The sequence below is a fragment of the Microchirus variegatus genome (genome assembly GCF_963457635.1).
Source record: "Microchirus variegatus genome assembly, chromosome: 1".
In the NCBI taxonomy this organism is placed as follows: domain Eukaryota; kingdom Metazoa; phylum Chordata; class Actinopteri; order Pleuronectiformes; family Soleidae; genus Microchirus; species Microchirus variegatus.
Genome location: NC_139802.1, coordinates 45,269,250 through 45,340,871, shown reverse-complemented (window position 1 = coordinate 45,340,871; position 71,622 = coordinate 45,269,250). Strand labels below are relative to the sequence as shown.

At 40.8% G+C, this 71,622-nt stretch overlaps 7 protein-coding genes across 7 annotated transcripts in view; 5 read left to right on the top strand and 2 right to left on the bottom strand.

The window, feature by feature from the left end:
- Positions 1–11,841, bottom strand: part of mbd2 (methyl-CpG binding domain protein 2) — a gene marked incomplete at its 5' end in the record, with an annotated part of 26,125 nt that extends 14,284 nt beyond the window's left edge. Inside the window, 5 exons of the mRNA XM_083888148.1 lie at positions 700–877; positions 2,024–2,114; positions 2,307–2,447; positions 5,867–6,026; positions 11,732–11,841. Coding sequence (XP_083744274.1) covers positions 700–877; positions 2,024–2,114; positions 2,307–2,447; positions 5,867–6,026; positions 11,732–11,841 — 680 coding nt within the window. The remainder of the gene's footprint in view (positions 1–699; positions 878–2,023; positions 2,115–2,306; positions 2,448–5,866; positions 6,027–11,731) is intronic.
- Positions 11,842–15,037: 3,196 nt separating this feature from the next.
- cenpa (histone H3-like centromeric protein A) lies at positions 15,038–17,995 on the top strand (the record flags this gene model as incomplete). Its single annotated transcript, XM_083886171.1, has 5 exons — positions 15,038–15,045; positions 16,264–16,486; positions 16,687–16,808; positions 17,688–17,762; positions 17,867–17,995. Exons 2-5 carry the CDS (start codon positions 16,327–16,329, stop codon positions 17,993–17,995), a joined length of 486 nt encoding a protein of 161 aa, XP_083742297.1. The 5' UTR covers positions 15,038–15,045; positions 16,264–16,326.
- A 9,427-nt stretch (positions 17,996–27,422) lies between these two features.
- On the top strand, positions 27,423–34,954 carry dcp2 (decapping mRNA 2). The gene is made up of 11 exons (XM_083895908.1): positions 27,423–27,612; positions 29,030–29,181; positions 29,294–29,421; positions 30,570–30,668; positions 30,750–30,902; positions 31,001–31,113; positions 32,152–32,256; positions 32,342–32,450; positions 32,550–32,663; positions 32,756–32,807; positions 33,636–34,954. The coding sequence occupies exons 1-11, from the start codon at positions 27,560–27,562 to the stop codon at positions 33,731–33,733; spliced, it is 1,176 nt and encodes a 391-aa protein (XP_083752034.1). The 5' UTR covers positions 27,423–27,559; the 3' UTR covers positions 33,734–34,954.
- A 985-nt stretch (positions 34,955–35,939) lies between these two features.
- Positions 35,940–53,872, top strand: ghrb (growth hormone receptor b). Its single transcript, XM_083890745.1, has 9 exons — positions 35,940–36,018; positions 38,904–39,024; positions 46,583–46,727; positions 48,174–48,352; positions 49,077–49,255; positions 49,496–49,640; positions 49,805–49,895; positions 50,674–50,743; positions 50,875–53,872. Exons 2-9 carry the CDS (start codon positions 38,913–38,915, stop codon positions 51,652–51,654), a joined length of 1,701 nt encoding a protein of 566 aa, XP_083746871.1. The 5' UTR covers positions 35,940–36,018; positions 38,904–38,912; the 3' UTR covers positions 51,655–53,872.
- Positions 53,873–54,786: 914 nt separating this feature from the next.
- ccdc152 (coiled-coil domain containing 152) lies at positions 54,787–59,522 on the top strand (the record flags this gene model as incomplete). Its single annotated transcript, XM_083910146.1, has 9 exons — positions 54,787–54,846; positions 55,455–55,560; positions 55,933–56,001; positions 56,571–56,635; positions 56,925–57,060; positions 57,306–57,433; positions 57,813–57,926; positions 59,233–59,402; positions 59,492–59,522. 8 exons carry the CDS (start codon positions 54,787–54,789, stop codon positions 59,377–59,379), a joined length of 825 nt encoding a protein of 274 aa, XP_083766272.1. The 3' UTR covers positions 59,380–59,402; positions 59,492–59,522.
- A 4,005-nt stretch (positions 59,523–63,527) lies between these two features.
- nim1kb (NIM1 serine/threonine protein kinase) lies at positions 63,528–66,216 on the top strand (the record flags this gene model as incomplete). Its single annotated transcript, XM_083901526.1, has 3 exons — positions 63,528–63,825; positions 65,111–65,379; positions 65,455–66,216. 3 exons carry the CDS (start codon positions 63,528–63,530, stop codon positions 66,214–66,216), a joined length of 1,329 nt encoding a protein of 442 aa, XP_083757652.1.
- A 2,650-nt stretch (positions 66,217–68,866) lies between these two features.
- On the bottom strand, positions 68,867–70,538 carry LOC310930631 (growth arrest and DNA damage-inducible protein GADD45 gamma-like; the record flags this gene model as incomplete). The annotated part of the gene is made up of 3 exons (XM_083893666.1): positions 68,867–68,980; positions 70,080–70,278; positions 70,396–70,538. The coding sequence occupies 3 exons, from the start codon at positions 70,536–70,538 to the stop codon at positions 68,867–68,869; spliced, it is 456 nt and encodes a 151-aa protein (XP_083749792.1).
- Positions 70,539–71,622: the final 1,084 nt, after the last annotated feature.

Sequence of the window (71,622 nt, the reverse complement as noted above, 5' to 3'; positions counted from 1 at the left end):
CGTTAACGTTGACGCCGTTAAACGCCGTTGACGCGTTAACGTTTAACAGCACTCATTTATTTATATATATATAAAAAAAATAATAATAATACTTAAAAACGGTAAAATAAAAGCACCGTGTGGACGTCGACGTTCGCAAAAACTCGCCAAACTCGGCGTACGTGTCGGGGACCGCGGAAACGACGACGCGACCGAGTTTTAGCGCGATCCGATTAATTTTGCAGGAATTATCGCCATAATAATAATATTGTTTTTTTTTTTTTTTTACCGGGGTCTTTGAATGCATCTCGTTAGCTGTGCACTGTTAAAATCAACAATAATCAGGATTACAGAGACGGATCGAGCAGCTGCTGCTGGACGCTGTTCGGTCATGGAGGAGCTCACGTCCTCAGCATTTCTCTGGTGGCGTCTGCCTCCTCCTCCTCCTCCTCCTCCTCCTCGCTCCATCGCTCCTCTCCTCTGATGGCCTGTCTCCTCTCTCATCACCCTCCTCCTCCTCCTCCTGATGACTCCCAGCAGCGAGCGAACATCCGTCATTCGCTCTCAGCCGGCGACGGGAAAATAAATAATCGTCATTCCTGCTCGGACTCCGTGACTCACAGAGTCGACTCGAGGTTTTTTAATCCAGATTAAAAGACGGAGACGGAGGTGTGGGCGGAGCTAGAGCCTGGGATTAGCGAGCGTCTCTCTCGTTTGTACCTGATGTGTTCGTCGGTGACGGTGAAGGCCTTGCACGGCGGCTGCGTCGCGTTCAGCCAGATCGCCGGGTTCTTCTCGGCCGCCGCCGACGTCTGCCCCGTGATCGGAGACGAGCTCATGTGGAGAGCGCTGGCGATGGCCGACAGGAGGGTGTGGTCTCCGGGGTCTGGACCCACACCTGTGCACGCACACACACACACGTTACACTTTATTTGTAGACAGACTATATATATATGTATATATATATACATATATATATATAAAACATACATACAGCATATATGTATGTGTATATATGTATACATTTACATGTATGTATGTGTATAAATGTGTATGTTTGTATGTATGCATGTATGTATGTATATATACACATACATACATATATACACATTTATGTACGTGTATATATATGTACATATGTATATACATATATACATACATACACATACATATGTATGTATGTGTATAAATGTGTATGTTTGTATATATGTGTATGTACATGTATGTATGCATGCATGTATGTATATATACACATACATACATATATACACATTTATGTACGTGTATATATATGTACATATGTATATACATACATACATACATACACATACATATGTATGTATGTGTATACAATACATATATGCACACACATACATACACATATATGTATGTGTATATATACATATATACACATACATACATACATACACATATGTATGTGTATATATACATATATGTATGTGTATATATACATATATACACATACATACATACACATATGTATGTGTATATATACATATATACACATACATACATACACATATATTTATGTGTATACATATACATACATATATGTATACATATATACACACATACATCCAGTATATAAATACACATTTATATACATATATATGCATACATATACATACATATATGTGTACATATATATACACATACATACAGTATATATATATATATATAAACATACATACATATATTTATATACATATATACATACACACACACACACATATATATATAATACAAATAATACAAAAAATGTCTTAAACAACACGAATGTTCCGTCTTTACGATTTACATTTTATATTTAAATATCTTATTTTTTTCAATAAAAATGATGCTAATTTAAATATCAGATACGTGAAACGGGTAAATAAAAAAACAACGTTTAACTGAAAAAATAAAATAAAGTTTCAGTCTGCGATAAATCTGCAGAATTAAAAGACGAGATGAGATCGAGAGAGGACGAATAAATGATTAGAGGTCAGAGGTCAGAGGTCAGAGGTCAGAGGCGCAGACTCACTCTGAATGCCTTTGGGCAGACTCATGGTCCTCAGAACTTCCTCTTGGACGTCAAACGACCGGAGATCTTTGAGCCTCCTCTCCCAGAACAGCTGCACACACACACGCACACACACACACACACACACACACACACGCTTTACATTATAAATGTCTTGTAAATATTGTACAGTTCCAGTAAAGTACCACAGGGGGGAGCCTGACATGAAACTTTCATAACGATGCAAATGATCCGTCCCATCCCCAGGACCTGGTCCTCATGGAGACCAGAACCTGCGTCTCACCTGTCTGGGCTGCTCCGTCGCTCTCTGTGGGTCGGCCTTCACCTTGTTGCCGGGGTGATTGGTCACCTTGGTAACGGGCTGTTTGAAAATGGACGCCGTCTGTCTGATGGGCAGAGCTGTGTTCAGATCTGGTTTACCTCCCTGAACCAGGACACAGAGAACACACAGGGTTAGTCCTTCACTCACTCCTTCCTTATGTCCTTGATTCCTTCTCTCCTTCGTGGTCTCTTTGATCTGTGTGTGTGTGTGTGTGTGTGTGTGTGTGTGTGTGTGTGTGTGTGTGTGTGTGTGTGGGGGGACTGTAAAGAGTTAACTCTGTGGGTTTCACACACAACAACAACAGGAAGTCAGAGTGTGTGTGTGCGCTCTGTAATGATGTGTGACAAACACACACAGAGACGCACACACACACACGCACACACGCATGTACACACACACACAGACGCACACACAGACGCACGCACGCACACACACGTATGCACCCGCACACACACACACACACACAAACACCCACGCACGCTAACACACACCCACGCACACAGACACACACATAGACACGCACACACAAACCCACACACGCACACACAGACACGCACGCACACACACACCCACGCACACACACACACACACACCCACGCACACACCCACGCACGCACACACGCAGACACGCACACACACACCCACGCACACACACACACACACACCCACGCACACACACACACACACACCCACGCACGCACACACGCAGACACGCACACACAAGCACACACAGACACACACACCCACGCTCACACGCAGACATGCACGCACACACACACGCACACACCCACGCTCACACACAGACACACGCACACACACACACCTGCAGTTATCACACATATGTCCTCGCTCAGCGTTAAAGGAACAATTCAACACTTCACATAAACACAATGAGAGGATGAGTCACTTTAAAGGATGAATGAGTGATTCTAGAATTATTCATTATCATCCGTTTGTCTGAAAACCACTGATCTGAGACCACGTCCTAGAGTTAGATCAAGGTCAAAGGTCAGGGTCAGGGTCTAGAGAAGGCATTCATCTGTTTTGTGTCTCGCTGTAAGACAACATACATGTGTAAGGCTGTTTCTGTCGTAAACACTGACCTTGTCAGGACCTGTGGTCCACATGGAGCCCAGAACCTGGTCCTAATAAGGCAGAACCTCATTTCTGACGTGTGGTTTAAGCTCGATGTAAGATTTTTGTGAGGACCAACAACGTCAAGTGAGGACATTTTGGGAAAAACATGGACATTTTAAACTGGTCCTTACAACTGAGGTCAGGGTTAGATTTAGGTCAAAGATCAGGATTAGGCTTGGTTAAGGTTAGGGTTAGGGTTATGTTTACAAGAGTCTCACCAAGACTTCTGTACAAAAAAAGGCTGTTTAACACTGATCTGATCAGGACCAGACGTCCTCACAGAGACCAAAACCTGGTCCTAATGAGGCAGAACCTCATTTCTGACGTGGGGACATTTTAAAACTGGTCCTCACAACTTTAAAGGGCTTTTTTTTAAGGGTCAGAATTAGGTCAAAGGTCAGGATTAGGCGAGATTAAGACTATGTTTGTGTCTCACCAAGACTGCTGCACAAAATAAAGGTTGAAGGCTGTTTAACACTGATCTTATCAGGACCAGACGTCCTCACAGAGACCTAAACCTGGTCCTAATGAGGCGGAACCTCATGGTTCAGGTTCTGGACCATATCCTGTGTGTGTGTGTGTGTGTGCTGAGCTGAAGACAAATGAAGTTCCATTCCAGGAGACGAGGACCAGAAAATGTCAATAATCCACAGGAAGTGAGGACATTTTCTTTGATCCTCGCCTTTTTAAAGGGTTTCAAAGACCTGGTTCTAGTGGTTTTTTTATCCGTGATGGTTCAGTTTAGGAAAAAAGGCCTTGAGACTGTAGTATGTCTCTGAGTGTCCTCGCGAGGACACCTGGACAAGGATACGTGTGTGTGTGTGTGTTCATGCGTGTATTCTCACTTCTTTTTTTCTGTGTGTGTGTGTGTGTGTGGGAGGAGCTTTGTGCTGCTGTTATCTCTGGTCCAAAGACTGCAGTTCACACACACACGCGCACACACACACACACACACACACACACACACACACACGCACATTAAAGCTGTGTTTAATGCTCTAAACAAACGTCTAACTGCCCACAACAACACTCTGATACGAGCCATAAACCTGAAACATCGCCGCGTCGACGCTTCAGCGAGCGCTAACACAAAGACAGAAGTGTGTGTGTGTGTGTGTGTGTGTGGCGGCGCCGCGTCACGTGACCAGAGCTGCACTCAGCCGTCTGCATTTATTTTGAGATAAAAGACGACAAACAGATGATCGTTTAAATAAAAAGCAGCAGCAGCAGCAGCACAAGTAAGGTTCTCGAGGCTGCGACGTCAACGCAAACACAAACGTCCTCAAGACTTTAGACAAACAGCGAGACGTTTACGAGACAAAGAGAAGTGAAACTCAGCGGCGAGATGACGAAAAGCAAATGTTTGTTATGGTTTAGCTTTATTTATCCAGACAAAAACACTGTTTCTAATCATTTTAATCCCTATTTCGCGACAATGCTGCGTTTACAGGAAACTTTAAGGGCGGAAAAACATAAAGATCGCGTCTGTAAAGAACTCAACGCTGTAGTACATGTGCCAGGCCTGCGTGTGGCGCTGTAACGCTGCCACAGAAATACAAAGACCAAATACAGAGGCAAATTTTTTTTTTTTTAAAAAAGAAGCAGATTCTACTAAACTCCGTTTGCGTGAGTACGAACGGGCGAGTACGGACGCGCTTTTACTTTGAAAGGCCGACAGGAAATGTTGCGTTTGTGACAAACAGAGACGCAAAAATTTGCGTGAGAGAGAGAGAGAGCTCTGTTGCCAGTAAGTCGTACCAGGAAATTTAATCTGATTATCTAAACTCCGAGTCTGAGGACGACGAAAAACACGAACTCCGAGTCAGAGGATGACAAAAAACGCGAAGTCTGGGTCAGAGGACGACGAAAAATGCGAAGTCTTGGTGAGAGAACGGCGGAAAAATGCGAACTCTGAGTCTGAGGATGACAAAAAACGCGAAGTCTTGGTGAGAGAACGACGAATAATGCGAACTCTGAGTCGGAGGGCGAAAAACGCGGACTCCGAGTCGGAGGACGGCGAAAAACGCGAACTCCGAGTCGGAGGACGACGAAAAACGCAAACTCCGAGTCTGAGCACAACCAAAAACACGGGCAAACGCTGAGGACGGCGAAAAACACAAACTCCGACTCAGTTTGCGTGAATACGGACGCGAGAGCGTCGAGCGCTTTTACTTTGAAAGGCCGACAGGAAATGTTGCGTTTGTGACAAACGGAGACGCAAAGATTGCGTAAGAAAAAGAGAGCTCTGTTGCCAATAAGTCGTACCAGGACATTTAATCTGATTATCTGACAGCAAACCATGTGACCGCGCTCAGAGGCTCCGCCCGTATAATAAGCCCCTCCCCCTCCACAGGTGTGTGTGTGTGTGTGTGTGTCGCCGTTACCTTGGCCAGGTTGAGCGCGTCGTGTCGCAGCCTCTGCTTGCTCTTCTGAAGCTTCCCGGGCATCATCTTCCCCGTCCGGAAGTCGAAGCACGCCAGATCCACGCTGTTGCCGAGGTAACGCGACAACTGCGGCTTACTGCGGAACTTCTTTCCTGTCGGACTGAAGAGAAAATAAAACAAAAAGACGTTTTAATTTGCGTGGAACGTCGTCAAAGCGGGTAATAAACAAAACACCAGGTACGCTCACCGACGGAAAAGCTAATATTATTAGACATCGACTAACGTTCGTTGAATAAGCAGCTACATCTTTGACGTATTTGCTCGTGCTAGCGCCATCTATGTTTTTTTTGTTTTATCTACATATTGCTGCGACATTGATGCGTCTGACGATGATGAAATAACACAAACTTTGACGAAAAACACAAACTCCGAGTCAAAGGTTCGACAAAAGCACGAACTCTGTGGTCAACGAAAAATGTGAAGTCTGAGAACGATGAGAAACGCGAACTCTGAGTCAGAGGTTGATGAAATACACGAACTGTGAGTCTGAGGACGACGAAAAACACGAACTCTGAGGACGACGAAAAACTCGAACACTGCGGTTGATGAAAAACGCGAACTCCGAGTCAGAGGTTGACAAAAAACGCGAACTTTGAGGACGACGGAAAACGGGAACTCTGAGGACGACATAAAACGCGAACTCTGAGGACGACGAAAAACACGAACTCTGAGTCAGAGGACTATGAAAACGCAAACTCTGAGTCAGTGGACGACGAAAAACGCGAACTCTGAGGACGACGAAAAACGCGTACTCTGATTACACCGAAAAACACGAACTCTAAAGACAACGATAAACACAAACTCTGAGGACGACGAAAAACGCGAACTCTGAGGACGACGAAAAACACGAACTCAGAGTCAGAGGACTATGAAAACGCAAACTCTGAGTCAGTGGACGACAATAAACACAAACTCTGAGGATGACGAAGAACGCGAACTCTGAGGACGACGAAAAACGCAAACTCTGAGGATGACGAAGAACGCGAACTCTGAGGACGACAAAGAACGCGAACTCTGAGGACGACAAAGAACGCGAACTCTGAGGACGACGAAAAACGCGAACTCTGAGTCAGAGGACTATGAAAACGCAAACTCTGAGTCAGTGGACGACAATAAACGCAAACTCTGAGGATGACGAAGAACGCGAACTCTGAGGACGACGAAAAACGCGAACTCTGAGGACGACAAAGAACGCGAACTCTGAGGACGACGAAAAACGCGAACTCTGAGTCAGAGGACTATGAAAACGCAAACTCTGAGTCAGTGGACGACAATAAACACGAACTCTGAGGACGACGAAAAACGCGTACTCTGATTACACCGAAAAACACGAACTCTAAAGACAACGATAAACACAAACTCTGAGGACGACGAAAAACGCGAACTCTGAGGACGACAAAAAACACGAACTCAGAGTCAGAGGACTATGAAAACGTAAACTCTGAGTCAGTGGACGACAATAAACACGAACTCTGAGGACGACGAAAAACGCGTACTCTGAGGACGCCGAAAAACACGAACTCTGCAGACGACGATAAACACAAACTCTGAGGACAACGAAGAACGCGAACTCTGAGGACGACGAAAAACGCGAACTCTGAAGACGACGAAACACACGAACTCTGAGGACGTCGAAAAACGCGAACTCTGCCGACGACGAAAAACACGAACATATAGATAAAACGTAACGTAGAAAACAGAAACATAAAAAAAACATTGCAAAATTAAGCCTCAACCTTCACGCTGCTGACAAAATCAAGATGTCGACCGATATGAGTTTTTCTACGACTGATTGTGAAAGCAGCTGTTAAGATAACACCAAATCAGTATCATACTATCATTATACATTTTTCAAAAATAAAAATATTTTATAATACACATAGATATATATATATATATATAAAATGGCAAATATCGGTCCAATCTGCTGCGACATTAATGTGCAAAATATTGCGTTAATTTTCACGACGGCAGAGACTGAACGAACTCGGGGAAAAGCCTGTGTGTCAGTGTTGTTCCTGTCAAACTGTTTGTTTTTATTAGATTCACAGCACGTAAAAAATGTGTGAGATGTTGTGAGCAGCAGCTTCAGCAGCAGCTTCAGCAGCAGCAGAAACAGCAGCAGCAGCTTCAGCAGCAGCAGATGCCTCAGCAGGGTGTTGCTGCTGTTCCAGTAAGTCGACCCGCTGACCGCTCTCCTTTACTGGAACTGATGAGTCACGTTACACCGCAAAAACTGAAAGAGCGAAGCAGAAGAACCGCAGCTGTGAAACCGCCGAGCTGCTCCCGCGTTCTGCTGAAGGTCCACGAGTCACGTGACAGGAAGCTGCTGACGCGCGGCAAAACAGGAAGTCTGGGCGCGCGCGCGGCCTTTGAAAGACCAGAGAGAAGAAAAAAAAAAAATAAGAGCGTCACACGGCCTGACCACAGACGTGACCGACGTTTCCTCTGTGGACGAGAGTGAAGAGTGACGAGACAAAAAAGAACAAGGAAAACACAGCTGTTTGATTTCCTGTGTTCAGAGGAGAGCACGAAAAACACGAAGTCTGAGTAAAAGGACGTCGAAGAAAACGAAGTCTGTGGACTACGAAAAACACGAAGTCTGAGTAAAAGGACGTCGAAGAAAACGAAGTCTGTGGACTACGAAAAACACGAAGTCTGAGGGTGTCGAAGAACACGAAGTCTGAGTACGACAAAAAACACAAAGTCTGAGTACGACAAAAAACACGAAGCCTGAGGACAACAGAAAACACAAAGTCTGAGTCCGAGGAAACCGCGAACTCTAACGAAAAACACGAAGTCTGAGTAAGAGGACGACAGAAAACACGAACTTTGACGAAAAACGCGAACTCTGAGAGCGACGAAAAACACAAAGTCCGAATCTGAGGACAGTGAAAAACACAAACTCTGAGGACGACGAAAAACACGAACAATAAGGACGTCGAAAAACACAAACTCTGAGGACGACAAAAACATGAACTCTATAAGGACAACAAAGAACACAAACTCTGAGGACGACAAAAACACGAACTCTGGGGACGACAAAAACACGAACTCTATAAGGACGACAAAAACAAAAACTCTAAGGACAACAAAAACACGAACTCTATAAGGACGACAAAAACACGAACTCTGGGGACGACAAAAACACGAACTCTGGGGACGACAAAAACACGAACTCTGGGGACGACAAAAACACGAACTCTGGGGACGACAAAAACACGAACTCTGGGGACGACAAAAACACGAACTCTATAAGGACGACAAAAACAAAAACTCTAAGGACAACAAAAACACGAACACTATAAGGACGACGAAAACACAAACTCTAAGGACAACAAAAACACGAACTCTGAGGACGACAAAAACACGAACTCTATAAGGAAGACGAAAACACAAACTCTAAGGACAACAAAAACACGAACTCTATAAGGATGACAAAAACACAAACTATAAGGACGACAAAAACACGAAGTATAACGACGAAATACACAAACTCTAAGGACAACAAAAACACGAACTCTGAGGACGACAAAAACACGAACTCTATAAGGATGACAAAAACACAAACTCTAAGGACAACAAAAACACGAACTCTATAAGGATGACAAAAACACAAACTATAAGGACGACAAAAACACGAAGTATAACGACGAAATACACAAACTCTAAGGACGACCAAAAACACGAACTCTGAGGACGACGAAAACACAAACTCTATAAGGACGACAAAAACACGAACTCTATAAGGACGACAAAAACACGAACTCTATAAGGACGACAAAAACACGAACTCTAAGGACGACAAAAACACAAACTATAAGGACGACAAAAACACGAAGTATAACGACGAAATACACAAACTCTAAGGACGACCAAAAACACGAACTCTGAGGACGACAAAAATTCGAACTCTATAAGGACGACAAAAACACGAACTCTATAAGGATGACAAAAACACGAACTCTAAGGACGACAAAAACACGAACTCTAAGGACGACAAAAACACAAACTATAAGGACGACAAAAACACGAAGTATAACGACGAAATACACAAACTCTAAGGACGACCAAAAACACGAACTCTGAGGACGACGAAAACACAAACTCTATAAGGACGACAAAAACACGAACTCTGAGGACGACAAAAATGCGAACTCTATAAGGACGACAAAAACACGAACTCTAAGAACGATGAAAAACACGAACTCTAAGGACGACAAAAACACAAACTCTATAAGACGACAAAAACACAAACTCTATAAGGACAACAAAAACACGAACTCTAAGGACAACAAAAACAAGAACTCTAAGAACGATGAAAAACACGAACTCTATAAGGACGACAAAAACACAATCTCTATAAGGACGACAAAAACACGAACTTTAAGGACAACAAAAACACGAACTCTAAGGACGACTTTAAACACGACCTCTGAGGACGACTTTAAACACGAACTCTGAGGACGACAAAAACACGAACTATAAGGACGACAAAAACACGAACTCTGAGGACGACGAAAAACACGAACTCTATAAGGACGACGAAAACACAATCTCTATAATGTCGACAAAAACACAAACTCTAAGGACGACAAAAACACGTACTCTATAAGGACAACAAAAACACGGACTCTAAGAACAATGAAACCACAAACTCTAAGAACGACAAAAACAGGAACTCTAAGGACGACAAAAACACGAACTCTATAAGGACGACAAAAACACGGACTCTAAGGACGACAAAAATACGAACTCTATAAGGACGACAAAAACACTGACTCTAAGGACGACAAAAATACGAACTCTATAAGGACGACAAAAACACGGACTCTAAGGACGACAAAAATACGAACTCTATAAGGACGACAAAAACACTGACTCTAAGGACGACAAAAATACGAACTCTATAAGGACGACAAAAACACGGACTCTAAGGACGACAAAAATACGAACTCTATAAGGACGACAAAAACACGGACTCTAAGGACGACAAAAATACGAACTCTATAAGGACGACAAAAACACGGACTCTAAGGACGACAAAAATACGAACTCTATAAGGACGACAAAAACACGGACTCTAAGGACGACAAAAACACGAACTCTAAGGACGACAAAAACACGAAGTATAACGACGAAATACACAAACTCTAAGGACGACCAAAAACACGAACTCTGAGGACGACAAAAACACGAACTCTATAATGACAACAAAGAACACGAACTCTGAGGACGACAAAAACACGAACTCTGGGGACGATAAAAACACGAACTCTGAGGACGACAAAAAATGCGAACTCTATAAGGACGACAAAAACACGGACTCTATAAGGACGACAAAAACACGGACTCTAAGAACGACGAAAAACACATTTCGTATTCAGACTCGTAGGTTGATGTTTCTCACAGCTCCGACTTACGATTTTTGTCAATAAAACGCAGAATAAAACCACACCTAAAGAAAAATTGCAGCGCTGTTCATATAATTTCTACTATAAATCATAAACTGAAACCATGTCAACATTAATAACGTTACTTTTTCGTGTCGGTATCAGTTCACAAATACGATTAGCATCGATGACTCATCGACATCCGGTCGTGTTGCGACGTCACGTAGAGCGAGGACAAACGAAACAAAAACAAACAAACAAACTTCCCTGACCACTGTCACGTTCACGCGCTATGATCTCTGGTGACGTCACAGAGCCGTGACGAGAGAGCCGATCGATCGATCGATCGACCGAGAGCGACCGGTGAGCGGTTCCCGGACGTGATCGGTGACCGATCGATGAGTGTGATCACCTGTAGTAGTAGACGTCGCTCTTCCCGGCGCTCAGCCCGGACTTCCTGATCACTTCCTCTTTCTTCCAGCCGGGCGGCAGCGCGGGACAATCCGTCCTCTTCTTCTCCATCCTCACTCACGGCTGTCGCGGCGACTCGAGTCCGGTCAAGTCGATCGAAGACCGGGGAGGGGAGTCCCCTGACTCGGTGACAGGCGGCGTGGCGGTGAACGCAGCAGCGGGCGGCGGACGTTAGGTTCCCCGGCACAGCGGCTCTGCCTGCCTGCCTGCCTCCCTCCGCTCTCGGCGCTCCCGCTTCGGGTGAAATAAGTTTCCCGGTCCGGTCCGGAAGTGAAGATGTCGCGGGTTAAAGCGGTTTGTTTTTCGGGTTTCTTCGTTCTTCCCCGCGAGCGACGACTCATCTGATCTGATCCGAACTGAGCTCAACTAGACCAACGGCTGTGACGTCGGAGTTATCGCTCTACACACACACACACACAGACACACACACACACACATATACGGGCGCGCGCGCGAGGGCGCCCTCTCGGAGAGATCGTCTCGAGTGAAAGATGTGTCACTCGGACTTAAAGAGCCAAGTCTGTAGCATTAGCAGACATTAAAGATACCTTTCTATCACTTTGTGCAATATATTTTTCTTCTTCTGTTGCCGACAATTTACGACAGAAGAAGTAGAAAAAGATCTTATGTAAGTTTTTTTTGGAAATTAGGGATATAATTAAAATTTCTGCTAATAAACAGAAAAAAAACAACAATGCTTCGTGTCCAGTCTGTGACATTAGCATTAGCGAACGTTTTATATACGTCCTATCACTTTGTACACAATCTTCTGCTGCGGCTAACGATTTACGACAGAAGAAGTAGAAACGTATCGTATGTACGTATTTTGGTAATTAACGATGATAACATAGCGATAGAAGTTCAATTTCTGCTAATAAACAGAAAAACAACAATACTCTGTGTCCAGTCTGTGACATTAGCATTAGCGAACGTTTTATATACGTCCTATCACTTTGTACACGATCTTCTGCTGCGGCTAACGATTTACGACAGAAGAAGTAGAAACAAATAATATGTAAGTTTTTTGGCAATTAGCGATATAATTTAAATTTCTGCTGATAAACAGATTAACAACAACAATGCTTTGTGTCCAGTCTATGCCATTAGCATTAGCAAACATTTTATATACGTCCTATCACTTTGTACACGATCTTCTGCTGCGGCTAACGATTTACGACAGAAGAAGTAGAAACGTATCGTATGTACGTATTTTGGTAATTAGCGATGATAACATAGCGATAGAAGTTCAATTTCTGCTAATAAACAGAAAAACAACAATACTTTGTGTCCAGTATGTGACATTAGCATTAGCAGACGTTTTATATACGTCCTATCACTTTGTACACAATCTTCTTCTGCGGCTAACGATTTCTGACAGAAGAAGTAGAAACATATCGTATGTACGGTTTTTGGCAATTAGCGATGAAAACTAAGCATTAGAAGTTCAATTTCTGCTAATAAAAAGAAAAAACAACAACAATGCTTTGTGTCCAGTCTGTGACATTAGCATTAGCAGACGTTTAGCACGTCCTATCACTTTGTACACAATCTTTCTCTTCTGTTGCCAACGATTTACGACAGAAGAAGTCTGTGACATTAGCATAACATACGTCCTATCACTTCTTCTTCTGTCAGTAGAAAAAGATTGTATGGTTTCCGTAGCCTTAGCAGAAACGTTTGCTATTTACGTATGTGGCAATTAGCTTTTCTAACTTAGCAATAGAAGTTACATTTTTGCGAATAAACAGAAAAAAGTGATGCTTTGCGTCTTAAATGTCCAGCCTGTAACAGTTAGCATGTGTTTATTAGCAGCAATTTAAGTTTGTGCAAGTGTATCATTGCTAATTGCCTAAAGCGAATAACAAACGCTTTCATAATCCTTAAAATAATCCTTATACGGAGGCGGAGTCAGATGTACACGGCCAATTGTCAGTCTCAGTCGTACTGCGACGTTAGCTCGAACAGCCCGTCCATGTAAACGTACGTAAGCGTGTCGTATTTGCGCCACGGTAAACGTGATGTTTTCCCGGTGCCTGGACTTTGAGGCAGAGTGGCGACTCCTTCCGTTCTCGTCACCCTCACGCCTCTCTCTGGTGACGTCACAGGCTGTGGGTTAAAGGGGCAGCAGCAGTAACAACAACAGCCTCAGCAGCAGCAGCAGCAGCAGCAGTAGTTGACAGCAACAACAATAACAACCATGAACGCCAGGAACAGAGATCCACTCTGGTCTGCTCTCAGGGTTTCCTGTGGGTTCTGGGAAACCGCTGAACTCTCACTGACCCGTGTCTTCATGATGTTTACCATAAACAAATGATTGATGTACATTTGGTTGAATTAAACAAAAAAAAATATGTATTAAAACAAAATAAAAACAACAACAGAGAGATGACAAATGATTGCAGTTCTACCCCCAAACAGTTGGTGGCAGTAGTGGGGTAAATAGAAACGTCCACTATCAGTGAAGCTGACAGTAGAAGAAAAAACAGCACTTTAACTCACGTTGCGGTGCGTTCTATTTAAATTGAAAATCTCCCAGTTCCTACTTCCGAGTTCGGATATAAATAGAACGCAGTATTAAACCCTGTGTCTCGTCTGGTCAGGAGGGGGCGATTAACTTTAAAAGTACAACTTTTTGTCATAAAAAAACAAACAAAAACAACATAACTTAAAATACAGCAAAATATATATATATATTTCATAGAATTTCAAAATAAAAGTCTTTGTTTTTATATGGAACTATAAATAGTTTACAATAAAAAAAAGTGCATTTATAATGTGAAATGAAATGAGTATGTATGTGTATAAAAACATTACAGAAATATCATATATGTGTATAACTTAATGTATATTTATCATAACAATCCTAATAATTCATAATCTTGACTATATATATTCAGTTTTAATGTTATTTTTTAAGTGTTAAATGAATGAATGAGGCTTTTTAAACGGACTTCCAATCGGCTTCACTTTGCATTTAATTTTTACACCGTGACAGCGCCGTGCGTGTCACTCTCTCGTCCCCGCCCCTGTGAGCGAGCTCGGGCGTTCCTTACCCAGCGCTCCCCCTCGACTCTGCCCCGCCCCCGTGCCCTGAGCTGATTGGTCGAGCCGCTGTGGAGCGTTGGTTTGAATCCACTCGCTCCGCTGCTGCTGCTGCTGCTGCGTTGTTTTGCTGTTGTTTTTGTTGTGTTTGTCGGGTTTGACACGGTTTTTAAATCACGCATTTTACGGTGTAATATTGGTTCAGGTTCACAGGTACGTTCACGTTTAATTCACACGTTTTGGGGTGATGTGACGCAGCAAATGTTAAATCGTATGTTAAAAAGTGAGCGAGGAGTAGACGGGGAGCTAACGGTAGTTGTCAGTGTGTGTGTGTGTGTGTGTGCGTGCGTGTTAGCATGTAGCCCGTGCTCCTGCGCAAAATACACAATATTTTTATTTTAACGTAACTTCATCGTTATCATAGACACATAACATTCTGTAAACCCGATGATCTTATTAGAGCTGTTTGCGAACATCGGCGCGATCCTGAGCTTAATATACTAACGTAAAATAGCAGAAAATATAACAAGAATACGAGTTTACGCACGATTTTGTGTATCATATCATATTGTGGTATTTTATACCCACTCCTGACTTTGCGCCTGCTGCTGGAACAGTAGCGTAAAGATAGTGTAATCTTAGTCTAATCTAATCTGTTATTACGAGATGTATGCTGCGTTCTGTTTACATTTGAACTCTGATGTCGGAACTAGGAGCTGGTTTTTTGCTCGTAATACTGGCCGATAACGACGTGCTGCGTGGTATTCTGCTTACGCAAACAGCGTAGCAGCATGTAGTTAATAACAATACAGAAGTGATATTCACAGAAAAAACGGAGTGTTTGTGTCGCGGCAGGAAGTTGGAATTTCCCAGTTCAGATTACAAATGGAACGCACCAGTAAACTCGCCTCTTGCGTCAGAAACTTTACGCAGAGAAAGTTGTGTAAAGTTTCTCTGCGTAAAGAGAAAATTTGACAAAAACATCGTACTATAGTATGTCTTCCAAAATGTAACTTAAAAAAAGAAAAAAATGTTGGTCCAAAATTTGACAATTTTTGGAAAAAAACATTTTGGTCTAAAATTTGACAATTTTTGGAAAAAACATTTTGATCCAAAATTTGACAATTTTTGGAAAAAACATTTTGGTCCAAAATTTACAATTTTTTTGAACAAACATTTTGGTCCAAAACTTTACAATTTTTGAAAAAACATTTTGGTCCAAAATTTAAAAAAAAATTTGGTCCAAAATTTGACAAAAACATCATACTATAGTATGTCGTCCAAAATTTGCCCTAAGAAAAAAAATTGTCGTCCAAAATTTGACAATATTAATATGTTTGTTTACGTCGTCATCGCGTTGTCAGTGTTTGTCTGAGTTTGACGATGATGATGATGACGTGTGTGTGTGTACGATGTTTCTCTCGTCTTCAGGTTATCTTCTGTGTGTGTCTGTTTGTGTGTCTGTGTGTGTGTGTGTGTGTGTCGCACACAACCATGCGCCATGACTCGTCTGCCATTCGGCGGAAAGGAAAAACCCCACAGCGCCGCCCTGCTGCTGCTGCTGCTGCTGCTGCGGCGGCGGCTCCAGCTCCGCCAACGCCGTCCGGGCCCCTGCGCTCCCCGACGCGGGGTCGTCCACGGGGTCAAAGTTCAAGTGAGGGTCACGGTTTGAGCTCGCGATGGTGTACTTTGTTCCACAAAATTCACGTACCTGTACTTTACTGTACTTTTTACTCCATTTCAGTCAGTTTCTTTTTCTTCCAATCATTTATGTCAGGCTGTTATTATTATTATTATTATTATTATTATGGCAAAACACTCACCAGAACAAACCGCCCCACATGTGTTTTCCAGGGCTGCCTGCTGCGTCGCCCAGGAAGAGAAGGTTTCGTCCAGGAACCAGAGCCTTGATGGAAATCCGCAAATACCAGAAGAGTTCCGATCTGCTGCTGAGGAAGGCGCCGTTCTCTCGTCTGGTGAGGAGAACATCGCCGCCGTGTGACCTGGAGACAGTGAACTGACTCTATTTAATACAGTTTTTATGGACATATTTTACATTCACACTCTATGATCAAAACAGTAAATTTAGTCATATATTTTATCTGCGGCTAATATTATATTATTTTCTTAATCTTAATCCTTATTTTCCTCCCTGAGTGTTATTTTAATTCTGTCACACAGGGATGAGGAAAGTGTTCTGGTGCAGTTCATACATTACACCACTAGATGGCAGTGTTGGCCCTCACTGATATTACATAGAAAAAGCACTGAGGTCAAACTGACCTTTGTGGTGTGACCTGACACATTCAGGTCATGACGTCATAGCTCCTCCCCCTTCCTCCTCAACGTGGATTATAAGTAGATTTTGGAATTATGAACTATTAGTAGATTTCTCAATTATAAGTAGTATTTTTTAATAATAGCGTTAACGCATGACGCGCTTCCACGACGAATGACCGGAAAAAGACGCGCGTGACGTCATGTTTACGTGACTCCCCGATTGTTAAAACCGAGTCTCTAAAGCTAACGCTAAACTTTAAAAACAGAGGCGCACGTACGCAGTTACGCAGGTACGCTAACGTTATTTGTTAGCGCTGCTCTTTTCCTTTAATAAACGGACCGCTCCGGTTCCGCTGTAGGCTAACGCTAACCGGCGCTATAAAGGAGCTAATGCAGCTAACGGTGCTAACTGGTAAACGGTGCCTGGACTCCGGTGTCGCGGCACGTAAACATGACGTCGTTCGCGTCTTTTTTTCCGGTCAGTCGTCATGGAAACGTGTCATGCGCCAACACTTCGTACGTCGTACGTCGCGCTCATGACTTCCTGTTGAAAATGTTCTTCTGTGCGGTTCCAGGTTCGTGAGGTTTGCCAAAGTTTCTCCAGAGACGCTCTGCGGTGGCACCTCAACGCTCTGCTCGCCCTGCAGGAGGTAAGCTCCGCCCCCCCCCACACACCGCACACCGATTTATTTACAGCGTGGGAAAAAAAAAATATACTTATCTTAATACGTAAACCACGCCCCCCCTTTCCCAGGCCACAGAGGCTTTCCTCGTCAAGCTGTTCTCCGACGCTAACCTGTGCGCCATCCACGCCAAGAGGGTCACGCTGTTCCCCCGCGACATCCAGCTGGCACGGAGGATCCGCGGCGTGGAAGAGCTATGAAAACACGAGCGCTGTTTTTTTTTATAATTTAATGTTCAAATCTTCATCAAAACTTGTATTTTAAAGACTTGGAAATAATCCATCATGAATCAAATGTGTTTTATAGTTGTCTTTATTGCTGCCGTGTTCGACATCGATGTGTTGATATGACGAGTGTTTTATTCAGTGTGTGTAAATGTTCTCTATTGTTTTTTTTATTAAATCTCTGCTAAAGGCTATGGACACAGTGTTTTGTTTTTATACAACTTTCTTCATTAATGTCTATTTCGTGTGAAGATGATTTAGAAGAATTGAGTATTTCAAAATAAATATATTTTTGTTTTATTGTGGTTTTCCCAACACAAATAAACGTGAAAAAATGACGTAGAGGAAGTCCGACTGGTTCAAACAGGAAGTACACACAGGTGTATTGTGGGTGACTGTAAAAACATGGTTAGCCAAAAAATTTCTTTTTAAAAGCACATTCTGGGGTAATGTAAACAAAAATAATATTTCTGTTTTACCGAACTTTCACACTCTGGACATTTTTAAGGTGAACAGTGTCTTCTGCCAGGACTATTTTAACAAAAAGACGTGATATTTTTGTGTTATAAATGAAGTTAATTTGATAAATATTGATATTAAGACAAGTTCATGAGAGAACTAGTACAGGGAGTTTGTGTCCACTAGCATGCTGCTATGCTAGTGCCTGGTACTAGCATAATACCGTGTTTGTTTCCACTAGCATAGTGGAAACAAACAAACAACAATTAAGCCGAACAGTGCCGAACTGTATATCAGTTCAAACTACTTGACAATCCTAAAAACGCGGTTTCATCTCCAACAACTACCAGGGAAATATCTAAAATCTCAATATTTCAATCACGGTGGAATCTGCTGCGTTCAGGGACAGCACCGTTAATCGCGTCCGGCATGTAACCGTGTCAGACAGAGTCTGTGTTCCGGAGACTTCCGACACAAAGATCAAGCCGAACAATGCCGAACTGTAGATCAGTTTAAAAAAGACTTAACAATCCTAAAAACGTGGTTTAATATCCAACAATTAGCAGGGAAATGACTAAAATCTCAATATTTAACAAGAGTCTGGTCCGCGATGATTTACAAGTCACTCGTTCGTGTGTGTGTGTCACCCAGTTTCCGCGTGGACGAGCCGTCCGCGTTCTCGATTTGCTCGGCGCGTCCATGAACAGCGAAAGGCATGATGGGAGTACGCCAATGATGTGCGCTAGCGTATTTCATGAATACCGACGTTAGCCGTTAGCTTCAAACCATATATTTGTAAATAAACCGAAAAACCAACGATATTGAATACAGTTAGCTGAAATGTATAATGACGTCATTAAAATAACAGTAATTTTACATTAATGTAATATAAATAACATCTGTGTTCCTGGAGATTTGCTTTAAAAAAAACATACAAAACAAAAAAGTTGTTTTAAGCAATTTGTCATTTTATTAGTGATAAGACAATGAACATTTTAAGCTTTACAAATGTATAATTTGCAATTTATACACATTTGTGACAGTTTTTCTTTGCACAAAAGTCATGAAAAAAAACCCATCAATACAAAGTGGAAAATAGTCCCAAAAACACAGAATAAAACACATTTAAATACAATACGAGATAAAAGTAAACATTTAAATAAGGATTAGGTTAATTAATCACACTTGAATAAAGAAAACATTTAGTGATACATGACGACAGCGTTGAGCTGAAACAAAGACTCCAATAATCCACGACTAAATCAATCGTCGACTATTTTCATCGTCAGTTTATCGTTTTTCACGATTTAAAACGAGATTTCTGATCGTTTTAGCTTCTTAATGTGAATATTTTCTTGGTTTCTTTGCTCCATAAAAACAAAGAAATCATTCAAAACTGGATCATTTTTACGTTTGCGGACAAAAACGAAGACGTTTGAGAACATCGTCATTGCCGCGTTTGACGAACGCTGAGCGACGTCCGCTAACATTTTCTGACGTTTCGTCGACCAAACGACGACTGGGCGAAAATCGAGAAAATTAACCAATTTTACGACGAGAATCGTTAGATGCAGCGCAACTACGGTGGCCCTGAAGGGCAAATCACCGACACGCAAACGGGAAAACGACGACGTTAACGGAACACAGCGACAACAAAAACACCACAACTTTAACTGAACCAACGTCAACACCTGAAACACGACAACTGAAACACAACTACAACTGAAACTGCTTGTCGTGTTTCCGCTAACGTTGCGTTTCCTTGCTTGTGTGTTGCTAATTTGCACTTCGGGGCCACCGTAGTCGAGCCGCAGTTAACGATTCTCGTTTATAAATCGGTTCATTTTCCTCGATTTTCGCGGAGTCGTCGTTTGGTTGATGAAACGTCAGAAAATGTTAGAAAACGTCGTTCGGCTTCCGTCAAACGTGGAAATGACGATGTTCTCGAACGTCTTCGTTTTTGTCCACAAACGTAAAAATTATCCAGTTTGAATGATTTCTTTGTTTTTATGGCGCAAAGAAACCAAGAAAATATTCACATTTAAGAAGCTAAAACGATCAGAAATCTTGTTTTAAATCATGATAAAATGATAAACTGACAATGAAAATAGTCGCCGATCGATTTAGTCGTGGATTATTGGAGCCATTGTTTCACCTCGACGCTGTCCTCATGTACAGCTCAGTGTGATTCAATAAACCACTGTACATAAACAACAATAACACATGAACATGTTGAATAGACCGAGGCTGAGGCGCCCCCTGCTGTCAAACTGTTGAGAAGAAGAAAAGTTTTAGTGGAAATGAAACTAAAACACAGATGACGATTCACATAATGGAAGGAAAGAAAGAAGTAAATACGGTAAGAATTAAGTAGGGGAAGGAAGAAAGAAAGTAGTAAAGAGAATTAAAGAAAGTAGTAAAAGTAGGAAAGAAAGAAAGAAAGAATTAGTAAAGAAAGGCAGTAGGAAATAAAGAATTAAAGAAAGTAGTAAAGAAAGGCAGTAGGAAATAAAGAATTAAAGAAAGTAGTAAAGAAAGGCAGTAGGAAATAAAGAATTAAAGAAAGTAGTAAAGAAAAAAGTAGTAAAGAAAGAATTAAAGTAGGAAAGAAAGAAGTAAAGGAAGTAGTTAAGAAAGGAAGTAGGAAATAAAGAATTAAAGAAAGTAGTAAAGAAAACGTAGTAAAGGAAGTAGTAAAGAAAGAATTAAAGTAGCAAAAGTCGTAAAAGTCCTAAAGAAAGTAGTAAAGAAAGAAAGTAGTAAAGGAAGTTGGAAAGTAAGTAGTAAAGAAAGTAGGAAAGAAAGAAGTAGTAAAAGTAGGAAAGAAAGAAAGTAAAGGAAGTAGTAAAGAAAGAATTAAAGTAGGAAAGAAAGAAAGAAGTAAAGGAAGTAGTAAAGAAAGAATTAGTAAAGAAAGGAAGTAGGAAATAAAGAAAGTAGGAAAGAAAGAAAGAAGTAAAGGAAGTAGTAAAGAAAAAAGTAGTAAAGAAAGAATTAAAGTAGGAAAGAAAGAAAGAAGTAAAGGAAGTAGTAAAGAAAGGAAGTAGTAAAGGAAGAAAGAATTAGTAAAGAAAGGAAGTAAAGGAAGTAGTAAAGAAAGAAAGAATTGGCAAAGAAAGGAAGTAGGAAATAAAAAAAGTAGTAAAGGAAGAAAGCAACAAAAAGTGAAAGGAAAGAAAAAAAAAAAATAAAAATCTACTCACAAAAGATAAACCAAATCCAGTCCAGTCAGTCAGTGAAATCCAGTCCATGTGTTTCTGCTGTCGTTTCTGTAAAAACATTAAAAGAGAAATTTAACTTGAATAACTGGACTGTGTGCTCTCTGTCCTGCAGAGACTGATGCTGCTGCTCCAGCATCCTTTCCTCGTCTCCTCTGTCCTCGCCTCCTACAGACGTGGACAGAGTGCGTCTGGAGGACAAATGTCCCGTCCTGAGACAGCTGAGACAAACAGACGGACTTGGACTGAGAGTCTGGTTCAGTGTCGGGACAGTTTTTTTTTACTCTGCGTTCACCGTCAAAGAGTGCGTTCAGAACTCTGTTCACAACAAACTCCAGACTGTGAACGGTGAAGGAAAAAGGGGGGAGAAGGGGATCGGGAAGACAGGAAGAGGACGAGACAAAAGAAGAGGACGATTACGACATGAACGACGAGGACGACATGGAAACACAGAGGTGGCGACGCTGACTACACTAACTCTGAGGTCTTTACGTTAAAAATAAAGTGATCAACGGTGTCCTGAACTGAGTGTTTGGGAGTGTTTGCATGAATGGATTATATCAAAAGTGTGGTCTGACCTCACTCTGCCACCAATTCAGGTCAACTTTATTTATAAATCGTAAGAAAAACAAACAAACTCAACGCTATATAGAGAGAAAACCCAACAAATCACACAATGAGCAAGCACAATGGAGGCGACTGTGGAGAGAAAAAACTCCCCTTTAACAGGGAAGAAATCTCCGGCAGAACCAGACTCAGAGTGCGCGGCCGTCTGCCTCGACCGGTTGGGGTGAAAGGGGTAAAAGTGGGGGGGGGGGGGGAGAGAAGGGGGCGGAGACAAAGAAACAAGAGGGAGGCGAGAGAGACTGAGAACAGCAGCAGAAATGCAAACAATCAAATCAGTGACATGGGTTTGTGCAAGAGTTCGTTTTGAGGTACGTTTCGGCGGTGTGCGTTTTGGAGAGCGTTTTGTCGGCGCGTTACGGCGGTGCGTTTTTGAGAGCGTTTCGGCGGCGCATTACGGCAGTGCGTTTCGAAGAGCGTTTTGGCGGCGCGTTTTTCGGCGCATTTTTGAGCTTCGGCTAACGTTTATTTGTGTGCAAACAGTTGAATACAGACAATGTAATCACATGCATCACAGTTCCGTGGAGACGACGTGGCCAGGCGTTGCCGCGGGTTGAAAAGCCACGTTGGGGGTTTGGATTCTGGAATAAATCAGAAGACAGGAAGAAACAATCAGTCCCGTCTGCCACAGGAGGATTCTGCTATACTCACAAACCGGAGATTCACGGAGGCCGGCGCCGATATCACCGTACCGATGTGAGGTCTTCAAATTCTGGAATGAATTAGAAAAACAAAAACACAAAATCAGCAGTATCAAACATCACGTCACGTCACAGGAGGATCCTGATATACTCACCACTGTAGGTATGGGGGGGGGGGGGGGGGGGCATGAAGACGAACACACAAATGCATTTCTAGATAAATGTAGTTATGGTCTATATAAAGAGCCTAGAGATATCATATTGTGTGATAGTACATCTCTGGAGAACCAGACTCAAAACCTTTGAGAACCACATCACATGACCAAAGTGTTCATGATGATGTGCTCTCAATAAACCTTGTAAACCTTTGAAAAACCTTGTAAAACCTTGAAAAACACATCACATGACCAAAGTGTTCATGATGATGTGCTCTCAGACAATATACCTTGTAAACCCTTGAAAAAACCTTGTAAACCCTTGAACAGTCTGGAGAACCAGACTCGAAACCTTTGAGAACCACATCACATGACCAAAGTGTTCATGATGATGTGCTCTCAGACAATAAACCTTGTAAACCCTTGAAAAACCTTGTAAACCCTTGAAAGCACATCACATAGCAAACCCTTGAAAAACCTCTGAAAACACGTCACATGACCAAAGTGACCATGTGATGTGCTCTCAGACCTCAAACCTTGTAAAACTTTGAAAACCCATGTAAACTTTTGAAAACCCTTGTAAACCTTTGAAAACCCTTGAAAAACATCACATGACCAAAGTGTTCATGATGATGTGCTCTCAGACAATAAACCTTGTAAACCTTTGAAAAACCATGTAAACCCTTGAAAAAACTTGTAAACCCTTGAAAGCACATGTGCTCTCTGACAATAAACCGTGTAAACCCTTGAAAAACCTTGTAAACCCTTGAAAAACCGTGTAAACCTCTGAAAACACGTCACATGGCTACTTTGGTCATGTGTTGTGTTTTCAGAGGTCATCTCAGACAATAAACCCTGTAAACCCTTGTAAACCTCTGAAAGCACATCACATGACCAAAGTGTTCATGTGATGTGCTCTCAGACCTTAATAAACCTTGTAAACCCTTGAACAATCTTGTAAACCCTTGAAAAACCTTGTAAACCCTTGAAAGCACATCACATGACCAAAGTGGCCATGTGATGTGCTCTCATAGACCTCAATAAACCTTGTAAACCTTTGAAAAACCTTGTAAACCTTTGGAAAAACCATTGTAAAACCTTGTAAACCCTTGAAAAACCTTGGAAACTCTTGAAAACCTCTGAAAACACATCCCATGACCAAAGTGGTCATGGGATGTGCTTCCAGACCTCATTTGAAGTGTTGTGTCTGCAGTGATTGTTGTACTTACAACAGAAACGCGACTCCGGTCCGGTCCGTCCATGGAATCCGCTGCAGCAGGAGAGAGGAACCTGTTTCCACAAACAGACGAAATGAGAATGAGATCAGAAAATCATCCGTAAACAAGCAAAACTGAACCTTTCAGACCTGCCAAGTTTGAAAAACTATATTCTAGTAGCAACTTCCTGCGAATTTATTGTTAATGTGCTTATATAGGGAGACGGTGCATGGTTACGGCAACACAGTCCAAAATTTGACAAAAGTAAAAAAAACAATTTCTAAAATGTGTCCAAAATTTGACAAAGTCAATATTTCAAAAAATTTGACCACGTCAATATTTCAAAAAATTTGACCAAGTCAATATTTCAAAAAATTTGACAAAGTCAATATTTCAAAAAATTTGACCAAGTCAATATTTCTAAAAATTTGACCAAGTCAATATTTCTAAAAATTTGACCAAGTCAATATTTCTAAAAATTTGACCAAGTCAATATTTCTAAAAATTTGACCAAGTCAATATTTCAAAAAATTTGACCAAGTCAATATCTCAAAAAATTTGACCAAGTCAATATTTCAAAAAATTTGACAAAGTCAAAGTCAATTTTTCAAAAAATTTGACAAAGTAAATTTTTCAAAAATTTGACTAAGTCAATTTTTCAAAAACTTGACAAAGTCAAAAAGTTGTCCAAACTTTGACAAAGTCAAAAAGTTGTCCAAAATTTTACAAAGTCAAAAAGTTGTCCAAAATTTTACAAAAGAAAAAAAAATCCAAAATTGGACAAAAACGTACTATAGTATGAAACCACATCACAGAAAGTACACAAGCTAAGGGCAACACACAAAAGCACATATAAACATCAAGCTATATTTTCCATTCCAAAAACAAACACTAGATGGCGCCATTGAGTCGTGTTGGACTGTGGCTGCGGCGCGCTATAAATCCTTAGCAGTTCTATGTTGACGTTGCTAAATCGCGGTGGGAAAATCCGGGGTCAGCCAGAGACGCACGGAACGTTTCGAGTGCAACACAGGAAGTCCGGTTGATTAAGCGCTTTGTTTCAACATCTATTTTTCCACGGGAAAACACCAACGGCAAGAGTTTTCTTTGTTTGTTTGTTTTACAGTTGTCTAATTGTTTAGTCTCAGCAGCTGCTCTTGCCGCAGCGCTATCGATCACTAGCGGTAGCAAATCGCGTCAATCAAAGTAAAACACTTCCGCCCCGTTTCAAAATAAAACAATACGCACGTCATTATAGCACATCACAACTTTACATCGACATTACGTCATAACCGGTGCTAGCTGATCGATAGTCAATTAGAAGTGGGGTTTGATGGGCAGAGGACGCAAAACCGCGGAGCTGACGGATACGGTGGAAATCCGGGGTCAGCCACAAACGCCCGGAAAGTTTTCAGTGCAACACAGGAAATCCGGTTGACCATGCGCTTCGTTTTCACTGAAAAATCTATTTTTCACGGATAAAAACCAAAAGGTAAGATCTTTTTAACAATTGTCGGTCGCCGAACGATTTATGTTGTCTTTATTCTTTGGCTTTTACCTCCGTACTTCCTTGTCGTAGACTGCTTTGACGTAAACCGTCAGAAACCGCCGAGTCTCGGCTTTCATTCGAGCAGTAGCCGCGGGTGTGTTTTTTAGACAAAGTGACGGAGCGTTTGAACCAGTAATGACGCGAGTCTCAGTCGGAGAATTACATTTGACGCCATTAAAAGTTAAATTTCAAACCTGGTCCATTTAGCGTCAGGACGGACCGTGGGAGATAGTTTGAAGTGACACACCGTAGCAGTTTAGTATAGTGTATATATAGTATAGTAATCTCATGTCAAAATGCGTATCTGCTACGCAAAATACGTAGAGGTTGGCAGGTTGGCAGGTCTGGCGTCGTGTACTCACTGATAAGTAAACGACCGTACTTACGTTCGAGACGAACTCTCCCGCGAATGACCAGAGCTAACGCGGAAGTTGCTTAAATACGGAAATTTTAACTTTGCCGCGCGAATTGTCAAACCAATCAGGAAGAAGGGAGCGTGAAAGTGGGACCGGATTGGGTGCGAAGCTTATCGTTCATAGCCAATGAAAAACCTGCTGTAAATTGCCGTGGGAACTGCTCCTTATATGGGCATCCCGTTTCCCACTAACATTATTTTTATGGGACCACAAAGTCATCAATAAACACCTTATATAAATAAAATCAAGTGTTTATTTACCATTCACTACTATACTGTATGCTAATAAGACACTATGGGTACAGTGTGGAGTATGTTCGCATTTATTTGGTGTTTATTTGACCTCAAACATAACAGCTAACAGGTAAACATGTAAAAAACTATTCCATTAAACAATGAATATGATTTTTTTTGGTCTCATTGCTGTGTTTTGTATTTTGATTTAAATTTCAAAGTTCAAATGTTTACATATAACGTTATTTATAATGACTATTATGGTTAATATGATCATCATAACATCTTAAAATCAACATGCAGACTCCAACAGGATCATATTTTTATTAGTTATAGTTACAAATTACTTCTCCCAAAAAGTAATTGAGTTAGTAACTCGGTTACCACATTGTAAAAGTAATTAGTTACTCAGCAAAGTAACTGACGTTATTTTTTAATAACGCTATTATATTCTATAACATCCTATATACCGTCAAAGATGTTTATAATAACTGAATGAAGAATAAAAACAATATATATAGTATTTTAGAACATTTGGTATTTATTTAAACTTATTTCAATATATTTCAAACTGCATAGGAATAAAGATATATAAAAAATAAATATTGGAAATAAAATTACTGAAATTATAACGCAGTTACTCCCAACACTGATCATATTAGGAACAATAAAAACGTGTTAAAAGTAGTTTTATAACTCCACTCAACATGTTTATCATCAACTCTCAATCATGTGTATAAATAAAGTTGCTAAAAAAAAGAATATTCATTGCGAAATCAAAGACGAGCGAGTGTTTGAAATGAAGCTGAATTCTCCCATTCCCTCGGTGTGACGTGAACGCAGCACGAGCCGCAAACGCGAAGACGAACGAAGCGGCGACGATGAGCTGACGTTAGCTCGTGTTAGCTCGTGTTAGCGCAGTCGTTTTACGCCATGTAACCGCGAGGATGATGTGAATATTATCGCTGGAATGCGGCTGTAGGTTCCCCGGTATTTTGTCCTCTGTCCACCCCCGGTTTTCGACCAACATGGAAACAAAAAGAGTGGAAATACCGTCCGACATGCTGGACGACCTCTGCAGGTAACGACTATAGCGAAACTCTTTTACCGCCACTTCACTGCGCACTCTTCAAAAAAACAACAACAACTTTGCTTTAATTGAGGGGAAAGTTTAAGTGTCGGTGTGTGTTTATTTAGGTGATTACTTTAACTTGGCTGCTGTTAAACCGAGTCTGTAATTGTTGTTGTTAGCTTAGCTTGCTATGACGAATGCCTCGGGTTGTTGTTAGCACAGTTGCTAGTGATTGTTGTTAGCTTCGCTGCTAGTGGACCGTATGTAGTCGTAGTAGTAGTTGTTGTTAGCTTAGCTTAGCTTGACCAATGTTAGCTTAGCTGCTGATGAACTGTAGTGCGATAGTGATGTCGGCGTTCGATTCACCAGTTAAGGGAAGCTTATTTTACTCTTCTGAGCATTCGTTTATTATAACCACTTACTACTTTCACTGTGTATTTTACGCATTTGAAATATTAATTGTTTTATTTGTCATAATGGAAAAAAAATAGTCCAGAAAAAGGCATTTAGAAGGATAGATATCCAGTGTCTATACATAGAATTGTCAAACCTGGAGAGGATGTAGAATTCTTTAAAACACTGTTTCTGGTTTGTGAAACATTTGACCTCGATTGTGTTTTTAGTTAATCTGCTATTAAACTGCACATAGTTAAAGATGTGCAGATTTTTTTAAAAATCGTCCAAAATTTTACAAAAAAGTCTGGTTCCTACATCTTCAAAAAAATAATTAAATTAAATTTAAAAATGGGCAACACACACAAGCTAAGGGTAATTAAATTGATTTTAAAAAGTCCAACATTTGACTGTGAAAAATTGTCCAAAATTTGACTGTGAAATTTTTTTTCAAAATTTGACTGTTAAAATTGTCCAAAATTTTTCTGTCAAAAATTGTCGAAATTTTGACAATCAAAATTTTGACAAATTCCAAAAATTCTCCAAAATTTGACAAAGTCAAAGAAATCGACAAAGTAAAAAAATAATTTATATTGTCAAAAAAAATTGTCCACAATTTAATAAAGTAAAAAAAAGATGTTGTCCAAAATATTGACAGTCACTTAAAAATTGTCCAAAATTTGACAAGCCGAGGTTAGTATGTCGTCCAAAATTGGACAAAAGAATAATAATCCAAAATTGGACAAAAAAGTCATACTATAGAATGAAACCACACCACAGAAAGTACACACACAAGGTCATGGCAACATCATCTCTGCAAAGTTTGAAGTTATATTTTCCATTCCGAAAACAAACACTGGATAGCTGCAACGCGCTATCAATCCGTAGCAGTTCTATTTCTGCGTCAAGCTCAACAGAGCAGATCGCACCAGACGGCAAGTCACATAAGACACAGAATCAAAGTAAAACACTTCCACCCCGTTTCAAAATAAAACATCCGGTCCTGATTCTCTTCTCCTGCTTTTTCCTCCAGCCGCTTCATCCTGCACATTCCCAGTGAGGAGCGAGACAACGCCATCCGGGTGTGCTTCCAGATTGAGCTGGCTCACTGGTTCTACCTGGACTTCTGCATGCAGAACCATCCCGGAGCTCCGCACTGCGGCATACGAGACTTCGCCAAAGCTGATATCCTTAGATGGTGAACACTGTCGTTACTGTCGCTGCTCATGTCCAACGCTAACCTCTTCCTTCGAGCTTTTTCTGGTTCAGTTGTTGTTTTTCCTTGACAGATGGAAACTTTTCCATCACTGTCCGTTTCTGTTGCCTCACGGAGAAGATGTGCAGAAAGTCCTGGAACAGTGGAAGGAGTACAAGATGGGCGTGCCCACGTACGGAGCCATCATTCTGGACGAATCCTTGGAGAACGTGAGTGTGATGCAGCGAAATCTCAATTCTGACGCGGGAAATTTGTAATCTCAGTGCTCAAGATTGTATAATATTACAGTAAGTACATGTGGTAAATATCTAGTATCTCTAACCCATATTTGTCCAGTACGGTTTAAAATGACCGTATCACATATTTGGAAAAAGAGATGTAAATATATGTATAATTTTCTTTACAACCTTCTTTGCTAACATACATAATTTTTTTCCCGAAAATTTTTTTCAGGAACGCAACAATTTTTATGTCTTTTTTTTTTTGAAAAATATCTTACCAAATAAAATTTTTGTTACCGTTTTTTTTACAACCTTCCTTGTTAACATACATCATTTTTTTGTTACATTTATGAAAAATTTCAATTTTTATGTCAATTTATTTTAGTACTATCCTATTTAAAAATAAAATAAAAATTAGTTTACCAAATAGAATTTTTGTTACCATTTTTTACGACCTTCTTTGTTAATTTACATCATTTTTTTTGTTACATTTCCGACGAATTTTCAGGAGCACAACATGTTTTATGTCACTTTTTTTGTAAAATCGCATAAAAAATTTCAGGTTACCAAATAACATTTTTGTTACCGTTTTTTATGACCGTTTTTTAACGACCTTTGTTAACGTACATAATTTCTTTCGTTACATTTCTGAAAAAATTCAATTTTGTCATTTTTTTTAAAGTAATATCGCATTAAAAAAAAAAATTTAGTTTACCTATTAAAATTTTTGTTACCATTTCTTTTACAACCTTCTTTGTTAACGTACATCATTTTTTTGTTACATTTCCGAAAAATTTTCGGGAACACTAACATTTTTGTGTAATTTCTTTTTGTAATATTGCATTAAAAAAAATTTGGTTGCCGTTTTTTTTGATTATTTTCTCAATGAATCAAGATAATCAAGAAAATTTCGACCGGCGTGTCTCAATCTTGGAATTGACGATGCTCTCAAATGTCTTGTTTTTGCCCCCAAACCAAAATGATTCAGTTTTTAATGATTATGAGCAAAGAAACCACAGAATACAGTTAAAAAATCCACTCTTATTGATGAGTTTGTGATTAATTCAGTCAATAATGAATGGTCGGAGCACCGTTCACAGTTAACAAACATGTCTAAAATCATCCTCTTTGTTCAGGCTCTTCTGGTTCAGGGTTACCTCGCCAAGTCGGGCTGGGGTTTTCCAAAGGGAAAAGTCAACGAGGACGAAGCTCCTCACGACTGTGCCGTACGCGAGGTGAGCGACTCCTTCCTTCACCCTTTGACCTTTGACCTTGACCCCTCCCACGTGAACTGAACCGTGAAACGTGTCTTCCAGGTGATGGAGGAGACGGGCTTCGACATCAAGAATCGCATCGGCAAAGACGTCTACATCGAGCAGAAGATCACCGACCAGGTGGTGAGGCTCTACATCATCCCCGGAGTGTCCAAGGACACCAAGTTCAACCCCAGAACCAGGAAGGAGATCAGGGTCAGAGCTTGTTTTTGGTTTTTCCTGAGCTTTATGTTTGTCGCTGATGCAAACGTCTCAACCATCTCCTGCCTTATTTTCTTCCCCTTCTCTCACAGAACATCGAATGGTTCCCCATCGAGAAGCTGCCGTGTCACAGGAACGACATGACGCCAAAGTCTAAGCTTGGCCTCGCCCCCAACAGGTTTTTCATGGCCATTCCATTCATAAGGTGAGTGTGTGTTTGTGTGTGTGTGTGTGTGTGTTTTCTGATTGTTTCGGGGAAAAAAATCAGAATGCAACAATTTTTATTTCACTTTTTTTTAGTATTATCACGTTTTAAAAAATAATTTTAGGTTGCCAGATAAAAATTTTGTTACTGTTTTTTTACAACCTTTTTTGTTAAAATTTTCAGGAACGCAACACTTTTTATGTCACTTTTTTTGCCATATCGCATTTAAAAAATATATTTTTAGGCTACCATGTAAAATTTTTGTTTCCGTTTTTTTTACAACCTTTCTTGGTTAACTTGAATTTTTTTTATTATTATTAACATCACATTTTTAAAAATATGTATTTTTGGTTTACAAAATAAAAAATCTGAGAAAATCATGTTTTTGTTACAACCTTCTTTGTTAACGTGCATACATTTTTTTTTTTACATTTCTGAAAAATTTTAGGGAACGCAGCAATTTTTATGACACTTTTTTTTAGCAATATCGCATTTTTTAAAAATATTTTTAGGTTATCAAATAAACATTTTGTGACTGTTTTTTACAACCGTTTTTTTAACGATGTTCTTTGTTTACGTACATAATTTTTTTTTGTTACATTTCTGGAAAATTTTAGGGAACGCAGCAATTTTTATGTCTTTTTTGTAGCAATATCGAATTTAAAAAATATATTTTTAGGTTACCAAATAAAAATTTTGTGACTGTATTTTTACAACCGTTTATTAACGATGTTCTTTGTTTACGTAAAGAACATCGTTCTTTAAGAAACATTTTTTTAAAGCATTTTTTGGGGTCAGATCGTGTCATTTACGTGTAATTGTATCATTACATAAAATTTTTGTTGATGTTCGACTGTTGATTATTTGTCCCGAAAATCGTGAAAAAGGGCAACGAAACACAAACTTATTTACGTTTTTAAGACGCTGAAATGAAAGTATTTTTTGTTATGAATCTGTTATCAAATCAGTCGTAGGTTCATTCACCGCTTAATTTAGTCGTCGTTGACGTTACGCACTTCCTGTTTCCTATATGTTCAGGCCGCTGCGGGAGTGGATCAATAAACTGAAAGGCGAGTCCACGGACAGCGACGACGACGTGGTGAACGCCAGCGTCACTCCAGGAAAACCCTCAGACAGCACTCGGTACGAAACTCTCTGTCGTTAAACCGTTATCATCACAACGCCGGCATCGGCCGACGTCTTTAACACGTAATGATTATCTTTTTAGGTCGAAATCTCGCCGCCTCACTGGTACGGAAGTGTTTTTTGGAAACGGTTGGACGAAGAACACGCAGCAGAAACCCGCGGCTCAGCCGAGCCAACACGAGCCGAACCAGGTGAGAAAACGACGCCGCTAACCGTCGCTCAGGAGCTCAAACGGACGCAGACGTAGCTTCATTTTGTTTGTTTGTTTGTTTGTTTTTTTGACTCTGTAGAACTCGATCTCGAGGAGCAACGGGAAAAAGAGTCAGGAGTCGCCGTACGTGAAGAAAGGATCCACCGACGGAGGAGGAGGAGGAGGAAACAACCTGCAGGTGAAAACTGTACTAGTGAGTAAACAAATCTGCTAAATAATTTAAATCAAAAGTTAAAAAAACACAATTCTCTCTCTAACCCGAGCTCTCTGTGCTAATCTCTGCAGAAGGACGATAAAAGATTCCAGCCCAGAAAACTGCAAGACAGTTTTGACAGAGGTTTGTGTTCATGTGAAGGTTTTTCTGCTTTATTTTACTCCACTTAATCTGGAATATAATCTGTACGGAAGATTATGAGCGTCACGTGTGAAAACGCGTGTTTTTAAAGAAAGTAAAATAAAAATGAAACGGGGTGAATTCTGAGATTAAAGTCAGATTTTTATTCTGAGATTAGAATTATTCTTAGATTAAAGCCGGAATTATATTCTGAGATTTAAATCAGAATTTTTCTGAGATTAAAGTCAAGAGTTTATTCCAAGATTAAAGTCAGAATTTTATTCTGAGATTAAACTCAGAATTTTATTCTGAGATTAGAATTATTCTTAGATTAAATTCAGAATTATATTCTGAGATTAAAGTCAGAATTTTATTCTGAGATTTAAATCAAAATTCTTCTGAGATTAAAGTCAAGAGTTTATTCCGAGATTAAAGTCAGAGTTTAATTCTGAGATTAAAGTCTGAATTTTATTCTGAGATAAGAATTATTCTTAGATTAAAGTCAGAATTATATTCTGAGATTAAAGTCAGAATTTTATTCTGATTAGAATTATTCCTAGATTAAAGTCAGAATTATATTCTGAGATTTATATCAGAATTTTTCTGAGATTTAAGTCAAGAGTTTATTCCGAGATTAAAGTCAAGAGTTTATTCCGAGATTAAAGTCAGAATTTTATTCTGAGATTAGAATTATTCATAGATTTAAGTCAGAATTTTATTCTGAGATTAAAGTCTATATATATATATTTGTAAACAGATTAGCACCTATAGATTACAGCCTGATTGAGCGTCGTTTAAGCGCTAACGTTTTGCGTTTTCCTCTCCTCGCAGATGTTTCCTCCAGAGTTTGCGATCAGCTCGTTTCCTCCAAGACGTTCCTCAACTTCAGATTCGACAGAGACGCCATCATGAAGTGTTTCGACTACTGACGACGACTACGACGGCGTCAAAACGGAGCCTTTGATCTGCGAAAAACTGTCCACACGGAGGCGCCGCCGCCGCCGCCGTCATCGGACGTGAAAGGATAAACCGCAAGCGGGAGCATCGGATATATTTTGTTTTTATTCTGAAAATTCTATAATATTCGCGATCGAGTTCTGGCTACGTACGTTTGGATTTTGTCGCAGTGAAGGAAATCGTTTTCTTCAGCCACGTTTGTGTTTGCGTAATCACCGTAACGCAAAAAGTAAAAGTTGGATGAAATTTTTCGCGAATTTCGGTTGTGGCTCAGAGCGCTAACATCTCGGTGGTGATCTGGAAGACACGGATCTGGATTATGGACTCTTTTTAAATCGAGCGTTAACCATAGTTTTTTGGGTTTTTTTGTCTACCAAATTAAAATTTTAAATCTCTCGTACACGAAAGGAAAAAAAACAATAATTTAAACACGATAATCCGATTTTAATAATCCGGTCGGCCACAGACGACGTCGCGTCTTTGCCGTTATTGTTGCCGTAACGTGACTTAAACAAACGTCCTACTGATTCATTTTCGTTAATCTTCGCTTCTGTTCCGTCGCTTTCTTCGGGTTTAACTTCACCCTGTTCTCGCGTCACGTTCCTCGCGATTCTTTACGTTAAAACGCAGGAGAGAAAAAACACGGAGTTACGAAACCAGGACGGAGGAAAAAAGACTGTGAACATAACAACTTTTTTAAAGAAGTTCTTCAAAGGTTCGACTTTGCTCTTAAACTTGTTCGGACTCTGGACGCGAACTCTTCTCCTGCGATGTTTGTCCTATTTTTTTTTTATCGGTTCTTCATGTCGACCTTTAGCTTTTGCGTTCTTTTGACTGTGAATTTAAGTAAAGTCTGTTTTGGTTTTTTTTTCACTCTTTGTGTTGTTGACGTGAAACTTTATTCCACGAACAAAAGTACGTATCTTTGGGAGAAGAATTGATTGTATCTTTGACAGTTCTGCGATTATTTGCGTCTGGTATAATGTACGATATTATCACGCATCGGCGAAAAAAAAAAAAAAAAGCACGCACAAAAGCTGTGTCACACGGTTTTCCGTGATACGTAATGATTTTATTTACGACTGTTGTGACATGTTTTTGTAATTAAACGACTTTTGGTAACAATTTTAGTTAACGCAAGTCATTTGTCGTAACATTTTTGTTGTTCCCGAACATTTTTAAGGAAACTGATTTGGTCGCGTTATTAACGTGTTTTTGTTTTGTTTTGTAACATTTTACATTTTCCTTTCTTTATTAATGTACATAATTTTTTTAATAACGTGACAAACCTGTTTTTTACGAACATTTTTAGGAAACTTTTTTGTCACGTCTTTTACGAACATATTTTGGAAACTGATTTTTCTTTCCATTTTTTACGAACTTTTTTAGGAAACTATTTTTTTGTCACTTTTTTTTTTTACAAATATTTTTCCGATGCTATTTTTTGTCACGTTTTTACGAACATTTTTGGAAACTATTTTTCCGTCACGTTTTTTACGAACTTTTTTAGGAAACTATTTTTTTTGTCACGTTGTCATTATTATTATTATTATTATTATTATTAATAACCTAGCTTCATTACAAATACATTTTTGTTCACAAATGTTTATTTTTTTCCATTTTATTCAAAATATTTTTGTAATATTAAACAAATAACTGAATTTTTTGCCACTTTTTGCACTTTTTGTTGTCAAAGTCGGTCATTTTTTTCAATTATGTCATTTACGTGTAATTGTAGAATAACAAAATTTCGTCTAATTTGACTTGTTGACTGTTGGTGAAAAACGCAAACATGTTCACGTTTAAGAAGCTGAACGTGTTTTGTTATTAATTCCATTTTTAACCAATTATTTGATTAACTGTTTTACACAGCATGAAAAATCTACATTTCTGCAGATTTTCTAATCTGTGAACGGTATGTTTATATCTCTATAAAATGTGTTTGTTTCTGAAAATCCTTTCCTGTGTGTGATCTGCTGACTGTTTTTCAGCGGTGTCACCAGCAGATGGCGCCCTCCTCCCTGTCTGCAGCGCAGCGAGGCTCCAGCTGTTGGGAAACAGCTGCACACGTCAGGTTTCTTCGACAGTAAACACATTCCTGGCTGCAGCTCGGGGAGGTTTTTCCTGTGCTGTGGGTTTGGAGGGAAGACGCCGAGAGGACGCATACGAGAGGACACATACGAGAGGACGCATGTGAAGACACACGGAGAGGACACGGACGTGAGGACGCATTTAAAGACACAGTGAGGACAGAGCGGTGAGTTTTGTCCATGTTTATTTCCCCTCTCTTGTATCCGTGTCTGTAACTCACTCACTCGTCTTTGCTCTCGTTGTTGACTATGTTGTTGTTTATTATATACGCTCTCTTCCTGTTTCTCTGCCAATAATCTGATGGAAAAACCACACACACACACACGACTGAAGACGTTAGCCTGCGGTTGATTTTATCAATAAAAACAACATTTGCTTATAGCATATGGAACAAGAAAACAGGAAACGGATGATTAATGTTGATGTGAATGACATAAAAATGGAAATAATGTCATAAACTTGATAGAGTGCTCTTAGGAAAGTGAAATTACAAAATTTAAAACAAATAGAAGTGTAAAATAACAATTTTTCATAATCATTTTGAGAGTTTTTTTCATCTTAAACCTGATTATTTTCTCCTTTCGTTCATTAAAAATTAATTTGACTGCTTGTTTAGTCGAGAAAATGTATGAGACGTGCACAACAATGACAGTACAATTAAATTAAAGAGAGATTTAAATTACATACTTACAACATATTATAAAAGTGCATTTAAGACACAGTTATATATTTTCTATGTGTTTGGAGTGTAGGCGTCGTCTTTATTTGTCTATAGTAAATCACCAGACGTATTTTTGTCAATAAACGTATGGATTAACTGACGAAATGATGCGCGTGTGACGACACGTTGTGTAGATTTAATCCCCCGGTTGTGTCCCGTCTGTCAAATAATCCAAAACGAATCCAAAACGGCAGCTTTAACGTACACGTTTGTTGATGACGGTCTGTTTTTTATTGCCGTGTGTCGCATATTGTGCCTTTAAATGACATCTCGTAAAGGGTTAAACATTAAAAAATGTCAATTTAAACGTAAGAGGAGGAAAAACGGCGGCGTTTCCTCTCCGCGTTCAGATGCTAACGACGACGACAGCAGCCGCACGTTTTAAACACTTGGTACTTTGTTTTTGTCTCTGTTTTCCAGTGGACGCTCAAAACAGTGGACAGTAGTGTCCTCAGTGTCCTCAGTGTCCTCAGCTGTGGGGTTCATGACCCTGACTGTGTCCCAGTCTCGTCCTCCTGCACCTGCTTATCTAAACACAGCTGGAGTTTAGTTTAGTCTGTTGGTGTCTGGGAGAGTTTTCTTTATCAGTGTGAGACAAACGGACGGAGACGTGGGAACTCTTGTGTGTGTGTGTGTGTGTGTGTGTGTGTGTGTGAGTGTGTTAACGATGTTTGTGTAGGACGAAGCGTTGCCGCGGTAATCTGCGTTGCGCTGCGTTCAGGTTGGCACATATTTCATGCGTTTGTAGCGCGTGTTGACGTTCGCAAGTGCGTTCTATTTACGCCGGAAGTCGGGTAGCCGTTGTTAGCAAAACCAGTCGCTAACAACGTGGTACTTCGCTCACAAACACATCGGTTCTATGTGGACGACCGATTAACCAGGAGTGTCTTTATGAGTGGCAGCCATCTTGGAACAATCCTATGTTTGTGTTGGACGAAGCGTTGCCGTGGTAATCTGTGTTACGATGCGTTCGTGTTAGCACATATTTCATGCGTTAGTAGCGCGTGTTGACGTTCAACGGTGCGTTCTATTTACGCCAGAAGTAGGGTAGCCGTTGTTAGCTAAACCAGTAGCTAACAACGTGGTATTTCGCTCACAAACACATCGGTTCTACGTGTGCGACTGATTTACCAAGAGTGTCTTTATGAGTGGCAGCCATCTTGGAATAATCCTATGTTTGTGTAGGATGAAGCGTTGGTAATCTGTGTTACGCTGCGTTCAGGTTAGCACATATTTCATGCGTTGGTAGCGCATGTTGACGTTTGCAAGTGCGTTCAACGGTGCGTTCTATTAACGTCGGAAGTCGGATAGCCGTTGTTAGCAAAACCAGTTGCTAACAACATGGTTATACGTGGTATTTCGCTGACAAAAACATTGGAGCAACGCGTCTACGGATAAAAATTAAACGGTTCTAAATGTGTCTTAATGAGTGGCAGCCATCTTGGAATAATCCTATGTTTGTGTTGGATGATGTGTTGACGTGGTGATCTGTGTTGCGCTGCGTTCAGGTTAGCACATATTTCATGTTGTGTGTTATGCGTTCCATTTATGTCGGAAGTCAGAACTTGGACGCAAACGTATCCTGGGTTAGCCACTGGTAGCTAAACCAGTCGCTAACAACGTCGTACGTGGTATTTCGCACACAGAAAACATCGGAGCAACGCGGATAACAATGAAACGGTTCAACATGTACGAATGATTTACCGTGACACAGATATGCTGAACAATGCGATTAACGGTAAAAACGTGCGATTAACGGGACTTCCAACTAAGAACTTGGAAATTTCCGACTTCCGATTTAAAAAAAAAAAAAAAACAATCAAGAACTTGGTTTTAAAACAGCGATACAGATCCGTGGCGCAACGATCGCTCGTGTTAGCTCTTAGCATAGCTGTTAGCCATGAATAATTGTAGCTAACCTGACTTTTTACCACTTTGTACAGCGCTAAGATTTTTTTCTTTTTTTTTCAATTTCATTTTATCAGTAACTTAACTAAATTAGTTTGAACGAAGAACTGGCGTAAAACATCGTAACTTAAACGTAAACGTAACTTCCTAAAGATACGTTTACAACTTAAATAAATAAATAAAAAATAATAACAATAATTGATGTGATTAAAATCAAATAAGAAGAAAGAATGTTTTTTTAAAAAGGTGGAAAAACTCGTGTAGGAAGTGTCAGAGGTGGGCGGAGTCATCTGCTCCCTGTGTTTTATTCCTTGAAGCGGGAAAAGTGTTGCGTTTGTGTGGGCGGGGCAGTGGGCGGGGCCTGGGCGCTACTGTGCAGAGTGCAGTGAGAAACTCACATTCTCCACATGTTTCCTCCACAGCTCAGCAACATGATCTCCTCCTGCTGCTCCTCCTCCTCCTGCTGCTGCTCCTGCTCCTCGTTCTCCTTCTTCTTCTTCTTCTTCTTCACTGCTTTAATCCTGGCGTCGTCTTCACAGGAAGGTTTGTTGACTTCACTTTGTTGTCTTTTAAAGTAGTAGAAAAAACACACAAAAAGTGGCGATCGTTCATGTATTTTTTTAAACCCGTTTGCTGCAGATTATGTTGATTTATTATGTTTAAATGGTTTGGAATCAGGGGGAAAAACGTGCACGTGCAGCCTTATTTGTTTAGTTTAAAGGCAGCAGGAGGCGCTTCATATGAGAACGTTTAACGTGTTGCACAACAGCCGACGTGCCGAGCGGCCAACGCTTTTCCAGTGAAGTGGCTTCCCAGGAATTCTGGAGAGCCACTTCACTGCTGAACAATGACACGCTGTTTACACACACACACACACACACACACACACACATTCTTGTACTTGATGCATACTGAGGACCAGCATTTCCACTTTATAAATCAACACAATTACAAATATCTACTTCATGAATGACATCTATAAAGAACTACTGGTTGCAGCACCATAAAATGTCTGCAGGTGGAGCCCCAGAGCAAAAAGAGCTGGAAAACTTCAAAAGCGTCATACTATACTATGTCGTCCAAAATTTTTACCCAAAATTTTTGTTCCAAAAAAAACAAAACAAAACAACGTCTTACTTTACAATGTTGACCAAAAAAAACAACATTTTAACCAAAAATTGTTGGTCCAAAATTTTAACCAAAAATTTCTGGTCCAAAATTTTAACCAAAAATGTTTGGTCCAAAATTTGACAAAAACGTCCTACTATACTAGGTCGTCCAAATGTTAAAAAGAAAATTTACCCATCATTTTTGTTCGAAAAAAAAAAAAAAAAAAAAACGTCGTACTATACTGTCGTCCAAAATTTGACAAAAAAATTTTGACCAAAAATGTTTGCTCCAAAATTTGACAAAAACGTCATGCTATACTATGTCGTCCAAAATTTAAAAAAAAAAAAATTTACCAAAATTTTTTGGCAAAAACGTCAAACTAGACTATGTCGTCTAAATTTAAAAAGAAAAAATTACCCAAAATTTTTGGTCCAAAATTTTACAAAAACGTTACACTATATACTATATCGTCCAAATGTTTTTTGGTTTTTTTTACAAATTGAGCATGTTATAGCAACCAAAGGAAGTGATTTCAATGAAAACAAAGTGAGGACCGGCCAAAATGTCCTCACTCCGTAAAAATGACCTCACTTTGATGGTTAAAATCCCTCACTGGTCCTCAGTATGCCACAAGTACAAGAACACACACACACACGCACACACGCACACACACACACACACACAGAAGCAGCCCCTCCTTTAGAAAACGACACAACGGCCGTCAAGTGTTTACATCCACACGTACCTTTTTTTAAAGACGCGACAACAGCGTTGCTTTCGTTTAAACATTAAAGTCGTGTTGCGTAACGCGTTGCGGTCGGGGAAACGTGTGGACGTGTTCCATTTCGTTCCCCCGGCTTCATTCACGACGAGTTTTCCCACCTGCAGCAAAACAAAAAAGGGAAGGAGACAAACAAACAACACAAAACAAACAAAAAGCTGCTTCATCGCCGTTAATTAGAGACGGATTCTTTTCACACAGACTTGGCAGCGACTTCAAGTTCATTATAATGTTTGTCGTTATCGAGGAAAAATAGCCTTTAAAGGTCGTTTTACGTCCAAAACGGTAACACAAAGATATACAAGTATATATTTAATTATTTTCTCACCTTTTATATCCCTCTCTATTTATATTTACATTGGCGTCCAATCCCAGTTTATACAAACAACTAATAATGAGATATAACAGTAGTGTAGTTTAATGAGGAGCAGAAACAAACATTTAAATGTGTATAAATGCAGTATTGACACACAGGTCTATGAACTTTTCTAACAGGAAACTGAGGTTTGTAAACCACTCACTCTCCCACACCAAAGCCCATAGAGAAAATCAGTGATTTTAGCTCACAGGGGACACAGGAGCTGCTGGTCTACTGCTGCCTCGTGTGGTCACTTTGCGTCACTGTGTTAAGTCTAAATGAAATATTTTAAAAGCCGAATTTTACAGAATAAGACATTGTAAGTTAGTGATGGAGGCAGCAGAGGATCAACAACTCCTGTGAACTCCTGTGTCTCTGTGATGTTAAAAATCACTGGTTTTCTCTATAAGCTTTGGTGCAGGGAGAGTGAGCTAAAATAAACCAGGTTACAACATCATAGAGTGAAGCCAGTGTAGATATAATCGTCCTTATGTCTCTGTTGTCCCTGGTTACAGGAGCGTTTTTACTGAACATGTGAGGTTTTAAAGTACCTCATTGAAAACCACTTTAAAAAAAAAAACATCATCCCTTTAATCTGCTTAGGTTTCCTGACGGGGATGAGTCGTATTTTCACTCTTCACGACAAAACCATGAAAAATTTTGATGTTTTTTTTTCTCTACAAAACACAAAAAATATTATGATCAAATTACCCAAAATGTTGACAAAAAATTACTAAAGTTTCCCCTTTTTTGAATAATGTTACAAAAATAGTGTTACAACATTTTGACGTTACAAAAACAAAAAAGCAAATTGCCACAATGTTCTAAAAGCATGTTGCCAATGTAAAAAAATAATTTTATAGAAAAAACAAAAAAAAATTATTACGAAATTTTCACGTTGGAAAAGCATGGTGCTAATGTCACAGAAATATAACAAAGTAGCTGTTTTACGAAATCATGACGTTAAATAAATATGTCGCTAACGTCGCAGAAGTTATTCGGAAACGTTTTGTAAAATGCTGTAACTTGCATAATACGTGCTAGCTAACGTAACAATTTTTCTTCTTCAATCTTTTTTTTTTTCAAATACTGTAAGATGTTGCCAACGTTACATAAATTTAAACTTTTTTGTGAAATCTGTTAGCTTAAAGTCTCGCAAAATGTTGTCGCAATTTAAAAAAATTTTTTTTATAAAATATTTTTTTATTGATCTAGAAAAACAAGTTTAGTCAATTAGATTGCGATAAATTAATTAGCATCATTATTTTTTCGCTGTTGTTTATCTGTTGTTGTGTGAGCAGAGCAGCAGAATAATCAGTGCAGTGAAAACACAGAGAGGATGAGGCGTTTCCTCCTGAGAGCTCAGTGATTGATGTGTGAACCTCTGTAAATAACCATCGTGTGTGTGTGTGTGTGTGTGTGTGTGTGTGTGTGTGTGTGTGTGTGTGTGTGTGTGTGTGTGTGTGTGTGTGTGTGTGTGTGTGTGTGTGTGTGTGTGTGTGTGTGTGTGTGTGTGTGGAAGGAAAACACATTAAAGGCAGCTTCCCACAAACAAACACACACACAAACAGAGGGCGATTATTATTGTTAACTTTGTGAACATTTGCGTTTGTTCTTTAAAGGAAATGAAGTGGAGCAGCTACTTCCTGTTGCCTTTTAAGGACAAACACAGTAAAGCAGCAGCAGCAGCAGGTCACTGTGTTTCCTGACTTCTCTAAAAATAGATCCGTGATATAATTAGGATCATTTATTGTTTGTTTTTTTATCCTCTTATGTTTCCATGTTTTATTTCTCCCCGACGTGCAGCACTTTGTTGTTTTTGTAAAACTCCTTTTATAAATAAAGTTGGATTGAATAACTGTAAAAAAATATGCTTAAATAAAGTTGTTGTGACTCTAACCCTTTACCTAAATGATGTCACTAAAGTTACGAAACGTTGTCTCGTTTTAACCCGTCACCCAAATGTTCACGTTACAATAACGCGCTAACAAAAAAAAACACTCAAATTATGTAAACGTTTTTTGCGAAATTTCGGAATAAGTCCTGCGTGTATATATAAAAAAAAGAATTCTCGACACGAAAAATTAAAAATCTTAAATTCAACGTCCCGGAATGACTGGAGTGATGTAGCTCCCCCTTGTGGCAAAGATGAATAATTGCAATTATTTTATTAATGATAATAATAATGATAATAATAACAATTTACCGAGATGACTGTACGTGGTTGTTTTTTATTGCGATAACAAAAATATGCAATTAGAGAAAAATAAATGCGTCAAACAAGGACGCACAAGTACATCAGGTTAGCCGCAGATTAGCCGTGGCAACATGTTTACGGATGAAAAGTCTCTAAATCCACCAGGACTCTAAATATTGGAGATTAACGCGTGTTTTCAGGCATTTTTCAGTCTTTTTAACTGATCTACAGTTACAGTACAGTCATTTTGTCAGGGTTTATTATGTTTGTAAAGTGTAAAATTGCTTTAAATTTAAAAAAGGGTCATACCTTAAGCAGCAGGACTTGTTTTAACAACGTTTTAGGTCCATAAAAATGTCCTTTATTTAACCAGGCAAAGTCTCATTAAGATTAAACCCGGTTTTATGAGCGACGCCTGGTTCAATATTGACTCAGGAACCTCGTCTGAAAACCAGGTGGAACCAGCAGAGTCCATGTGAAAACACAGTAGTTTAAATTAATGGATGTTAGTGTGTCAGTCAAACGTGCGCGTGTGTGTGTGTGTGTTCTTGTACTTGGGGCATACTGAGGACCAGTGAGGGTTTTTAACCAACAAAGTGAGGTCATTTTTACGAAGTGAGGACATTTTGGCCGGTCCTCACTTCGTTTTCATTGAAATCACTTCCTTAGGTTGCTATAACATGCTATACTCAATTTGTCAAAAAAAATAAATAAAATTTTGTCATAGTATATACGACATAGTATAGTATGACGTTTTTGTCAAATTTTGGACCAAAATGGTTTTTTTTCAAAAAAAAAAATGCAATTTTTTTTTTTCAACTTTTGGATGACATAGTATAGTATGACGTTTTTGTCAAATCTTGGACCAAAAGTTTTGGGTCCAATTTTTTTTTTCAAATTTTGGACGACATAGTATAGTATGACTTTTTTTGTCAAATTTTGGACCAAAATGTTTTTTCCCCAAAAAAATGTCAATGTTTTTTTTGTCAAATTTTGGACCACAAATTTTTCGTCAATTTTTTTTTTTAAATTTTGGTCGACATAGTATAAGTTTTTGTAAAATTTTGGACCAAAAATAAAAAAAAAAAAAAAAAAAGTTTTCCAGCCCTTTTTGCTCTGGGGCTCCACCTGCAGACATTTTATGGTACTGTAGCCAGTAGTTCTTTGCAGATGTCATTCATGAAGTAGATATTTGTAATTGTGTTGATTTATAAAGTGGAAATGCTGGTCCTCACTTTGTCAGCAACCCAGTCCTCAGTATGCAGCAAGTACAAGAATGTGTGTGTGTGTGTGTGTGTTTCCTCTCACAGGTCGCGAGTGAACTCGGCGGCAGCTGCTGAGCAAACACGGGCGCGCTCACTCTGACGCACGCCGTCCGCCGTTTACGGTCGACTTACTCCTGCTCGCTGTCGTTTGTTGCCGTTTTAATTTAACGTGGCGGCGGTTTGGGTTTCATCACCTCGCTGTGTCGCTCTCTGTCACGTCTCTGGGTTACGTTTCCCACCGTGAGTCACAAACATACTTTGCATAACTGGGAGTCAAATTGATTTTTCCTTTAATCCTGAGCTCAGCTCAGTTCTGAGCAGCGTCTATGGTAAACAGGTTATTTTTAACCCGCTCTAACTTGAGCAGCTAAACAGGGTCAAAGGTAGCGTCGCCATCGCGTCTCTCGCTCGCTCGTCCCGACACTTCTCAGTATTGTCCTCTGGCTCGAGCTCCTGTTCCTCTTGTTGTTGTCGCTCCTCGGAAAACAATCAGCGACTTATTAAAACCTCCCACAGCTCTCCTTTTTATTTAAAGGGACAGTTCATTCACACTAAAGCTGCGGTATGTAACACTAAAGCTGCGGTAAGCAACGCTAAAGCTGCGGTACGCAACGCTTAAGCTGAGGTCCGAAACGTTAAAGCTGAGGTACGCAGCGCTAAAGATGAGTTACGCAACACTAAAGCTGAGTTACGCAACACTAAAGCTGTGGTACACAGCGCTAAGGCTGAGGTACGCAACGCTAAAGCTAAGGTACGCAACGTTAAAGCTGAGGTACGCAACACTAAAGCTGAAGTACGCAAAACACAAAAGCTGAAGTACATAACACTAAATCTGAGGTACGCAACGCTAAAGCTGAGGAACGCAACGCTAAAGCTGAAGTACGCAATGCTAAAGCTGAGGTGCGCAACGCTAAAGCTGAGGTCTGCAGCGCTAAAGCTGAGGTACGCAGTGCTAAAGCTGCGGTACGCAACTATAAAGCTGAAGTACGCAACAATAAAGCTGAAGTACGCAACAATAAAGCTGCGGCAAATAACGCTAAAGCTGCGGTACGCAACGCTAAAGCTGAGGTATGCAACACTAAATCGCTATAGCTGCGGTACGCAACGCTAAAGCTGAGGTACGCAGCACTAAAGCTGTGGTACGCAAGGCTGAGGTACGCAACGCTAAAGCTAAGGTGCGCAACGCTAAAGCCGAGGTACGTAACACTAAAGCTGTGGTACGCAGCGCTAAAGCTGAAGTACATAACACTAAAGCTGAGGTACGCAACGCTAAAGCTGAGGTACGCAACACTAAAGCTGTGGTACGCAGCGCTAAAGCTGAGGTACGCAACACTAAAGCTAAGGTATGTTCTTCGTGAAAACACAAACGACGTAACTGTGTTTGTTTGCTGCAGCTGTCGTTTGAAAAAACGCCCCCTGGAGGAAGTCTGACTTTATAAATATAAAACTAATCACTTCCTGTTTGCAGAACAAACAGTGGGGGGGGGAGCCGCTGGGGGGGCCGCTGCTCCCCCCCCCCGTTTGCTCTTCATAAACAGAAACGACGTAACATCAGGTTCTGTTAGTCAAACTCAATAGGATGTCGCCCCCTTCAGGAAGTCTGAGTAATGACCTGAAACACCGTGATTTCCTCAACGCCACGTAGCCTCCACTAATTCATCGTAAAAGAATCGCGTTTATCTCGACAAACTCGAGTTTTTTTTTAATTATTATCGATTTAATTTTCCCCCGAAGCGCTTCTTCGCATTTTCAGTTTGTCGACTCATTTTTCATTAAGCAAATTGTGTCATCGTACGTAAATACGATGCCGGTTATTGAAACATCCGTCTTTAATATTAAAGTATGTGTACAATGTTTGTATAATGGTGCGTTCCAGATGTAGTCGGAAGTCGGAAATTGCGTATAATGTCTCGATATCTTACTCGGCAACAACCGAAAGGTTTTACAGACCGAATAAACAAGACTTTAACGTCCGTACCTATGGGAGAATTCAAGCTTTGGGGAAAAATTTAAAATGTAAAATTAAGGATTAAAAAAAACACTGACGTGGAGAATTGAAGCTGTTGCAATTTGTGGTTCAGGGAAAACAAAACTCGGTGACAGGTCGTCTCCGTGAACTCTGCTGCTGCAGTTTTCTGTTGAACAGGAGTCAAAGGACTTCCAGGAAGAAGAAGAAAAAAAAAATGCTGATGTTTGCCCTGCGGCCCGAGCTGGAGTTAAATGACACGTATTATCATGTTCCCGCTGAGCTGCAGCATGAGTCACAAGCATCTGTGGCCCAGAAAAGAGAGAGTTAAAGAAAAGGGAAAGAGAAAAAAAGCTAACCGCATCTTTGTGGGATGGAAAGTGATCCGATGTGACATGATGTTATTGTGTCTCGGTCCCCACAGCAGCAGCAGATGTCGCCCAGAGACGGCCCCACCTCACCGGCTGCGTCTCCACCAACATGGAGACGTTCCGCTGCACATGGAATGTCGGCTCTTTCCACAACTTGTCCGATCCTGGACGACTGCGCTTGTTCTTCTACAACAAAAAGTGAGAACGGGGGGGAAAAATTCAGTGGTTTCTGTGCTTTCCAGGAATAAACCAGGGTTTGCTTTGACAATGTGCAGAAAAGAAAGTGCAGTTCTAGAAGATATTCATGCTAAAGATGTTGGGGCAGCTCATTGACTGCGCCTCCATCATGGTTCGGTTCGTTTTGGTACGGTACGGTATGGTTCTGGAATGGTAAACCCCAAGGTCAGGCTTGGCAGAGTACCATTTTACTCCCTAGAAAAGGGTGCCAAAGAATGGAACTGTTGGGGCAGCCAATAATATGCTGTGTTCCATCATGGTACGGTCTGGAATGGTAATAACCCCAAGGTCAGAGGTTGGTAGCTTACCAAGTGAAGGGTTTCAAAAACGGATCGGTTGTGGGTGGCTATAGTGGTACCATTGCTAAAAGAAACTCATACCGTACTGTGCCAAAATGAACCATTCCAGTAAAAAAAACCAGGGTTTGAAGGCTTTGCTTTGACGATGTGCAGAAAAGAAAGTGCAATTCTAGAAGATATTCATGCTAAAGATGTTGGGGCAGCCCATATTCTGTGTTTCCATCATCGTGCGGTTCGTTTTGGTACAGTACGGTATGGTTCTGGAATGGTAAACCCCAAGATCAGGCTTGGCAGAGTACCATTTTACTCCCGAGAAAAGGGTGCCAAAGAATGGAACTGTTGGGGCAGCCAATAATATGCTGTGTACCATCATGGTACGGTCTGGAATAGTAAAAACCCCAAGGTCAGAGGTTGGTAGCTTACCATTTTACTCTGGTACCACAAAGGGAAGGGTGCCAAAGTACGGATCGGTTGTGGGTGGCTATAGTGGTACCATTCCTAAAGGAAACTCATACCGTGCTGTACCAAACCGAACCATTCCAAACACGAAACATGAGTTTAGCCAGGCAGAAAGGGAACTTGTGACCAAAGGGTTGCCAGTTCAAGGGGATTGGGTACTCCTAAGCCAGGCACCCCGTCAACCCTAACTCATTGTTAATCGAGCGCTCTAAAATTGACCCCGCCAATCATCCACTGTGGCGCCCCCGAGAGAAAGCAGTCCTCGCAGACCTCCGCTATTTTACTCTGGTACCCCAAGGGAAGGGTGCCAAAGAACGGATCGGTTGTGGGTGGCTATAGTTGTACCATTTAAAGGAAACTCATACCGTACAGTACGAAACGGAACCATTCCAAACATGAAACACGACTTTCGCCAGGCAGAAAGGGACCTTGTGACCAAAGGGTTGCCATTTCAAGGGGATTGGGTACTCCTAAACCAGGCACCCCGTCTCCCTTACTCACTGTTAATTGGACACTCTAAAATTGACCCCTCCAATCATCCACTGTGGCGCCCCCAAGAGAAAGAGAAGCCAAATCATGTTATAAATGTGCAAAAGAAAACAAATTCAGTGTCTAAAAGAGCCGTCCGTCCCTCTCTGTGTCCTCGCAGACCTCCGCTCACTTCCCCCAAAGAGTGGAGCGAGTGTCCCCACTACAGCACCGAGCGGCCCAACGAGTGCTTCTTCAACGAGAACCACACTTCCATCTGGACGCTGTACAGCGTCCACCTCCGCTCCGGGGACGGCGACGTCCTCTACGACGAGACCTTCTTCTTCGTCCAGGACATCGGTGAGTTTGCCGCGACCTGGTTCTGGTTGAGGGTTCCCCCGTCCCGTTTCCTGTGAATGCGACGCCGTTTTAGGAACGCTAACGTTAAGGCATCTTTTCAAATTTGGCACGTTTACTTGGAGTCGTTACCCATAACCCTTAAGAGAATGTTTTCTTTTTAAATCTGGCAGAGGGGTTCACTTGGATTGGAGGGTGAACTCATAAGATTTTGGTGGCCAAAAGGCCTTGTGAATCAGATCTCCTAACCCTTGAGAGAATCTTCAAGTTTGGCACAAACGTTCCCTTGGATTCAAGGATGACCTCGTTCGGTTTTTAGGTCTCAAATGTTAGCACTCTTGCCTTTGCAGCAAGAAGACCCGGGTTCCTGGGTTCGAGCCCCGTTTGGAACAACTTTGGAACAAGGGCCTTTCTGCAAGGAGTTTGCATGTTCTCCCCGTGTGTGCGTGGGTTTTCTCCGGGTTCTCCGGCTTCCTCCCACAGTCCAAAAACATGCGATATGGGGATTAGGTGAATTGGTCACTCTAAATAGAACGTAAGTGTGAGAGTGTGAGTGAATGGTTGTTTGTCTCTATATGTGGCCCTGTGATGGACTGGCGAACTGTCCAGGGTGTACCCCGCCTATCGCCCAATGTCTGCTGAGATGGGCACAGCACCCCCTCTGGTGGAGGATGAAGCGGTAGATAACGGATGGATGGAACATTCACCCTCGTGTGTCACTCCACAGTGCGACCAGATCCACCGGTGGACGTGCAGTGGTCGCTGCTGAACGCGAGCTTGACCGGAACGTTCTACGACATCATGCTGAGCTGGGAGCCGCCTCAGTCGGCGGACGTGGGGACGGGATGGATGACGCTGCAGTACGAGGTCCAGCACCGCGACGTCGACTCTGACCAATGGACGGCAGTGAGTTCTCGTTTGTATTTTAGATTTTATTCTGCTAAGAGATTTTATTTGCTCAGAGATTAAATTAAGGGTTGTTGTGGACTGATTTGTTTGACGCTAATCCGCCCGTTTCAATCATTTCAATCGTTAACTAATGTTCGGTTGATGCCGCGACCGTTTGGCGTTTATGTTTGTTGACACGACACCAAACTGATCGCTAAGGGTTTGATAACCTCAGGAGACGTTTATGCTGCTTTTCAGGTCGACCTTGTGAAGAGCACTCAGCGATCCCTCTTTGGTTTCCAAACCAACGTCAACTACGAGGTGCGCGTTCGCTGCAGGATGCTCAGCGTCGAACACTTTGGAGAGTTCAGCGACTCGGCGTTCGTCCACATCCCGTCCAAAGGTGATCGCGCTAAAAACCTGTAGTCGCACAACGTTTATACCATTTGAAAGCTATTATTTTTGAACAAACAAGTTCGATATAGCCTATATTACTTAACTTTAATAAGATCTTCTGATCCTTTATTATTATTATGTGAGTAAATAAGTGTGTCCTTGTCCTCTCAGGGTCAAGTTTCCCGGTGTTGGGTTTGCTGATCTTTGGTGCCTTGTGTTTTGTCGCCATCCTGATGTTAGTTCTGATCGCGCAGCAGGAAAAGTAAGTTTTAATTTCTATTAAAAATAACACCACGTTTTTATCTGTGAAGCTTTGAAAAGCTTGGTCTTATTGAGGAAAGTGTATTTGTTGCTCGATGGTGTCACTTAACCTCTTCTTCGCGGTTGCCCCCGATACCGGGGGCAGCGTCAGACGCAGCGACAAAAGCGTCGTAAAACCACGTCTAACTTTAACAAACACAGACATGCTGCCCTCCCACAGAAAGGTCAGAAACTCAGCTAAAAGCTCATATAAACCATTATTGTGTTCACCAAACACGGCTAAAACACCGACAGATCAAACCAGCAGGAGCCTTTACATCTCTTTACTAAAACCTCTGTAATTTCACTCTGCTTCACTTCAGCAGCATCAGACTTTGCACAGCTCATGTCCACATGTTGTTACATGACCTCCATGTGTTTTTAAGCTCCTACTGCATATTTTAAAGGTGATATTTACTTTAAAATGCAATATTTTTTTTAGGCGAGGAGAAAAAAATCCTTCAGTTATGCTGTGTTCCATGTATATTTACTCTGACACAGTGGCATCTACAGTGAAACTTACACCTCTGGTCGAATCTCACGAGTCTTATCTGTAGTTTGATACCAAGATAATCCACATAGAGCTTGTAACTGTAGAGATTTACTCTATTTAGTTTGGGGATGTCATTTTCGAGCAGGGACTCCAAAAAGAGGGTCAGGGAAGAAGTGGTTAAACGGTACAGTCGTCTGCGTATATGTGTATATCTGCAGTTATATTCACTTTAATGATCATTTTTCAGGTTGATGTTGCTTCTCTTGCCTCCTGTTCCTGGACCTAAGATTAGAGGGATTGATCCTGAGCTCCTGAAGGTAATTAGACGGTTGACCAGAGACTGTTTTCATGTTCTCTCGACGTACAAAAACTCGTATCACGGTCCTAAACGTCTTCAGAGGAGGCAGAGTTAAAGACTATAACCCCGTTTTCCTCTTCTACCCCACAGAAGGGAAAGCTGAGGGAGCTGGCGTCCATCTTGGGCGGCCCGCCCGACCTGAGGCCGGAGCTGTACAACAGCGACCCCTGGGTGGAGTTCATCGACCTGGACATCGAGGAGCAGAGCGACCGGCTCACCGAGCTGGACACGGACTGCCTCGTGGACCCTTGCCACCCGTCCGCCGACTGCTCGCCGCTCTCCCTCGGCTTCAGGGACGACGACTCGGGCCGAGCCAGCTGCTGCGACCCGGACCTCCACGTGGACTCGGAGGTGTCGCCGTTTCACCCTCTGGTTCCGAACCAGACCCCCGGCGGGGACGTCCGGGACCCTGATGCTCGAGCTCCGGGCAGGGAGGCTTTGTACACCCAGGTGAGCGAGGTGCGGTCGTCCGGCAAGGTTCTGCTCTCGCCCGAGGAACAGTCCGAAGCGGAGAAACCCACCGGCAAAGGCTCGCTGAAAGAAAAGAGAGATTTACAGCTGCTGCTGCTGGAGAACACGGACCACAGGGGTTACACGTCGGAGCTCAACGTGGCCAAAACGTGCCCGCGGTTGTCCTCGGACAACCCGAGCGTAACCCGCCAGACGTCGCCGCCGCCTCGCAACGAGTCGTATTCCACCGTCGCGTCCATATCTGCTCCCGTCTACACGGTGGTGGAGGGCTTCGACCGAGAGAACAGCCTCGTGCTGACGCCAAACTCCCGCCCCGCCATGCAGCTGATAATCCCTAAGGACGTGCCCATGCCAGGCGGATACCTGACCCCTGACCTTATAGGGAGCGTCACGCCGTAGATCGAGTGAAACAAGAAACAAAAGGGAAATAAGACGAGAACAGAACAATGATATGGTTCATTTCTGGCCACGATAGGACAAAAAAAATAACCCCCAAAACATCCCGGAAACCTCAACCGACCACGATCTGATCTGACCAGACTGATCGGACGTCGTTAAAGCAGGATTTTTACCCTGATTTAACAGCTTTCGGAGTCATTGTGACGCTCAAATGTCTTGTTGTGAGGAGTTTGGAGGCTAACAAACACAGAAATGCTGCATACCCACAGAAAGGTCAGAAACTCAGCTAAAAGCTCATATAAACCACTCTTATGTTCACCAAACACAGTTAAAACACCGACGGATCAAACCAGCAGGAGCGGGAAAAAAAAACGCCTATACATCTCTTTACTAAAACCTTTGTAATTTCACTCTGCTTCATTTCAGCAGCATCAGACTTTGCACAGCTCATGTCCACATGTTGTTATATGACCTCCATGTGTTTTTAAGCTCCTACTGCATATTTTAAAGGTGATATTTGCTTTAAAATGCAATATTTTTTTATGATATGGTTCATTTCTGGCCACGATAGGACAAAAAAAAAAAAAAACCCAACATCCCGGAAACCTCAACCGACCACGATCTGATCTGACCAGACTGATCGGACGTCGTTAAAGCAGGATTTTTACCCTGATTTAACAGCTTTCGGAGCCATTGTGACGTTCAAATGTCTTGTTGCGAGGAGTTTGGAGGCTGCCTCCGCTGCCCCCTGCTGTCTGTCAGCAGAAAAGCAGCCTTGCAAGATCAGGTGCCGCCAACCTCTGGAGTCTTGTGCGATACACAAATTGCTTCTACACTCGCATCCCCGGCAACGCACTGTCGTACTGTAGCATCGAAGCAGTGATAACCGGCCAAAACCTTTTTTTGGAGGAAGTGAAGAAGACGAAACTGAAAAACTGAAGCACGAAAACCAGACGCCGACCGGCCGGCGTGGACGTACGTGGCGCCACTGCTTGTGTTTGCCAGCTCTGTTGAAAACAAATTGACGCCGTTTGAGTTTCGGACGGTGTTGTAAAAAAAATATGTGCTCTCTAAAACTGTAGGGGGCGCTCCATAAAAGGGAAAAAAAAAAGACTAAAAGAAACTAAAGGTGAACCAGTGAGTCCTGAATAAGTTCTTGGGTTCGATCGCAGAAACCGCGTACGGACGTGGTTTGAGGAGGTTTCAAAGTCGTTTTTACACTAAGCTAGCGCTAACCGTACGGTTTGTTTTCTTCTTCGTAGCCGCGGCCGCCGCCACAGTATTAACGATTAATGATGACCGCGCCGTTTGTTTTTAATTCTAATGGTTTAAATCCTAGATTTATGTTACAGCAGATACTCTTTCCCGAGTAAGTCCAAGTCAGACTATCTACGATGGTTAGCGCTCAACGCTGTCCGCTTGAGATCGGATAAATCTGCCAATATCTTTAAATGGTTGTCTGTTATTTACCTGCTTTTGAATTAAGGCTTAGTGATACGGCTTTGGGATCTACTTTTTCCATTTGGACCGATATTGGGATTTGTTTGACACAATATAATTTGCCTTTACTGTCAGTCTTTACTACAATAAAATAACATGCACTACCACGCTAACCTTAGCTAAGACTGTTGTTAGCTTAGAGACTCGATGTTAGCGGCACTAAAACGAGCTGAGTCTGACGTTAGCGGCGCTAGAGTTAGATTAGTGTACGTTGTTAGCAGCGTTAGCGTGAATATTTTCCACACAATTGACCGTTTTAGTCGTACAATGACACAAACTGTGTTTACAACAGGAAGTGGGCGTGTCCGCGCATTTCTGCCATGTGTTATCAGGAAGTCACGTCCAACGTTTTATTGTTGTCGTTGACCTGAAATTTGTCACGGTTTTATTGCCCGGCCCTAAAGTGAACTAAAGCAGGCCGACTAAAGGTCAGAAGTCGTAAAAAAAAAATTCCTTTCATTTTTCTGTCATGGTTTCATTCGTACGACAAAGGGAAATATTCTTAACAAACACGTTAGCCTTTGCTTAGTTAGTAATCAGTCTTTTCATGTTGTTGCCGAATCACTAAGCAAAATAACACATCAGCTGTTTGTGTTGTTATAAATAAGGAAAAGGGAAATGTGTATATATATAGAGAGATTATATTGTCAAATACAAACAACAATTCTTCAGTTTGTTTGTTTTTTACGCATGAACTGATCAGATTTACATTTACATTTATTACATTTGACTGTTAAAATAAATAACATTGACTTTTCGACCATTTTTTCTTCTTCTGTCATGTGTAACTGTAACTATTAATGTTTGTTGATATTTTTGCTGAAGTCAAAGTACAGCAGCTTCATATTAGATAAGATAAAAATTAAAATAAATCTAAGCGAAACTTTATATATAAATTAAAACTGTGAGACGTCGGAAACGCAAACATTGTCAGTAATACACAGCGTAGCTACATGTTTACATGTTAAAAATTAAACAATACCATGTTTACGACTGATGTACTGTGATACTAATACTAATAATAGTGATTTTAACTGTAAAAGTAGCAGCGTTCCTGCACCAAATTCCGAGTTTTGACTACAAATGTTGTTTATTTTTCAATTTAATTGTATTTAAACTTGTACGTAAGAGGTAAATCATCCAATTGCACAAGCAGATCATTGAATAAGAAACAAACAATAATACAAATTTAAACTAAAAACATACAACAATAGTTTTGACTATTTTTTATTGTATTATATTATTTATGATATTGATTAATTTATTATTTTTACGTTTTCCTATATGTAACAAAAACCACTGCTTTGAAATTTAAATTTGATATAGTTTTGATAGCCTTCAGTTCTGTGAAGCAATGCTTTGAATTATAATCATAATAACAATAATAATAATTATCATTATTATTATTATTGTTATTTTGGCTGTATTTACCTGAATGAACCGCGATGTTTTAAATACTGTATTTTTTTCTGTGCACGAGCCACGAGCTGTTTCTAGCCGGTAGCTAGCAGCTAGCAGCTAGCACACGCGCTTGTGTCGTTTCTTATTTATTGAGACGTAACTTCGTGTTAATATTTATTCTTCATCTACTTATTTGAACTTTACAGCGTTAACACGCCAACAAGCGCCGCTATGACGTCACGCCGCGTCAGTTTGGACACGTTCGTGGAGGAGTTTGCGCAATTAGAGCAGGTAAGTGAGCTAGTTAGCTTAAGCTAACGTGGATTAGCCGTCGACGGGCTATATGCTGTAGCTAGCTCGGTCCGAGCTAGGCTAATCGGAGTTAAATCACACTTTTTTTGTCCTCGTTTTATGCGAGTTAATGATAAATAAACATTATAATAACTGTGGGTCTAGTTTGGCAAAGGAAAAAGAGGTTTATCTCAGGCTAACACTGTCAAAAACACTGGTTTTATTAAGCTAATTAATTAAAAAAACATTATTTTACAGCTAGTTCACAACTTATTTAATATTTTTCTGCATATCTTTTAAGCCACATGTGTGTACAGTACTGGGAATGTAGTTAAACACTGAATTAATCAGATTATACCGAAATAATCATTATATATGAACAATAATGGAAGCTACAATTTATGTATTCATAACAAAAATAATTGTGATTGACATTTTGGCCACAACTGAGTGTTTCTACGCAAGAAACATCCAATATTGTTTAATTTATATATTAATTTCTCCCCTGGAAGTACGCCTCATTAATTTTAGTACATAGGAAAACATTCACTATATTTTAATGTTGTTGTTTTTTTGTGTAGTGAATAAAAGTGTTTCCGATTCAACAGAAAATCATCGAGGTCAACGGTAAGAACAACATGTTGGAGGTGAACCTGGACGACGCAAACAGACTCGTCAAGTTCTACCTGAGCAAAGAGAAGATCCTCACTGAAGGTACTTATTATATATGTATTTATGTATGTATTTATTTTACTTTAAAAATCTACAGGTTTGCACTCAGGACACAGACAGGTGTGTCTGTGGGTGTTTGTCTCCATCTGCTGGTCAGTTTTTTACACCACACCACACTACACTGATTTGCGCAACATTCAAAGACGGATCATCAATAACACAGTAAAATAGTGGTGAGTCGGTCAGGTGGATGGTTTGTGCGGAGGAAACAGGAAGTGTCTGAGTCTCTGGATGAGGACGATTGAAAACAAGTCAATTGAAAATCGACTTTTAAGTCATTTTATAAGCTTTTTTGTGACGATCCTCGTGCTTTTTTCACGTGAATAGTTCCATTCTTGACTTGTTGTGTTACAGAGCGAGACGTCCTCCTGTCCACCGTCAACCGGCTTCAGCAGAGTCTGCAGGAGCAGTGTAACCTCAGAGGTGACGCCAAACAACTCTTATATCCACGTTTTATTATATTTTATTTAAAATGACCATCATATCCACTTTATTCCTACCTGACGTAAACCTGTTACACCTCAGAATGGAAGATTTCCTTGTCTTATACACGGTCAATTTTGCAGATACAATTATTTGTGTTCAATTTAACTCCATCTGTGTTTAGAAGTTAAATATAAATAGTAAAATTGACTCTTGGGGTTATTTTAACTAAAGTTGCGAACAATCTTACACGTTTTCTTTTAAATAAAACCCTAATAATAATATAAAGGGTCATGATAAGGTAAATAAATAAGAGATTGAGGTTATTTTCGACTTTATTTACTATTTTTATGGCTTTTCTGAAAAAAAAGGAGTGGGACATCATCACATTTATGTTATATTTTTATAGTAAATCAAGTTTCTGTGATTTTTCAGCTTCTTAAATGTGAATTTTTTCCGGTTTCTTTGCTCCGTAAAACACAGAAATCATTAAAAAACCAAAATTCCAAATTCCAGCCATACTTTACACATTATTGATGTATTATTGTACATATTATCGTATGTTTCAGTGGAGAACGAGAGACTGAAGAAGGACACGGTCGACGTGAAGCGACGCAGTGACAGAAGAGTGGAGGTGAGGACGGAACGGTCTTTTTATTTTTGTCCTGTTATGGTTTCTATGATGAAATAAACTCAAATGTCTTGTTTTTGTACACAAAAAAGATATTTATTTTGTTATATGTCGCAAAGAAAACCAGAAAATATTCACATTTAAGAAGCCTGAAAGTCAGAAAACGTACATTTTCTAATAGATTTTAGTGTCATTTGTCAGGATAATAAATAACTTTGAATTTATTTAATTTATCACCAAATAAAAGACGCTTCAAATGTACATTTAATGTACTTTGACGTATGTGTGTCAGGACAGCGAGGCCGAGGTTCGACGTCTGCTCGCTGAGAAAACAACGGAGGCAAACAGACACCAGAGGGCGCTAGAGGCTGTGAGACAGCAGAGCAGGAGGGAGGTGGAGGCAGCTCACAGGGAGACCTTCAGTCAGTGTAAGACTCTCATTCATTCACTCTCTCATTCATTCATTCATTCATTTAGCTTGAAACATTCATCAGTTTAGTGAATACATGAATAAATAAATCAGTCCAAAAAAGTCAAAAATCTGGTTTTAAGAAGTGATTTAAAAGACTTTAAAAACAGTCATATGCTGCATTATTGATTATCTCTTTTAGTCTGTGTTTTGTGACGCCTGTTATTTGTTTGTTTGTTTGTTTGTTTGTTGCCGTGGCGACAGTGGAGGCCAAAGACGCCGAGGTGAAGAAGCTCCTGCAGGAGAAGAACGAGGAGGTGGAGGAGGTGAAGACGAGGCTGAAGAACCAGGAGAGGGAGAAGCAGAGTGAGCTGCTGAGGCTGCAGATGGAGGTGAAGAAAACCTCAGTATTTACAAAGTTTAAAAAAAGTTTAAAATGGTTAAAGTTGCGTATTGACAAGAATTTGAGTATGAAAAATTACAATTTATCAAAAAAATAAGTATGTTTTAGGCTTTAAGATACAAATGGCTGAAAACCTGCTGCTAGCTAGTGGTCGGAGGCTGAATTACAACAACAAATATTTAAGTGTAGATATTCTTTTAGAGTTATTTACGTATTTAATTCAAAGTAATTTTATTGTATCTTCACAATAAACAAAGTAATCGACAGAGTTGAAGAGGTCAAGAGTCTCTACGGCTGAGTGTCCTCTTTCTTTTCCTTTCTTTTTTTTTTAACGTACACTTACGAACTTTATCGCTTGTTTTTGACAGTTTGGTGCAAAGTTAGCCAGAGTTCAGAGTTCAGCTCAGCTCGCTCAGCAGCAGCAGCAGAATCATGGAGGCTCCTCGTCCACGCTGATGCTTCCACAGAGCGTCTTCAAGAGGGTGAGGACACACACACACACACAAAGTCTGGTTTCCCTGACTTCAGAGGATGTTATGGCTGAAACAATGACTGGATTAACCTCTTCTTCCCTGACCCTCTTTTTGGAGTCCCTGCTCTAAAATGACATGCCCAAACTAAATAGAGTAAACCTCTGCAGTTACAAGCTCTATGTGGATTATCTGGGTATCAAAATAAAGATAACACTTGTGAGATTCCACCAGAGGTGTAAGTTTCACTGTAGATGTCACTGTGTCAGAGTAAATGTACATGGATGGAACACAGCATAACTGAAGGATTTTTTTTTCTCTCGCCCAAAAAAACATTGCATTTTAAAGCAAATATCACCTTTAAAATATACAGTAGGAGCTTAAAAACACATGGAGGTCATGTAACAACATGTGGACATGAGCTGTGCAAAGTCTGATGCTGCTGAAATGAGTAAAATTACAGAGGTTTTAGTAAAGAGATGTCTGGGCGTTCTCACTTTTGGCTCAGCTTGGCATCATCTGTGCCATTTGAGATTTCTTAGGTACCAAATTATTAAAAACCCATTTTATTTATATGTCACTACAGATCTAAAAAGAACTTGTTTTGAATTAAAAAAAAAAAGTATGATAACTCGCTCTAAATCGATGCTCCCTGTGCGGTGCGTAATAACAACTCTGTGGCTCTGCAGCATCTTCAGTTGGAAGTGTAGTTCTTCATTAGAAGTGGTTTTGTTCCGGTGGAAATAATTTGTTTTGAATAACAGCAAAGGTAAGACAACATTTCTGCTTGTATTTCCTGAAAGTCAGTTGTTGTTTTGCTCTTATTTTGGGGCTGGATCCGTGAATCTTGTTCGTAGAGTGATAAAAATTGTACCGCTGGAATCTGTAGATTCTCCGCTGTCCGGTCGACACGTGTTTTTTTTGTTTACATAATCACGCTGACGCTCCGGTGCCGCTTTTCAATGAGTGCGCTGTGACGTTTTTTTTTCGCTCCTGCTGGTTTGATCCGTCGGTGTTTTAACTGTGTTTGGTGAACACAAGAATGGTTTATATGAGCTTTTAGCTGAGTTTCTGACCCTTATGTGGGTATGCAGCATGTCTGTTTGTTATAGTTAGACATGGTCTTATGACGCTTTTGTCGCTGCGTCTGACGCTGCCCCCGATACTGAGGGTACGATTCATTCGAGGGAATCGATTCATTGAGAAAATAATGGACACATTAATCTATGATGATGATGCTAATCCTCATATGCAGCTTCTGTGACTCCAGGTCATGAGTCCTTGTCCTCTGTGTCCTCTGTCCTCCTCGCGTCCTCAGAAGCTTCAGTTCGTGCAGGAGGAGAAGAACAGGGAGATCTCGTCTCTGCGTCAGAGAATCAAAGATCTGGAAGAGAAGCAGAGAATCAGCTTCAGCAGCGACAACAACAACAACAACAACCGTCTGAAGAGGAGGAAGTTTGTTTAGACGTCGAGCTGCAGCTGAACAAAGTAACACAAGCATTTAAATAACTTTATTTAACGTTATTTCACTGAGTTTATCGTTCACTGTTGATGCTGTTTCACCTGTTTGATCGCAGGTGAGCAGAGACTAAGGATTTAATCCAATCAGACGTCTGCAGAGAGGAGTTAGAGGGTGAGAGGGTGAGAGGGTGAGTCCTGTTCCTGGAACCAAACCTCCTTTCATTCATAGGAAACAGAAGAAATCATCCAAACAAAGAACTCGTTAAAGTCTTACGTTCACACGTTTACTTCCTGTTCGTTTTACTCGTGTTCACGTTTGATAAAAACGACGCTGATTTAATCCCCATGATAAGAATTTGTCTTTATTGACTTCATGGATCGTCATGTAACCATTGATCCCGGTTTATTGATTGATTTTAAGCTCAATATCATTATTAACACAATCACTTTCTGTGGTTCATTGCAAAATGTAGCATATTATCGCATATTGTCCTTTAAAAATGTGGTTTTAATCGTCTAAACTGAGCGATAACTCGTTAATATCGTAAAAACTGGTAAATATTCAAAGACAAAAAAAACAAAATTAAAGTTACCAACTTTAAAAAACGCCGTTAAAACATTTACGAGGTCGTTGAATGCAACACGCGTCATTTCACGATTGCAGCAGTAAAAATACCACAAATATCATCATTTTAGGCTGAAAATCACCAAAGAAATAGACGCGTATTGTAAATAGGTTTGGTCTGAGTCCAGTTAAGACCATAAATGTCATTATTTTAGGCTGAAAATGACCATAAAGGTCATTATTTAATCTGAAAATTACCATAAATGTCATTATTTAATCTGAAAATTACCATAAATGTCACTATGACCATGAATGTCATTATTTTAGGCTGAAATTGACCATAAATGTCATTATTTAATCTGAAAATTACCATAAATGTCAATATTTAATCTGAAAATGACCATAAATGTCATTATTTTAGGCTGAAAATGACCATAAATGTCATTATTTAATCTGAAAATGACCATAAATGTCATTATTTAATCTGAAAATGACCATAAATAGACAAAATTGAACTGTCACTTGGACACTTTTGGCTCGGCTGTGGCTCACAGGGACGACACACCTGAACCAAGAAGCTCCGCCCCCTTCCTCCCTCCCTGAAGAAGCGCTGGCCTCATGCTTTGTAATCTCTTAATCTGCTGTGTGTGCAGCCACAGAGATAATCTAATCCCTCTGGGAACATCAGAGCTCACGCTGTTACGTAACACAAGAGTCAGAAGAGTCACAACAAACTAAACTAACACGAATCGTCCTCTCATACGACACACACACGGACGCACAGTTTGTTGCGTGTTTTTGTTTGTGTCCTCTCGTCTTCTCGTCCTTTCGTCCTCTCGTCCTCTCGTCCACGCTGAGCTGACGTTGGACGTTTGAAGGGATTGACACTGACCTGAATTAACGCGGGATTACACCTCATGACACCGCTCTAATCCCAGAAGAAGAGTCTGAAAGACGGAGCAGAGGTGAAGGAAGCTCGTGTCTCACGTGTGTGTGTGTGTGTGTGTGTGTGTGTGTGTGTGTGTGTGTGTGTGTGTGTGTGTGTGTGTGTGTGTGTGTGTGTGTGTGTGTGTGTGTGTGTGTGTGTGTGTGTGTATCCTCGTCCATCACTGTGGAGGACACAGGAGACGAGGAGACGATGATGAAGAGAACTCTTCTCTCTCTCCGTCTCCTCATGAGTCCACGTTTGAATTATAATCTGTGGATTTGATTTGATGCAGAGCAACAATCTGGAAACTTGGTAAGAAAACTTCCTCTTTTACCTTCTTTTATTTCTTTATTCTGATCCCTGACTTTACCGTTTGGCTCAAATCTGACCTGATTTCACATCTGACGGCAGTAAAAATACCATAAATATCATTATTTCAGGCTGAAAATGACCAAAAAAACCACACAAAAATTTCATACATTTTAATTCTTTATTGAGGCTGTTTTCAGTCAAATGTTGACATTTGACAGCAGTAATAATGCCATAAATATCAATATTTTAGGCCAAAAGTGAACAAAAAATACACAAAAATATAAACTAGCCTTCAGTGAAATCATTATTGAGGCTGTTTTGAGTCTAATTTAATCTGATTCCACATCTGACAGCAGTAAAAATACCATAAATATCATTATTTCAGGCTGAAAATGACCCCAAAAAGACACAAAAATATTTATAAGCTTTTAAGTTTTACACTTTTGTACATGTGTGATACATTTTAATTCTTTATTGAGGCTGTTTTCAGTCAAATTTGACCAGTTTTCACATTTGACAGCAGTAAAACTACAATAAATATCAATATTTTAGGCCAAAAGTGACCAAAAAACACACTAAAATATGAACTAGCTTTAAGTTTTACACTTTTGTGTATTTGCGATACATTTGGATTCATTATTGAGGCTCATCTGGGTCCAATTTATACCCATTTTGGCATTTGACAGCAGTAAAACTACCATAAAAGTGACCAAAAATACACAGAAATATAAACTAGCCTGCAATTGTACACTTTTGTACAAGTTCAATACATTTTAAATCGTTAATGAGGATTTATTGAGTCAACTTTTCACCAATTTTGACATTTGACAGCAGTAAACATACAAACAATTTAATTTTTTGAGGCTAAAGTTGATCCAAAATACACATTTTACACTTTGTGTACATTATTGAGGATGTTCTGGGTCAAATTTGACCCATTTTGACAATTGACACCAGAAAAAAACCCTAAATATGATTGATTTAAGCCACAATCTGATTTGGGGTCAGTTTTCACCTGTTTTGACATTTGACAGCAGTAATAATATCGTAAAAAATAATTCATAAAGACTGAAAGTGACCCTTAAAATACAAAAAAAACATAAACTAGCCTTCAATTTTACACTTTTTTTACAAGTTCAATACATTTGAAATCATTATTGAGGCAGTTTTTGCTCAAATTTCACCAATTCTGGCATTTGACAGCAGTAAAAGTACAATAAATGTTATTTTTTTAAGGCTATAATTGATCCAAAATACACAAAACTTGAAATATCTTCTATTGTTACACTTGTGTACACATTTGCACACATTATTGAGGCTGTTTTGGGTCGAATTTGACCCATTTTGACAATTGACACCAGAAAAAAACCCTAAATATGATTGATTTAAGCCACAATCTGATTTGGGGTCAGTTTTCACCTGTTTTGACATTTGACAGCAGTAATAATATCGTAAAAAATAATTCTTAAAGACTGAAAGTGACCCTGAAAATACAAAAAATACATAAACTAGCCTTCAATTTTACACTTTTTTACAAGTTCAATACATTTGAAATCATTATTGAGGCAGTTTTTGCTCAAATTTCACAAATTCTGCCATTTGACAGCAGTAAAAGTACAATAAATGTTATTTTTTTTAAGGCTATAATTGATCCAAAATACACAAAACTTTAAATATCTTCTATTGTTACACTTTTGTACACATTTGCACACATTATTGAGGCTGTTCTGGGTCGAATTTGACCCATTTTGACAATTGACACCAGAAAAAAACCCTAAATATGATTGATTTAAGCCACAATCTGATTTGGGGTCAGTTTTCACCTGTTTTGACATTTGACAGCAGTAAAAAATAACATCGTAATAATATCGTAAAAAATAATTCTTAAAGACTGAAAGTGACCCTTAAAATACAAAAAAAACATAAACTAGCCTTCAATTTTACACTTTTTTTTACAAGTTCAATACATTTGAAATCATTATTGAGGCAGTTTTTGCTCAAATTTCACCAATTTTGGCATTTGACAGCAGTAAAAGTACAATAAATGTTATTTTTTTAAGGCTATAATTGATCCAAAATACACAAAACTTTAAATAGTTTCTAGTTTTACACTTGTGTACAAATTTGCACACATTATTGAGGCTCTTCTGGGTCGAATTTGACCCATTTTGACAATTGAAACCAGTAAAAAATACCTTAAATATCATTGTTTTAGGCTGAAAATGAGCCAAAAAATACCCTAAAACCTAAATAATTTGAAGTTGCATGCTTTCTATATACAGATATATATATATATATATATCTCAGTCCTGTAAACTGCGTCACTAACTGTCGTCCTGCAGCAGCGATGCCCGGGCGTCACTTCCAGTTGACCAACACCAAGCTGCACCACAGCGTCTACAGCCTGACGGACAGCTCGGCCGCCGGCTCCGACGACGAGGAGGAGGAGACTGAGGCGGAGGCGGAGGCCGAGGCCCCGCCCCCTCTCACGCCGCTGCAGAAGCTCACCAGCGACATGTGCAAGGACGAGAAGACGGTCAAGGACCTGATCACCGGCCGCAGGGTCGGCTTCTACAAGGTGCGCGGCGAGATCGGCTGCGGCGCGTTCTCCAGAGTCAAACTGGGCTTCCACGCTCTCACCAAAGGTAGATGGGGAATTCACGCTGGAGCTCATCCACGTCACAATAAGTGCGATATACGCAGATATACGTCATTATCTCACTCACTCTCCCACACCAAAGCCCAAAGAGAAAATCAGTGATTTTAACATCACAGCGACACAGGAGTTCACAGGAGTTGTTGATCCACTGCTGCCTCCATCACTAAGTTCAAATGTCTTATTTTGTCAATTCGGCTTTTAAAAATCATCATTCAGATTGACCTCGGTGAGCAGCTCCTGTGTTCCTGTGAGCTAAAATCCCTGATTTTCTCTATGGGCTTTGGTGTGGGAGAGTGAGTGAGTTTACAAACTTCAGTTTCCTGATTTTACCAGTTTTTTTTCTAGTAATAACTACGCCATTTTAAGTCTACGACGTCTTAAGAACACATTTACGTCTTTATTTCACTGTTAGACAGACTTTTCCTTGTGTAAACTGACGTTTGTAAACCACTCACTCCTCCTGCACCAAAGCCCATAGAGAAAATCAGTGATTTTAGCATCACAGAGACACAGGAGTTCACAGGAGTTGATCCACTGCTGCCTCCATCACTAACTTACAATGTCTGATTTTGTCAATTCGGCTTTTGAAATATTAAATTTAGACTTGACTTAGTGACACAAAGTGACCACACGAGGCAGCAGTAGACCAGCAAAATCACTGATTTTCTCTATGGACTTTGGTGTGGGAGAGTGAGTGAGTTTACAAACTTCAGTTTCCTGATTTTACCAGTTTTTTTCCAGTAATAACTACGCCATTTTAAGTCTACGACATCTTAAGAACACATTTACGTCTTTATCTCACTGTTAGACAGACTTTTCCTTGTGTAAACTGAAGTTTGTAAACCACTCACTCTCCCACACCAAAGTCCATAGAGTAAACCAGTGATTTTAACATCACAGAGACACAGGAGTTCACAGGAGTTGTTGATCCACTGCTGCCTCCATCACTAACTTACAATGACTGATTTTAGTGAATTCGGCTTTTGAAATATTAAATTTAGACTTAACTCAGTGACACAAAGTGACCACACGAGGCAGCAGTAGACAACAGCTCCTGTATCGAAGTGAGTTAAAATCACTGATTTTCTCTATGGGGTTTGGTGTGGGAGAGTGAGTGCTTTACAAACTTCAGTTTCCTGTTGTTAAAGTCTGTCTAACACTAAGATAAAGACGTGGAACACGTTCTTAAAGACGTCGTAGACTCAAACATCTCCACCTCCTCTTCCTCGTCCTCTTCCTCGTCCTCTTCCTCCTCCTCCTCCTCCTCGTAGACAAAGTGGCTCTGAAGATCCTGGATAAGACCCGTCTGGACGCTCAGGCCCAGCGTCTTCTCTCCAGAGAGATCGGCAGCATGGAGTCGCTGCAGCATCCCAACCTGGTGCGTCTGTTCGAGGTGGTGGAGACGCCCAGCCGCCTCCACCTGGTGCTGGAGTACGCCGGCGGCGGCGACCTCCACGACCGGATCTGCAGCCAGGGCAAGCTCTCGGACAACAGCAGCAAGGTCGCGTTCGCGCAGATCCTCTCCGCCATCAAGTACATGGTGAGTACGACGATCTGCGATTACATTTAAACGCACGTATTCGTCAATAACCTTGATGGTTTTTTTTTGCTCTAGCACAACGTCAACGTCATCCACCGCGACCTGAAGGCGGAGAACGTCCTCTTCGCCAGCAGCGGTTGCGTCAAAGTGGCCGATTTCGGCTTCAGCACGCGGGTCTCCCACCTCGGCGACGCCCTGGACACCTTCTGCGGCTCGCCGCCGTACGCCGCGCCGGAGCTCTTCAAGGACGAGAGCTACCTGGGCCCCCCGGTGGACGTGTGGGCCATGGGCGTCCTGCTCTTCTTCATGACCACGGGCGCCATGCCGTTCCGCGCCGAGACGCTGGGCAAGCTGCGGCGCTGCATCGTCGAAGCCGCCTACGCCGTGCCGCCGTGGCTCCCCGGGCCGTGCCAGAGGCTCGTCAAGGGGATCCTGAGGCCCGAGCCCGGCGACCGCTGCGCCGTCGACCAGATGCTGGGCTGCGATTGGCTGCTGCCCGTGGAGTTCCCGTGGTCGATGGCGCCGCGCGAACCCGCCGGCGCCCTCCGGGGCCTGCTGGGCTCGGGGAGCTGGGACCTGGAGGAGGAGGACGAGGAGCAGATCAGGAGCTCGCTGGAGGAGCTGGGGTTCACCGACCAGCACCTGCGCGGCAACTCGCCGAAGGACGGGCGCGGCCCCGTCACCGGAGTTTACCGCATCATGGCGCACCGGGCGCAGAAGAGCCGGGGATACGACTGTCCGCCTGTGGTCAGGGGGATGGTCAGGGACCCCAAGAGGGAGGGGCTACGGGCCTACAGGGGGTTAAGACACACCTCCAAACTCTGCGTGATGTCATGAACCAAACGACCACGACGACGACGACGACCTCAGAAACTGGATTTTAACTTCTTAGTCTGACTAACGTCGTCTTAATCTCATTTGAGATGGAGTTTAAGTCTGGAGGAGGCGGAGCCTACGGCCGAGCAGATGCTAACGTGCAAACGTGCTCGTAGAGAAACTCTTTTATATTATTGTTCCTGGAAAACGTGTCTTAAAATGTGACGGAATAAAAGTCATAAAAAATGAACTTTGTATTATTTGATCATGTTCTTAGGTTCTTCAGCTCAGGAACCTGCTGAGTCAACCGCAACCTGAGGAAATTGTTTTATAAAAATAGGCATTAAACCTTATTTTTCATTTAAAAAATGATTAAAAACGTGTTTTTTTATGTATAAGTCCAAGAAAATACATAAATACACATATTTTTATAATTATTTTGTTTAGAATTTATATTTAAATGTTTTTTTGTGGAGCAAAACCTCCTAAAGTTGTTCTTTTATGTTTAAAAACACAGAAAAATGCATATATACATATATTTTACATATAAGTATATGATGAAAAAGTTGTTTAATATTTAAAAAAGTTGCTTTTTTATGTTTAAAAGCACAGAAAAATGCACAAACACAGGCATTAAAACTTGTTTTTCGTCATAATTTTGATGAAAAATGACTAAAAAGGTTGTATTTAAATGTTTTTCTGTGCAACAAAACCTCCTGAAGTTGTTCTTTTATATATAAAGTCCCAGAAAAATGCATAAATACATGTATTTTTCGTTATTATTTTGATAAAAAGTTATATTTAAGTGTTGTTTTGTGAAGCCAAACCTCTTAAAGTTGTTCTCTTATGTTTAAAAGCACAGAAAATGCATAAATACATATATTTTTCATAATTATATGATGAAAAAGTTGTTTAATATTTAAAAAAGTTGCTTTTTTATGTTTAAAAGCACAGAAAATGCACAAATACAGTTATTTATCCTTGTTTTTTATCATGATTTTGATGAAAAATTATGAAAAAGTTGTTTTTTTGTGGAGCAAAAACCACCTAAAGTTGTTCATTTATGTATAAAGTCCCAGAAAAATGCCTAAATACGTATATTGTTCGTAATTATTTTGTTTATAAAAGTTATATTTAAGTGTTTTTCTGTGGAGCAGGTGTTTCCTGCTGCTCTTCGTCATCCTCATCATCTTCTTCCTCTTTGTTTGCCAAAGTTTCTCCGAGCGTCTGCGAGTCAACAATGGTGAGGACGGCAGCTGCAGCAGCAGGACGACACCAGATGATCTGTGGCCTCCTCGACCGGTCCAAACCGGCCAGAGCCGACCTCCTCCTCCTCCTCCTCCTCCTCCTCCTCCTCCTCCTCCTCCTCCTGCAGCAGCAGATGGTGAACGCCGCCTCAGAGACATCTGCCGTCCGGACAATGGACGCCGTTGTGTGTTTGGACCTTTGTCCTCGGCTCCATACACATGCAGATGAGGCCAGCAGGGGGGGCCCACAACAAGGGGAGGGGCCCCCACGCCTAGGGGGGGGCGGAGTCGACGAGAGCAGCTGACGGGGGGCGGAGACTCGTTTCGCTGAAGGTCTGAACATTTGTTTTACTTCATTCACACAAAGTTTTACGAGGAAAAGTGAAAACGTCACACAAACAAAAGTCATTTCTTATGTTTTTTTTTTATTATTTCAGTATTTTACTACAGAAACTACAGTTTCTAACAAAAGACACGATAAATTAGTTTGTTTCCAACATGTTTCCATCTCCATCTTCTCCATTATTACAAATAAATGCATGTAAAATTTGTATTTTAGCCATTTTCTTAAGTAAAACCTTCAAAGAAAATACCTTTTTTAGCCCAAATTTAGTTTTTTTTTCACATTTTTTCTTCTAAAATGTATAATTTTGAACATTTTCGGCTTCATTGAGTCACTTTCTGAAGTAAAACCTTCAAAGAAACTGCAATTTCTGCCGAAAAATGTTCATATTTTTTGATAATTTTGATTTTTTTCTAAAGTGAAACCTTTAGAAAAAAACTTTTTTTTAAAAAATTTAAATATTTTTTTTTTTCAGTATCAAGTTTCTAAAGTGAAACCTTTATTTTTTTTCTTCGTTATTTTTTTGTCATCGTTAAATTTCTAAAGTGAAACCTTTAGAGAATTAAGACAATTCTGGAAAGTGGGAAACTGGATGGCTGAAGGCAACCGTTGTGGTTGTTGCTCAGCAGAGAGGACGCCTTTAAAAAAAGTCTCTCTTCTAAAGACGCCTCTTCCTCCGCACCGCTTCTTCTCCTGCTGCGCGTGCGTCAAACGTTAGCGTTAGCGTTAGCATTCGCCTCTCCTTCCTTTTCCAAACCTCATCCGCACAAAGAATGAGGGTCGACGTGTCGCTCTCGTGGCATGCCCGACCTCGTTCACATAAAGAATGAGAGTCATCTTGGCATGGACGGGTACGAGAGACGACGGGCGGGTTCGGCCCCGACCGGAGGGGGCCCGCCCCTTTTCGGGGCTGGGCCCAGGGGGGGGGGTGGGGCCGGCGCCGCGTTGCCTGGTCGTGAATCCTCCTCAGGAGAATCCAGGACGAGCAGAAACAGGGTCACCCTGATCGTCAGGATGAATATTTCCAGATAAGAAGCTTCGCAGCATCTGAGCACGAAAGAGACCAGAGTCCAGTCCCAGATCAGCGGCCGGGGAGGCTGATCTCAGGAAGCCAGTCGTTCAGACCGCGACTCTCCTCGCAGAACACGTGCAGCTTCTCCAGGGCCGGATCCTCCCAAGAACCTTCAGCCGGGTTCTGTTCACGCAACAAAACAAAGAAAGAAGCAAAGACACCGTGAGTCCGTGCGGTCAAAGTCGCTCCAAAACAACCACGACAGAACCGTGAAAACTCAGCAGAATCATCACAAATGTGACTTTAGAGGAAATAACGCCGTAAAAATGTGGCTAAAACATCGCAAAAACTCACTTATGTTCGCAAAGAAGTGATACGAAAATTGCAAAATTGTGCTTTTGTTGGTAAAAAAGTGGTAAGAAATAGTTTGAGGCTGCAAAAACATCTAAATAAATGTCGCAAAATAACACTCGCAGTGGCAAAATGTGGTATAAAATAGTTAAACTAGTATGTTGCAAAATTGTATAGCTAACGTCGCTAAAAGTCACTTATGTTCGCAAAAAAGGGGTACGAAATTCACAAAAACCACTTGCGTTGCCAAAAAGTGGTATAAAAGGCTCTAATGTTGAACAATGATATAGCTAACATCGCAAAAAGTCACTTATGTCAGCAAAAAAGTGGTACGAAATAGTCTAGGGCTGCAAAACCATCTAAATAAATGTCGCCAAAAAACACTTACGATGCAAAAAGTGGTGCAAAATGATATAGCTAACATTGCAAAAAGTCACTTGTGTTTTCGCAAAAAAGTGGTGCGAAATTCACAAAAATTTGCTTTTGTTGACAAAAAGTGCTAAGAAATAGTGCAAGGCTGCAAAAACATGGAACTAAATGTCTTAAAAAAAAAACATTGACGATGCAAAAAGTGGTGCAAAATGATCTGATATTGCAAAATTATCCAGCTAACATCGCAAAAAGTCACTCATGTTTGCAAAAAAAGTCGTACGGAATTCGCAAAAACCACTTGCGTTGCCAAAAAGTGGTATAAAGTGATCTAATATTGCAAAATTATATCGCTAACATCGCAAAAAGTCACTTACATTACAGTAAATTGTCATTATGTTGCAAAATCATCTAAATAATGTCGTAAAAACACTTATGTTGCCAAAAAAGTATTTTTTTTTTTTGCATTTTTGCGCCCCTTTGAGGCCCTTTCAAAATAAAAGCCTTAAGTGTCCATAATTTAAAATGGTGATATATATTGTGTATCGATGCGTCTTCGTACCGTGATGAGGACGCAGTGCGCGTCTTCCTTGTCGTCGCCGACGATCGCCGACAGCCGCTTGGCGTCGCCCACGCGCACGATGCTGATGTCGTTGTCGAAACAGAAGGACTGGATCAGCGTGAAGTGGATCTGGAGCGCGACGTCGCACTCGAACTGCTCGTCCACGGCGAGGACGCAGAAGGACACGCTGTCCGGGTCACTGTGGGACAGAGAGGACACAGAGGACAGGTGAGGACAGGTCAGACACACACACACACACACACAGTAAAGGTGAGGACATGCACGTGCTCATCATCATCATCATCATCAAACTTACAGATTCATGATTTTCGCGCACTCGTAGACACCGACGGTCACGGACTCGTTGTCCCTCGCGCACAGCAGCGCGTCCTCCAGAGTCTGTCCCGTGCACAGGTCTCGCGCTGCGGGTTTCTGGATCAGAACTTCCTCGAGAGTCATGATGATGAAGATGAAGATTATTCCGTGAAGGCAGATTAGAGAGAGAGAGAGAGAGAGTGATGTCCTCGTGACTGAGAGTGAACGAGAGAGTGAGCTCGGACTGTGTTGTCTCGCGCTCTTTATAGTCGGGGCAGCTCGTGCGCCGCAGAGAAAGAGCTGCGCGCTGATTGGCTTGCCGCCGCTCCATTGGTATGATAATGCCATTGTCTCGCGCGCACTCTGTGGCTCGTGGCAGATTGATGGGGGGTCACCGTGGCACGCACCCAAACTGACCCCCCCCCCCCCACACACACACACACACTTGTTTTTAAAGTGCAGAGTGAAGAGTTTGTGCAGTTTTTTGTTGTTTTTTGCACAAATTGAGATTAAATTTGACTTTTTTTTTGATCGTGCAAAAGTTTTCAGAGGTCACGTGACGACAACAAGGACTAATACATATTAAATTGCAGAAAACAAAGTTGCACGATGTTTATTTAGACACTTATAAAGACTTTATTGTCTTCTAACCTGACTTTAACCTCAATATGTACCTTTTTACGTGGAGTTTCTTCATTTTCCATCATAATCTGATTTAATCTGCGCTTTTATTTCATGTATCTTTTAAAAGGAACCTGTTGTTTACAACGCGTGGACGTAAATATCTTGAATTTTCCTACTTTTGGAGACGATTTTTCAGCAACAACAGCAGAGAAAGTGTCGCTCCTCCCCCTCAGAGGAGAGAGAGAGGGCAGGTGGGTGATGATGATGATGATGATGATGGTGATGGTGGTGATGAAGGTGACATCTGCAGACTGAGCCTCGGCTGTAAAAACCTCCTCCTTTGTCCGCAGAAGCCTCTTCTATTATCGCTGCTGCTCATACACATGCAAATGAGCAGCGCGTGCCAGAACGCTGTGCTGAGCAATCTGCTGCTGGAGCACGTGGACATCAGCTGTCCACACACACGCACACACACACACGCACGCACACACACACACCCTGCCTTTGTTTATTTACTCTGGGGACTTGCGAGGACACGCGGGGACATTTTTTTCTGAACTTTACTGCATTTACTTCACTTTATGTTTTTATTGCGTTTTTGTGC

Coding starts and splice junctions, on each gene's coding strand:
- dcp2 (XM_083895908.1), top strand. CDS start 27,560: ATGGAAACAAAAAGAGTGGAAATACCGTCCGACATGCTGGACGACCTC. Junction 32,451..32,549: donor GCCAACACGAGCCGAACCAG/GTGAGAAAACGA, acceptor TTGACTCTGTAG/AACTCGATCTCGAGGAGCAA. Junction 32,664..32,755: donor TGCAGGTGAAAACTGTACTA/GTGAGTAAACAA, acceptor TAATCTCTGCAG/AAGGACGATAAAAGATTCCA.
- ghrb (XM_083890745.1), top strand. CDS start 38,913: ATGATCTCCTCCTGCTGCTCCTCCTCCTCCTGCTGCTGCTCCTGCTCC. Junction 39,025..46,582: donor GGCGTCGTCTTCACAGGAAG/GTTTGTTGACTT, acceptor CGGTCCCCACAG/CAGCAGCAGATGTCGCCCAG. Junction 49,641..49,804: donor CGTCCACATCCCGTCCAAAG/GTGATCGCGCTA, acceptor TTGTCCTCTCAG/GGTCAAGTTTCCCGGTGTTG.